General features: G+C 34.6%; 9 protein-coding genes and 1 pseudogene across 12 annotated transcripts in view; 8 read left to right on the top strand and 2 right to left on the bottom strand.

Moving 5' to 3' along the window:
- The first annotated feature begins 9,874 nt into the window (after positions 1 to 9,874).
- Positions 9,875 to 12,866, top strand: LOC106378248. The gene is made up of 12 exons (XM_013818408.3): positions 9,875 to 10,224; positions 10,342 to 10,471; positions 10,555 to 10,657; positions 10,743 to 10,866; positions 10,988 to 11,053; positions 11,222 to 11,260; positions 11,364 to 11,444; positions 11,532 to 11,579; positions 11,757 to 11,807; positions 11,917 to 11,985; positions 12,072 to 12,326; positions 12,405 to 12,866. Exons 1-12 carry the CDS (start codon positions 10,075 to 10,077, stop codon positions 12,651 to 12,653), a joined length of 1,365 nt encoding a protein of 454 aa, XP_013673862.3. The 5' UTR covers positions 9,875 to 10,074; the 3' UTR covers positions 12,654 to 12,866.
- On the top strand, positions 12,833 to 15,007 carry LOC106381550 (NADH dehydrogenase [ubiquinone] iron-sulfur protein 8-A, mitochondrial). Its single transcript, XM_013821462.3, has 8 exons — positions 12,833 to 13,014; positions 13,328 to 13,406; positions 13,563 to 13,616; positions 13,702 to 13,793; positions 13,880 to 13,993; positions 14,353 to 14,420; positions 14,510 to 14,621; positions 14,710 to 15,007. Exons 1-8 carry the CDS (start codon positions 12,961 to 12,963, stop codon positions 14,803 to 14,805), a joined length of 669 nt encoding a protein of 222 aa, XP_013676916.1. The 5' UTR covers positions 12,833 to 12,960; the 3' UTR covers positions 14,806 to 15,007.
- Positions 15,008 to 15,049: 42 nt separating this feature from the next.
- Positions 15,050 to 22,809, top strand: LOC106381549 (histone acetyltransferase HAC1). Of its 2 annotated transcripts, XM_048761596.1 has the most exons (17): positions 15,051 to 15,318; positions 15,417 to 15,766; positions 15,993 to 16,107; positions 16,192 to 16,456; positions 16,535 to 16,990; positions 17,093 to 17,235; positions 17,339 to 18,928; positions 19,038 to 19,334; positions 19,425 to 19,703; positions 19,856 to 19,984; positions 20,074 to 20,274; positions 20,382 to 20,524; positions 20,609 to 20,921; positions 21,008 to 21,147; positions 21,242 to 21,320; positions 21,410 to 22,020; positions 22,125 to 22,809. In XM_048761596.1, exons 2-17 carry the CDS (start codon positions 15,558 to 15,560, stop codon positions 22,237 to 22,239), a joined length of 5,085 nt encoding a protein of 1,694 aa, XP_048617553.1. In that variant the 5' UTR covers positions 15,051 to 15,318; positions 15,417 to 15,557; the 3' UTR covers positions 22,240 to 22,809. The 2 variants fall into 2 exon arrangements, with proteins under 2 accessions (XP_013676914.2, XP_048617553.1); XM_013821460.3 differs by having other exon boundaries at positions 15,050 to 15,318; positions 16,535 to 17,235.
- A 4,305-nt stretch (positions 22,810 to 27,114) lies between these two features.
- On the top strand, positions 27,115 to 29,326 carry LOC106379555 (coniferyl alcohol acyltransferase). Its single transcript, XM_013819483.3, has 2 exons — positions 27,115 to 27,597; positions 28,157 to 29,326. Exons 1-2 carry the CDS (start codon positions 27,178 to 27,180, stop codon positions 29,105 to 29,107), a joined length of 1,371 nt encoding a protein of 456 aa, XP_013674937.1. The 5' UTR covers positions 27,115 to 27,177; the 3' UTR covers positions 29,108 to 29,326.
- Positions 29,327 to 31,814: 2,488 nt separating this feature from the next.
- Positions 31,815 to 35,710, top strand: LOC106381548 (protein STRUBBELIG-RECEPTOR FAMILY 5). Its single transcript, XM_013821459.3, has 15 exons — positions 31,815 to 32,317; positions 32,404 to 32,536; positions 32,640 to 32,711; positions 32,797 to 32,862; positions 32,976 to 33,047; positions 33,133 to 33,204; positions 33,302 to 33,373; positions 33,464 to 33,529; positions 33,622 to 33,687; positions 33,779 to 34,092; positions 34,159 to 34,424; positions 34,493 to 34,764; positions 34,846 to 34,966; positions 35,054 to 35,190; positions 35,272 to 35,710. Exons 1-15 carry the CDS (start codon positions 32,245 to 32,247, stop codon positions 35,546 to 35,548), a joined length of 2,079 nt encoding a protein of 692 aa, XP_013676913.1. The 5' UTR covers positions 31,815 to 32,244; the 3' UTR covers positions 35,549 to 35,710.
- Positions 35,570 to 41,787, bottom strand: LOC106381546 (annotated as a pseudogene).
- A 3,383-nt stretch (positions 41,788 to 45,170) lies between these two features.
- On the top strand, positions 45,171 to 50,001 carry LOC106378247 (camelliol C synthase). Of its 2 annotated transcripts, none has more exons than XM_022713999.2 (16): positions 45,171 to 45,415; positions 46,280 to 46,555; positions 46,797 to 46,994; positions 47,069 to 47,153; positions 47,227 to 47,393; positions 47,466 to 47,657; positions 47,733 to 47,846; positions 47,915 to 48,034; positions 48,101 to 48,223; positions 48,288 to 48,386; positions 48,474 to 48,530; positions 48,619 to 48,809; positions 48,882 to 49,059; positions 49,145 to 49,225; positions 49,298 to 49,381; positions 49,490 to 49,656. In XM_022713999.2, the coding sequence occupies exons 1-16, from the start codon at positions 45,212 to 45,214 to the stop codon at positions 49,613 to 49,615; spliced, it is 2,295 nt and encodes a 764-aa protein (XP_022569720.1). In that variant the 5' UTR covers positions 45,171 to 45,211; the 3' UTR covers positions 49,616 to 49,656. The 2 variants fall into 2 exon arrangements, with proteins under 2 accessions (XP_022569720.1, XP_013673861.1); XM_013818407.3 differs by lacking the exon at positions 49,490 to 49,656 and adding an exon at positions 49,663 to 50,001 and having other exon boundaries at positions 45,172 to 45,415.
- Positions 50,002 to 50,239: 238 nt separating this feature from the next.
- LOC106379554 (U-box domain-containing protein 52-like) lies at positions 50,240 to 53,997 on the top strand. Its single transcript, XM_048761594.1, has 9 exons — positions 50,240 to 50,774; positions 50,870 to 50,949; positions 51,025 to 51,146; positions 51,256 to 51,498; positions 51,582 to 51,906; positions 51,978 to 52,079; positions 52,155 to 52,562; positions 53,058 to 53,816; positions 53,892 to 53,997. Exons 1-9 carry the CDS (start codon positions 50,594 to 50,596, stop codon positions 53,943 to 53,945), a joined length of 2,274 nt encoding a protein of 757 aa, XP_048617551.1. The 5' UTR covers positions 50,240 to 50,593; the 3' UTR covers positions 53,946 to 53,997.
- Positions 53,998 to 54,221: 224 nt separating this feature from the next.
- On the top strand, positions 54,222 to 57,450 carry LOC106381545 (transcription termination factor MTERF2, chloroplastic-like). Its single transcript, XM_048761595.1, has 7 exons — positions 54,222 to 54,905; positions 55,559 to 55,696; positions 55,794 to 56,039; positions 56,124 to 56,237; positions 56,338 to 56,520; positions 56,595 to 56,812; positions 56,900 to 57,450. The coding sequence occupies exons 1-7, from the start codon at positions 54,378 to 54,380 to the stop codon at positions 57,234 to 57,236; spliced, it is 1,764 nt and encodes a 587-aa protein (XP_048617552.1). The 5' UTR covers positions 54,222 to 54,377; the 3' UTR covers positions 57,237 to 57,450.
- A 244-nt stretch (positions 57,451 to 57,694) lies between these two features.
- LOC106381544 (pyrophosphate-energized membrane proton pump 2) overlaps positions 57,695 to 60,948 on the bottom strand; it is a 5,065-nt gene continuing 1,811 nt past the window's right edge. For both annotated transcript variants that reach the window (XM_048761593.1, XM_048761592.1), the window contains 9 exons: positions 60,539 to 60,711; positions 60,295 to 60,415; positions 59,627 to 59,814; positions 59,044 to 59,481; positions 58,801 to 58,965; positions 58,569 to 58,724; positions 58,370 to 58,481; positions 58,050 to 58,269; positions 57,695 to 57,974 (listed from right to left, as the gene is read on the bottom strand). In XM_048761593.1, coding sequence (XP_048617550.1) covers positions 57,875 to 57,974; positions 58,050 to 58,269; positions 58,370 to 58,481; positions 58,569 to 58,724; positions 58,801 to 58,965; positions 59,044 to 59,481; positions 59,627 to 59,814; positions 60,295 to 60,415; positions 60,539 to 60,711 — 1,673 coding nt within the window. In that variant the 3' untranslated portion in view covers positions 57,695 to 57,874. The remainder of the gene's footprint in view (positions 57,975 to 58,049; positions 58,270 to 58,369; positions 58,482 to 58,568; positions 58,725 to 58,800; positions 58,966 to 59,043; positions 59,482 to 59,626; positions 59,815 to 60,294; positions 60,416 to 60,538; positions 60,712 to 60,948) is intronic.

Genomic DNA, 60,948 nt, shown 5'->3' with positions numbered 1-60,948 from the left:
TAACCACTATAAAGTTGCTATTTTCTTGAAAACGGAGACAACAAAGGCTCCAAACCTCTTTCAACATCATCATATATTAGTGCATGATGCAACTATGCATTAAAACAATATTGTCATATTTTTTGAGATTTTCTCAAAATCTATGTGTTAACCCCTATATTAAATTTTGGTAAATGCTTTATATACTGAAGCCTATAATCTTTAGTGTTGTTTTAAATTTTCTAACCACATTCTACATTTGTATTAATGTATGCTAAACTCTCTTTTATAGTGTATGAGCATCGTTCAATTTTTTTTGTAAGTTAATTTAGTAAAACTTTATAAACTCCCTAAATTAGTGGACTAACTATTATAAAATCGTTATTCTCTAGAGAAATGTGTACAACAAAGGTTCCAAACCTCTTTGACCATCATCATATATTAGTACAGGAGGCAACTATGTATTAAAGCAATATTTTTATATTTTTTGAATTTTTCTCAAAATCAATGTGTTAACCCCTACGAAAATATTGAGTTTTACATTTAACGTTCTATATACTGAAGCCTAAACATTTTAGTATTGTTTAAAATTTCACCACATTCTCTATTTGTATTAATGTATGTTAAACACTCTTTCATGGTATATGAGAATTGTTATAATCTTTTATCAATTAATTTAGTAAATTCGTAATACTCCCTAAATCGATTGAATAACCACTATAAAGTTGCTATTTTCTTGAAAAACAGAGACAACAAAGGCTTCAAACCTCTTTCAACATCATAATTTGTTAGTGCATGATACAACTATGCATTAAAACAACTTTGTCATATTTTTTGAAATTTTCTCAAAATCTATGTGTTAACCCCTACAAAAAATATTGAATTTTGATAATTGCTTTATATACTTAAGCATATAAACTTTAGTGTTGTTTTAAAATTTCTAACCACATTCTATATTTGTATTAATGTATGTTAAACTCTCTTTCATGGTATCTGAGAATCAGTATAATTTTGTATCAATTAATTTAGTAAAACTTTATAATACTCAATAAATCGATGGAATAACCACTATAAAGTTGTTATTTTCTTGAAAACGGAGACAACAAAGGCTCCAAACCTCTTTCAACATCATCATATATTAGTGCATGATGCAACTATGCATTAAAACAATATTGTCATATTTTTTGAGATTTTCTCAAAATCTATGTGTTAACCCCTACAAAAATATTAAATTTTGGTAAAGGCTTTATGTACTGAAGCCTATAATCTTTAGTGTTGTTTTAAAATTTCTAACCACATTCTACATTTGTATTAATGTATGCTAAACTCTCTTTAATAGTGTATGAGGATCGTTCAATTTTTTTTATAAGTTAATTTAGTAAAACTTTATACACTCCCTAAATTAGTGGACTAACTATTACAAAATCGTTATTCTCTAGAGAAATGTATACAACAAAAGTTACAAACCTCTTTGACCATCATCATATATTAATACAGGAGGTAACTATGCATTAAAGCCATATTGTTATATTTTTTTGAATTTTTCTCAAAATCTATGTGTTAACTAACCCATACGAAAATATTGAGTTTTAAATTTAACGCTCTATATACTGAAGTCTAAACATTTTAGTGTTGTTTTTAAAATTCTAACCACATTCTTTATTTGTATTAATGTATGTTAAACTCTCTTTCATGGTATATGGAAATTGTTATAATTTTTATCAATTAATTTAGTAAAATTTCATAATACTCCCTAAATCGGTGGAATAACCACTATAAAATCTCTATTTTCTTGAATAACGGAGACAACAAAGGCTCCAAACCTCTTTCATCATCATCATATATTAGTGCAAGATGAAACTATGCATTAAAACAATATTGTCATATTTTTTGAAATTTTCTCAAAATCTATGTGTTAACCCTACAAAAAATATTGAATTTTGATAATTGCTTTATATACTGAAGCATATAATCTTTAGTGTTGTTTTAAAATTTCTAACCACATTCTACATTTGTATTAATGTATGTTAAACTATTTTTCATGGTATATGGGAATAATTTTGTATCAATTAATTTATTAAAACTTCGTAATAGTCCATAAATCGATGAAATAACCACTATAAAGTTGCTATTTTCTTGAAAACGGAGACAACAAAGGCTCCAAACCTCTTTCAACATCATCATATATTAGTGCATGATGCAACTATGCATTAAAACAATATTGTCATTTTTTTTAGACTTTCTCAAAATCTATGTGTTAACCCCTACAAAAATATTAAATTTTGGTAAATGCTTTATATACTGAAGCCTATAATCTTTAGTGTTGTTTTAAAATTTCTAACCACATTCTACATTTTTATTAATGTATGCTAAACTCTCTTTTATAGTGTATGAGCATCGTTCAATTTTTTTTATAAGTTAATTTAGTAAAACTTTATACACTCCCTAAATTAGTGGACTAACTATTATAAAATCGTTATTCTCTAGAGAAATGTACACAACAAAGGTTCTAAACCTCTTTGACCATCATCATATATTAGTACAGGAGGCAACTATGCATTAAAGCAATATTTTTATATTTTTTAAATTTTTCTCAAAATCTATGTGTTAACCCCTACGAAAATATTGAGTTTTACATTTAACGCTCTATATACTGAAGTCTAAACATTTTAGTGTTGTTTTTAAAAATTCTAACCACATTCTATTTTTGTATTAATGTATGTTAATCTCTCTTTCATGGTATATGAAAATTGTTATAATTTTTATCAATTAATTTAGTAAAACTTCATAATACTCCCTAAATCGGTGGAATAACCACTATAGAATCGCTATTTTCTTGAATAACGGAGACAACAAAGGCTCCAAACCTCTTTCAACATCATCTTATATTAGTGCAAGATGCAACTATCCATTAAAACAATATTATCATATTTTTTGAAATTTTCTCAAAATCTATGTGTTAACCCCTACAAAAAATATTGAATTTTGATAATTGCTTTATATACTGAAGCATATAATCTTTAGTGTTGTTTTAAAATTTATAACCACATTCTACATTTGTATTAATGTATGTTAAACTCTCTTTCATGGTATATGAGAATCAGTATAATTTTGTATCAATTATGTTAGTAAAACTTCGTAATACTCAATAAATCGATGGAATAACCACTATAAAGTTGTTATTTTCTTGAAAACGGAGACAACAAAGGCTCCAAACCTCTTTCAACATCATCATATATTAGTGCATGATGCAACTATGCATTAAAACAATATTGTCATATTTTTTGAGATTTTCTCAAAATCTATGTGTTAACCCCTACAAAAATATTAAATTTTGGTAAATGCTTTATGTACTGAAGACTATAATCTTTAGTGTTGTTTTAAAATTTCTAACCACATTCTACATTTGTATTAATGTATGCTAAACTCTCTTTAATAGTGTATGAGGATCGTTCAATTTTTTTTATAAGTTAATTTAGTAAAACTGTATACACTCCCTAAATTAGTGGACTAACTATTACAAAATCGTTATTCTCTAGAGAAATGTATACAACAAAAGTTACAAACCTCTTTGACCATCATCATATATTAATACAGGAGGTAACTATGCATTAAAGCCATATTGTTATATTTTTTGAATTTTTCTCAAAATCTATGTGTTAACTAACCCCTACGAAAATATTGAGTTTTAAATTTAACGCTCTATATACTGAAGTCTAAACATTTTAGTGTTGTTTTTAAAATTCTAACCACATTCTATATTTGTATTAATGTATGTTAAACTCTCTTTCATGGTATATGAAAATTGTTATAATTTTTTATCAATTAATTTAGTAAAACTTCATAATACTCCATAAATCGGTGGAATAACCTCTATAAAATCTCTATTTTCTTGAATAACGGAGAAAACAAAGGCTCCAAACCTCTTTCATCATCATCATATATTAGTGCAAGATGCAACTATGCATTAAAACAATATTGTCATATTTTTTGAAATTTTCTCAAAATCTAAGTGTTAACCCCTACAAAAAAATATTGAATTTTGATAATTGCTTTATATACTGAAGCATATAATCTTTAGTGTTTTTTTTTAAATTTCTAACCACATTCTACATTTGTATTAATGTATGTTAAACTCTCTTTCATGGTATATGGGAATCTGTATAATTTTGTATCAATTAATTTAGTAAAACTTCATAATACTCCATAAATCGATGGAATAACCACTATGAAGTTGCTATTTTCTTGAAAACGGAGACAACAAAGGCTCCAAACCTCTTTCAACATCATCATATATTAGTGCATGATGCAACTATGCATTAAAACAATATTGTCATATTTTTTGAGATTTTCTCAAAATCTATGTGTTAACCCCTACAAAAATATTAAATTTTGGTAAATGCTTTATATACTGAAGCCTATAATCTTTAGTGTTGTTTTAAAATTTCTAACCACATTTGACATTTGTATTAATGTATGCTAAACTCTCTCTCATGGTGCATAAGCATCGTTTAATTTTTTTAATAAGTTAATTAAGTAAAACTTCATATACTCCTTAAATTAGTGGATTAATCATTATAAAATAGTCATTCTCTAAAGAAATGTAGACAACAAAGGTTCCAAACCTCTTTGACCATCATCATATATTAGTGCATGTGGCAACTATGCATTAAAGAAGTATTGTTATATTTTTTGAATTTTTCTCAAAATCTATGTGTTAACCCCTACGAAAATATTGAGTTTTCATTTAAACGCTCTATATACTGAAGCCTAAACATTTTAGTGTTGTTTTAAATTTCTAACCACATTCTCTATTTGTATTAATATATGTTAACTCTCTTTCATGGTATATGAGAACTGTTATAATGTTTTATCAATTAATTTAGTAACTTCATAATACTCCCTAAATCGATGGAATAAACACTATAAATTTGCTATTTTCTTGAAAAACGAAGACAACATGGGCTCCAAACCTCTTTCAACATCATCATTTGTTAGTGCAGGATACAAATTTGCATTAAAACAATATTTTCATATTTTTTGAAATTTTCTCAAAATCTACGTGTTAACCCCTACAAAAATATTGAATTTTGGTAAATGCTTTATATACTGAAGCCTATAATCTTTAGTGTTGTTTTAAAATTTATAACCACATTATACATTTGTATTAATGTATGTTAAACTCTCTTTCATAGTGTATGAGAATCGTCCAATTTTTTTTATAAATTATTTTAGTAAAACTTTATATACTACCTTAGTGGATTAACCATTATAAAATCGATATTCTCTACAGAAAAGAAGACAATAAAAGTTTCAAACCTTTTTGACCATCATCATAGATTAGTACATAAGGCAACTATGCATTAAAACAATATTGTAATAATTTTTGATTTTTTCTCAAAATCTATGTGTTAACCCTTACGAAAATATTGAGTTTTACGTTAAACGCTCTATATACTGAAACTTATACTTTTTTATTGTTGTTCTAAATTTTCTAACGACATTCTAAATTTGTATTAATGTATGTTAAACTCTATTTTATGGTATATGAGAATCGTTCTAATTTTTTAACAATTAATTAGTAAAACTTCATAAAACTATCTAAATCAGTGGAATAACCAGTACAAAATCGTTATTTTCTTGAAAAACAGACACAACAAAGGCTCTAAACCTCTTTCAAATCATCATGTATTAATGTAGGATGCAACTATGCATTAAAACAATATTGTCATATTTTTAAAAAAATTTCAAAATCTATGTGTTAAACCCCAACAAAATATTGAATTTTGGTAAATGCTTTATATATTGAACCCTATAATCTTTAGTGTTATTTTAAAATTTCTAACCACATTCTACATTTGCATTAATCTATGCTAAACTCTCTTTCATGGTATATGACCATCGTTCAATTTTTTTTAAAATTAATTTAGTAAAATTTCATATACTCCCTAAATTAGTGGACTAACCATTATAAAATCGTCTTTTTCCAGAGAAATGAAGACAACAAAGGTTCCAAACCTGTTTGACCATCCCCATATATTAGTACAGAAGACAACTATGCATTAAAGAAATATTGTTATAATTTTTGAATTTTCTTGAAATCTATGTGTTAACCCCTACGAAAATATTGAGTTTTACGTCAAACGCTCTATATACTGAAGTCTAAACATTTTAGTGTTGTTTTAAAATTTCTAACCATATTCTACATTTGTATTAATGTATTTTAAACTCTCTTTTATTGTATTTGGGAATCGTTCTAGTTTTTTATCAATTAATTACTAAAACTTCATAATCCTATCTAAATCAGTGGAATAACCAATACGAAATTGCTATTTTCTTGAAAAACGGAGACAAAAAGGCTTTAAATCTCTTTCAACATCATCATTTGTTATTGCAAGATGCAACTATGCATTAAAACAATATTGTCATATTTTTTGAATTTTTTTTCAAAATCTATGTGTTAACTCCTACAAAAATATTGAATTTTGGTAAGTGCTTTATATACTGAACCCTATAATATTTAGTGTTGTTTTAAAATTTCTAACCACATTCTACATTTGTATAAATGTATGCTAAACTCTCTTTCATGGTGCATGAGCATCGTTCAATTTTTTTAATAAGCTAATTTGGTAAAACTTCATATACTCCTTAAATCAGTGGACTAACCATTATAAAATCGTTATTCTCTAGAGAAATGTAGACAACAAAGGTTCCAAACCTCTTTGACCATCATCATATATTAGTACATGAGGCAACTATGCATTAAAGCAATATTGTTATATTTTTTGAATTTTTCTCAATATCTATATGTTACGAAAACATTGAGTTTTACATTAAACGCTCTATATACTGAAGCCTAAACATTTTAGTGTTGTTTAAACTTTCTAACCACATTCTACATTTTTATTAATGTATATTAAACTCTCTTTCATGGTATATGAGAATTGTTATAATCTTTTATCAATTAAATTTAGTAAAACTTCATAATACTCCCTAAATCGGTGGAATAACCACTATAAAGTCGCTATTTTCTGGAAAAACGGAGACAACAAAAGCTCCAATCCTATTTCAACATCATCATATGTTAGTGCATGATGCAACTATGCATTAAAACAATATTGTCATATTTTTTGAAATTTTTTCAAAGTCTATGTGTTAACCCCTACAAAAATATTGAATTTTGATAATTGCTTTATATACTGAAGCTTATAATCTTTAGTGTTGTTTTAAAATTTCTTACTACATTATACATTTGTATTAATGTATGTTAGACTCTCTTTCATGGTATATGAGAATCATTATTATTTTTTATCAACTAATTTAGTAAATCTTTGTAATACTCCCTAAATCGGTGGAATAACCACTATAAAGTCGCTATTTTCTTGAAAAACGCAGACAACAAAGGCTCCTAATCTCTTTCAACATCATCATATGTTAGTGCAGAATGCAACTATGCATTAAAACAATATTGTCATATTTTTTTGAAATTTTCTCAAAATCTATGTGTTAACAACCCCTACAAAAATATTGAATTTTGGTAAACGCTTTATATACTGAACCCTATAATCTTAGTGTTATTTTAAAATTTCTAATCACATTATACATTTGTATTAATGTATGATAAACTCTCTTTTATGGTACATGAGCATCGTTCAATTTTTTTATAAATTAATTTACTAAAATTTTATATACTCCCTAAATTAGTGGACTAGCAATTATAAAATCGCTATTCTCTCGAGAAATGGAGACAACAAAGTTTCCAAACCTGTTTGACCATTACCGTATATTAGTACATAAGGCAACAATGCATTAAAGCAATATTGTTATATTTTTTGAATTTTTCTCAAAATCTATGTGTTAACAACCCCTACGAAAAACTTTTAGTTTTACGTTAGACGCTCTATATACTGAAGCCTAAACATTTTAATGTTGTTTTAGAATTTCTAACCACATTCTACATTTTTATTAATGTATGTTAAATTCTCTTTCAAGGTATATGGGAATCGTTATAAAATGTTTATCAATTAATTTAGTAAAACTTCATAATACTCCCAAAATCGGTGGAATAACCACTATAAAATCGCTATTTTCTTGAAAAACGGGGACAACAAGGGCTCCAAACCTCTTTCAACATCATCATATGTTAGTGCATGATGAAACTATGCTTTAAAACAATATTGTCATATTTTTTGAAATTTTCTCAAAATCTATGTGTTAACCCCTACAAAATATTAAATTTTGGTAAATGCTTTATATACTGAAGTCTATAATCTTAAGTGTTGTTTTAAAATTTCTAACCACATCCTACATTTGTATTAATGTATGTTAAACTCTTTTTCATGGTACATGAGCATCGTACAATTTTTTTTATAAATTAACTTTGTAAATTTTCATATACTCCCTAAATTAGTGAACTAACCGTTATAAAATCGTTATTCTCTAGAGAAATGGAGACAACAAAGGTTCCAAACCTGTTTGACCATCCCCATATATTAGTACATGAGACAACTATGCATTAAAGAAGTATTGTTATATTTTCTGAATTTTTCTCAAAATCTATGTGTCCCTACGAAAATATTGAGTTTTACGTTAAACGCTCTATATACTGAAGCCTAAACATTTTAGTGTTGTTTTAAAATTTCTAACCACATTCTACATTTATATTAATGTATGTTAAACTCTCTTTTATGGTATATGAGAATCGTTCTAATTATTTATCAATTAATTAGTAAAACTTCGTAATACTATCTAAATCAGTGGATTAACCACTACAAAATCGATATTTTTTTTGAAAAACGGACACAATGAACGCTCTAAACCTCTTTCAATATCATCATATATTAGTGTAGGATGCAACTATGCATTAAAACAAGATTGTCATATTTTTTGAAATTTTCTCAAAATCTGTGTTTGGTTGATATGACGCACAAGTCCAACGAAATAGAGAATATTTACTTGGAGGAAACTCAACAAGAAAAAAGAAATGTTATATAAAGAACAAAGGAGATAAACTCACAAAATAAAGGGGAAAATCATTGATCTTTTCATAGAACGAGATCACATATTTATAGTACTTGTGGTTAAAGAAAGACATAAAGAAATTGCGGAAAACCACACCTAGAAAAAAACAAAGATTGACTAGAAAATAATAAATAAGTCAAAGACACTGATTTTGATGAAAAATATGCCTAGGAAATAAAAAATATTGACTGAATATATTAAAGATAGTCAAAGACTCCATTTTCTAGACGTGGGTTGTACGATCCGAAGCACATTAGGGAGCAAGAGAGAGAGCGGGCGAGGGAGAGAACGGGAAAGAGAGGGCGGGGTGAGAGAGAGGGCGAGGGAGTGGGAGCGGGCGAGAGAGAGAGAGAGAGCATTGGTCGGGTGAGAGAGAGGGGGCGAGGAAGAGGGCGGGGCGAGGGAGCGGACGGCGAGAGAGAGTGCGGGGCGAGGGAGAGAGCGGGGGGGGGGGGGAGAAAAAGATATATAGCAGGTGAGAGAGAAGGCGATGCGAGAGAGGAATTTAGGAAATTACCGCAATTACCGCAAAATCCACCTAAAATTCGATAACACAAATTTAATAAAATTAAAATTTACAAAATTGAATAACACAGATTTAATAAAACTAAAATTTACAAAATTTAATAAAATATTATTTTTATATTTAATTACAAATCATTTTTTTGTTAGGATTTAGATCTCATATATTTTGGTTTATAAAATTATAATCAACTACATGTAACTGGATTAACAAGTTTAATGTAAAAATATTAATGAAATTATTTTTTGATTACTAAATTTATACAAAACAAACATTTTTTTTCATTTTAAATATGTTTTGGGGAAAATAAAACTTTTATTTGAATTTCCTTTAAGCTGCTTTACTCGCTTGTTCGATTTTGAGTTTGACCTTCACGGAAGAGTTTCCTTTTTCCCCACCGCCGCAATTTCGCCCGGCGGAGAAACCGAAAAAAAAAAAACCCTAGAAATTGGAATTGTACAACGACGACGGATTCGATCTCTCTCTCTTTCTCGTCCCTTCCCTGATTCAAAATCCGCGTTCGATCGATCGCTCGCATTTGCTGGTGAGAAATGAGTCGGCTCTCTTTCCGTCCACGTCCACTGGACATTCACAAGAAGCTTCCGATTTTGAAATCGTATAAAGACTTTGAAGACGACGACACGCCAACTAGGAACCCTCAGCTGCTGCGTTTAGCTTCTTCCGTAGAGCTTGACCATGAGGTCCGTCCAATTTCACATATAGTCTCTTCTTCTTCTAAACTCGTTTCGATCGTTTCGCCTTTGTTAGTTTAGTGTTAAAAATGTTTCCTTTTGCATTTTGGGTTTATGTTATTTCAGGTGTCTCCAGTGCCAAGTAAGAAGCTTGCTTCAGAGATACCAACGCCTCAGTTTGTTGTTGTGGACACGTATGAACGAGATTATTCTCCGACGTTTGGTCAACCTGCTTCTTATCTACGTGCAAGAGGAGGTTTGTTTTTTTTGTATAATGAAAGTGCTTTGTTTGTTTAATTGGAGACTTAAAGTCTGTGGCTTTTTCTGTTTTGTTTGCAGCTCGGTCTGAGCTTGGAGAGTTTGTGGAGTATGATCTTGACAATGAGGATGATGACTGGCTTTATGAGTTTGATAAAGATAACAAGCAGCTTTCGCCTGAAATGTAAATTAACTATCATGTTCTAGATGGATTAGTTCGCTTTATGTAGGGCGAACAACATGTAAACGTGTTGGATTGTTTGAAACAGGTTTGAGAGCATTATTTTTAAACTAGAGGTGTTGGACCACAAGACGCGGGAAAGGGCAGGAGTTATTACACCTACCCTTGGCTCTCCAGTTTCTGTGCTTTTGCAGCTTGATGGTGCTATTGAGGTATATATACCTTTGCTTTGATTGTGTGTTTCACAGTGTTTTGGATTCGCATGTCTCTTTTTAGCTTGTAACATATACGAACTTGGCATTTGAAATAACCCTTGTTATCATATTATTACAGGCGCTGCAATCACTGTCTATTAATTATGGAGTCTTCCAGGCTATCTTCAACTATTGGAAAGACAAGGTTTGGCATAGCTTGATTGTTATAACTTATCTGGAAACATACGTTGTGTTGCCATGCATAATCCTTGTGATCAGGATTACTTTTCAGATGAAAAACTAGTTAAACATCTGAAGCACGTTTGGCTTAGAAGACTAATGCATATGTTTCATTTTTTTGGTGTCAACTTAGCGCAAAAGATGGCAGAAGCCTATCTTACGGCGTTTGCAGGTTAGTACCATTATTTACGGTTAAAACAATCAAGGCCCATGCTCAAAAGGGTCTTCTTACCTTTGTTATTTTAATTGAAGTTTTGCTTCTTTGTTTGGAACAGCCTCCTCCACCGGTCAATGACACCAATCCCTACAATGTGTTTAGACCGAGGGAGAAAGCTCACAGACTCCACACAAGAAGGGTAGGCCGTTATCTTAATACTTTTATTATATTTGAATTCAATTAGAGAAAGAAGAACACTGAGAAGTAACCTTTACTTCTACTACAGATGCAGAGGAGAGAAAACAATGTGCAGTCATTTGAAAAGCTTCGACAGGTAAGGGAATCACTTGGATTATCTTTACATTTCTTGCTTGAACCATTCTGACTGAAACCTGAGCAGTTTGCCTTGATTAATGCCCTTCTAGACTGTTAATTATCTATTTTGACTCGTTTATACTTTTTTTGTTGGATTCTGAATGCAAGTCTTTCTGGAATTATATAATTGTTACAGGTTAGACGCAATCTTGACCAAGCGAAGACCATTCTGGAGGCTCTCATTAAGGTGTTCTTTATGACAGTTTTATATTTGACTTGTATGTAACTTTCATTTCATATCTTAACAAAAAGGTTACATCCTCAAATTTTACTAATTCGAAGTTACTACTCTCTAGAGAGAAGAAAAGAAGAGGGATGTCATGGATGGCGAGGTTAGCCTTCAAAGAATGCAACTCCAATACAGGGTACGTGCTCTCTTACAACTCTTTGCTAGTTAAACAATCGATGCTCCTATTCTCTTAGTCTGACCATTTGGGTTTTGATATTGCAGCATGAAACAGAGCTCTTGGAAGGTACCTTGGGTCTGCCTGGGTTTCCACCAGCTACAACATCTTACAAATTCGGCTCAAGCGACGAGGAGTTCATGGACTCAGATGACTACACTAGCACCCATGTACGCGCAAGACCTTCCCTTATCCCCAACTCTCGTTTCACAAACTCAAACCTCAATGTATCTCAACACGGAGGCATAAAACAAGAAGTTAGAAGACGACACTCGTCGCATCACAATTGGCTTCACAAACTGGTTAAAAAACCTTCTCTTACAACACCCCTCTGGTTGCTATAGTTTAATCACACTGGTTTTGCGTTTTGATCTCCTTAGGATCCAAATGAACCGGTCATGCTGTTCACAAAACCGCTGGTTCCTGAGAAACTGGCAGCTGCAGGGATCGTTCCTCCAGCACCTGATGCAACCTCCGGTGGTCAACAACCTCAAAGGCGGTTTCAGGGGAGGATAGGGCGTGGTGGAAGGATAATATTCGATAGATGGAATCCTTTGATGCAATCTCACATCAACTGTGGAAACTCTCTCTACATTGCACCAAATCACCGTTCTACCAACTTCAACTGAAACGCACAATCTTTTTTTGTAAAGAATCTTCAGTGATGAAGATGTGTAATGTAATAACTCGCAAGCACTTTGCGACTCTAGTTTAAATTGTTAATTTTTTTACTGTATTCGATTCGGTTTTAATTTATAATCCGGTTATGTCACCGGTTCAGAAAACTATTAGCTACTGTTGTCAGGGACTAAATTATAATAATATCTTAATTTCGGGACTAATTTGTAATAATGGATATAATTCGATTTAAGTTGTCTTTGTTCTGAGGATTTCGTTTTTTGTTTTGGTTCGAAATCGAATTTGGGAGATCCGTCAATGGCGTCGATGCTTGCTCGCAGGTCTCTGGATACTCTCCGTGCTCGACATCTCGTATGAATCAATCTCGTTCTCTCTCTCTCTCGTTTACTTCGATTTGTTTGGATTGCGTAGAAATGAGGATTGGATTCTCACTCTCTGTCTCTCGTTTTGTTTTCGAATTGGACTAGGGATTGTATCTCAATCGATGTAGAGTTTTAGCTGGGTGATGGATGAATCATAAGAAGGAGAGTTTATCATGATCTAGGTCTAAGCTAATCTTTATGTTTGTGTTACTGAGAGCGTTTTTTTTTGCAAGTTTTCATTTTTTTCTATGGTGTGTGTAAGTTATGGTTAGTGCTCTTATTAACTTGTCTTTGTTGGATAGGTTTTGTCAGGGCAAGCTTTGCAGGGATCTCATCTTTCTCGGCTGCAGTCCCGTGCTATTTCTTATGGCTCCAAGAAAGGTATATATATTCTCGCCTCTGTTATTTTTTTTTCAGGGTTCTCTTAGTGAATCAGATTGAAGTGTGAGTTTACCTCTTTCTATGGACCGTTGATGACTTATGTGTGTTTTCTGGTGCGTTGATGATGACTTGTGTGTTTGCTTCTTTTATATTCAGATGATGAAGAAGAGGAGCAACTTGCTAAGGAAATCTCCAAGGACTGGAATACTGGTATTCTAATATGATCTAGACGCCTTTTTTGTTTGTTTTCTTTTTTCTCATACTTATTCTCGCGGTTTTGCATTTTTTTTTGCAGTCTTTGAACGGAGCATAAACACCCTGTTTCTCACTGAAATGGTCCGTGGTTTGTCGTTGACCCTCAAGTACTTCTTTGATCCCAAAGTTACTGTGAGTGACATCTCTCCCAGTCTTTTCAAATCTTCTGAATGAAAAGAAATCTGTATGATTCTGAAGCTGTTTGTTTGTGTATGCAGATCAATTATCCATTCGAGAAGGGTCCACTGAGCCCTCGTTTCCGTGGTGAGCATGCTCTTCGACGTTATCCTACTGGGGAGGAACGCTGCATTGCCTGCAAACTCTGCGAAGCTGTGAGTCTTTAGATCTATGCTGAGGCGTAATTTAATGTTTTCTTTGTATTCATAGCTCTTGCAAGGCATCTCAGGACGATGCGTACCTTTACATTGATTTAACAAATATTGTTAACCCGTCATGCTGTGTTAAACCGGTTCTGCTTATATGGTTTATAACTCAGGATCATAGGCTGATGATGCCTATGGAGCTTATCCTAGTGGTTAGGAGAATCATTTAATTCGCTAGAACTCTGTAGAAATGCTCATATTTGCTGACAATCAATTGCTTAATGTGTGAAGATCATATGGTATCTTAGACTGCAATGGTATAACTTCAGATTGTGATTTTGAGAGGGATACTTTGTCTATTTAATCAGGTCTGTCCAGCTCAGGCAATTACAATAGAAGCAGAAGAGCGAGAAGATGGAAGCCGCAGAACCACAAGGTCACTTATCCCCTTTACTTCAAATCCACTAACCATATGCTTTCTTTTCCACCATTTCGTGTGTAGTAATGATCTAAGACCCTCTACAGGTACGACATCGACATGACAAAATGCATTTACTGTGGCTTCTGCCAAGAAGCTTGCCCCGTTGATGCAATCGTCGAAGGACCCAACTTCGAATTCGCAACCGAGACACACGAGGTCAGGCTTATCACAAATTTTCTCTAAGACATAATAAATGATTCCGTGGCATGTAACATTGAACGTTGTGTATGTTCCACTTTCACAGGAGCTTCTGTATGACAAAGAAAAGCTGCTTGAGAATGGAGATCGATGGGAGACTGAGATCGCTGAGAATCTCAAATCAGAGAGTCTCTACCGTTGATGAGAGCAGTCCTTTTTTTTACTTCATTGTTTTTTTTTTTTGTTAAAGAAATAAAAGACGAGTGCTTATGCGTTTGTTGTATAACCAGCTTTGTGGCTGTGTAATTGAATTGTTTGTAAAACCACTTTGATTCCGGTTTAACCGGTTACGCCAATTATCGCATTTCAGACATGAAATTAATATATATATTTTTTTTGGGTTACTATTTTAGAACAAATCCTCAGAAAGGAAAGTTGAAAAAAAAAAGCTCAATCCCCAAATCGAGCGAGCCCTCTACGAACTCTAAAAGCCCAGAAAAATCCCCCCGATTTGGGAAAAACTTGTCTTCATTCGCCTTTCCCATCTTCGTTTACCTACTTGATCATCCTAATCTCTCTAACCTCGTCTTTGATTCAGCTCTCTCGCACGTGCCGCAATTGCCTCTTCACCGACTTTGCTTCAATTCAATACCAACCGATTGGTATCCGCGAGTTTCTATCTGAGCTCAGCTCCTTTGTGTGAATCAATTCAAAGGTTTGGTTAGGTTGTTTGAATTTTTTAGGGTTTTTAATTTTGTTTCAATTTCGTTAATTGGTTACTTAATTGCGTTATCATTTTGTGTTAATTTTCAGCTCTATTAAGCAGAGGACGGACGAGCTAATCAGGAGATGACACTTGGGTGTTGTGTGACTTTAAGTTATGCAGTGTTTGTTACTGTTGATTAAGAGAAGAGCTAGAAGAACAAGGCGAAGAAGATTTAAAAGTTGGTAACAATGAATGTTCAGGCTCACTTGTCGTCCGGACAGGTTTCGAACCAACAGCAGAATGGGAACTCCCAAATGCAGAATCTAGTTAACGGTGGTGGTGGTGGTGGTGGTGGTGGTGGTGGTGGTCCTCCTCCTACTACTAGTAATGCTGGTTTAGGACCTTCACGTGTTGACAATGACCTCTTGAGACTAAGGCAGAGCATGCGAATCAAGATGTAAGCTTTTGATTTATATATGTTTTTTTTTTTTAAGTTGTACTTAGCTTCTTTAGGTTTTCTTAACTTAAAGATACTTTTTTTTTCTTTCTCTTGCAGTCTGTGTCGTATAATATTGCTTTCTTTCTGTTTACTATTTATGTGACATTGTTTTGTCTCTCTCTGGGTTTTGTCGCTAGTCAAATCTTGTAACCTTTTTGGCTATTTTTTTGTTTTTCTTTTCCAGTTTCAGCATCTTGCAGCAGAAACAACCATCTCCAGCTGATGAAGCATCAAAGGCAAAGTATATGGATGTTGCTAGACGCTTAGAGGAAGGGCTGTTTAAAATTGCCAACACAAAGGTAAGTTTTTTTTTGTTTTCAAAAATTCATGTCCTAAAACTTTGAAATTTCTTTCTAAAGTGGCACTTTTGATTTGAACTACAGGAAGATTACTTGAATCAGTCGACCCTTGAACCTCGTCTGACGAGTCTAATCAAGGGTAGACAGTTGAACAACTACAACCAACGGCAAGCTAATTCTTCTTCTTCCGTTGGAACAATGATACCCACTCCAGGGTTACAACATAGTGGTGGGAATCCAAATATGATGATGACGTCCTCTGTTGATACTGGAATGGCTGGAAGTAATAACATCGCAACTACTGCTATGAACACTGGAAGCCTGCTTAATTCTGGTGGCATGCTTGGAGGTTCTCTCACGACGAATTGTTTAAGATATCTAGAAATTTGTTTCTGCTCCTGAACATTTTTACTTCTTGTGTTTGCAGGTAACATGTCTAATGGCTACCAGCATTCATCGAGTAATTTTGGTCTTGGCTCTGGAGGGAACATGACATCAATGAGCTCACAAAGGAATACCGGCCAGATGATGATGCCTACCCCTGGATTTGTCAACAACAATACTAATAACAATAACAACAATGGCCAATCTTACTTGAGTGTTGAAGCTTCCAATAATAGTGGCGGATTTTCCTCTGCGCCTATGATGGCACCTCAGCAGCAGCAGCAACAGAGGCAGAGTGTTGGTGGTCAAAATAGTCGTCTGTTGCATAACCTTGGAAGTCAAATGGGTGTTGGCCTTAGACCTGGCATGCAACAAATAATGTCTAATGTGTCTAACAACTCCACAAATGGTGGTGTTGGGATGAATGCAAAAGGTGTAGATCCAGGAACCAGAAATTCACAGCAGGTTTATGATAACCTTCAGCGTCCAGGAATGCAGGGTAAAGTTTTTGTTGCCTCCCTCTTTTTTTCTTCTGCTTGTCTAATTTCATATGCATTGTCAGCTCATCAGAATATTCAATTTATATTATTTTCTCCCTCAGGTGAAGGATATGGTACAAATAATTCTGACCCTTTCGGATCTGGAAACTTGTATGGTGCTGTAACATCTGTTGGAACGATGACAAATACTCAGAATTCCAGTACAACAAGTTTTCAGTCTGTGCCTAGAACTAACTCTTCTCTGGTAAGGACTGATTGAAATTCACTTTAAATTGCAACAAGTGAAACATCATTCATTTTATGAGAATACGGATTGTTTGTAATTCATCTCTGTTCATTTTTGGCAGTCACATCAACAGCAGCAGTTTCAGCAACAGCCCAATCGACTTCAGCAACAACCTAATCAATTTCACCAACAGCAACAGTTTCTTCGTCAACGGCAGTTGAAGCAGCAGAGCCAGCAGCAACAGAGATTCATAAGTCATGATGCTTTTGGGCAAAATCATGTGGCCTCTGACATGGGTACACACGTTAAACATGAACCTGGAATCGAGAACCCTAGCGAGTCTAACCACTCCCAGACTCCCGAGCAATTCCAGCTTTCTCAGTTTCAGAATCAATACCAGAACAATGCAGATGACCGTCATGCAGGTTCTCAGATTCTCCCTGTCACAAGTCAGAGTGATATGTGTACATCGGCTCCCCAAAATAGCCAACAGATACAGCAGATGTTGCACCCGCAGAGTATGGCTTCAGACTCTATTAACAGTTTTAGTAACCTTTCTGTTGGAGTGAAATCAGAATCTGGTCTGCAAGGTCACTGGCAATCTCAGTCACAGGAACATACTCAAATGTCTAATAGTATGTCGAACCAACTGCACATTCAGAATGATTTTCGTCAAAGAATGTCAGGAACCGACGAAGCTCAGCCCAATAATATGTCTGGAGGGTCTATAGTTCAAAGTCATATATCCACTACATCAGAATCTCCTAATCCTCAAAACCCTGTAGATACCTCTTGTAGATATGGAAATGGAAACCAAGATCCGAGATTCAGAAATCAACAGAAATGGCTCCTGTTTCTACGCCATGCTCGCAACTGCAAAGCGCCTGAAGGCAAGTGTCCTGACCGGAATTGCGTTACGGTACAGAAGCTCTGGAAGCACATGGACAGTTGTGATGCACCTCAATGTTCATACCCGCGTTGCCGACCCACGAAGACATTGATTAATCACCATCGAAGTTGTAAGGAGTCTAACTGTCCTGTCTGTATTCCTGTGAAGGCCTTCTTACAGCAACAGGCAAATGCACGACTAGCTCGATTAAGAACTGAAAGTGGTGCAGCAAGGCCAGTGAATGAAGCTGGAATATCCAATGATGCAGTACAGACCTCTACTGGTGCAACATCTTGTGCTCCGCCTGTTACTGATATTTCAAAGCATTTGCAACCTTCGTTAAAACGATTGAAGGTGGAACAGTCTTCTCAACCCGTGGACATTGAGACGGAAAGCTGTAAGAGCTCAGTTGTTTCCATAACAGAAGCACAATCGTCTCAGTACGCTGAAAGAATGGATCATAGGCAGAGTGATGTACGTGCACCTTCTAGATATTCTGAAGTGAAAGCTGAGGTTTCTGAAGCTTCTGTCCAGGCACGGCCAGGTTTCAAAGATACGAAAATTGGAATTGCTGAAAATATTCCCAAGCAAAGGCCTGTCATTGAAGCAGTTAAACAAGATTTGTCTGATGCCTCACCTCGGCAAGAGAAATGCAAAATTGAGAAAGAAGCTGAGCCACCTAAGAAAGAAATTATGGCAGAGTCCGTTAAACCTCTACCAAAATCTGGAAAAGCAGAGATAAAGGGTGTTTCGTTAACTGAGTTGTTCACTCCTGAGCAAGTAAGAGAACATATCCGGGGTCTTCGTCAGTGGGTTGGCCAGGTTTGTGATTTTTGGTAGCTTATGATGTTTACACAAGAGCTTGATTGATGAGTAGTTTCCCTTCTTATATGTACTAAACATTAATCTGGTTTCTTTTATGTGATTGCAGAGTAAAGCCAAAGCTGAAAAGAATCAGGCGATGGAGCATTCAATGAGTGAGAACTCCTGCCAACTGTGTGCAGTGGAGAAGCTTACCTTTGAGCCACCGCCTATTTATTGTACCCCTTGTGGTGCCCGCATCAAGAGAAATGCAATGTATTACACTGTAGGAGCTGGTGACACTCGTCATTACTTTTGTATTCCGTGTTATAATGAGTCCCGTGGGGACACTATAGTAGCTGAAGGGACACCTATACCTAAGGCAAGACTCGAGAAAAAGAAAAATGATGAAGAGACTGAAGAATGGGTAAACGACTATCAACTCTGTAGATATGTTGTGTGCTCACTTGTTTTTGTATTGCATTCTATAATCTGCTTCTTTCGATGATATTTGCAGTGGGTCCAATGTGATAAATGTGAAGCTTGGCAGCATCAGATTTGTGCTTTATTTAATGGGCGAAGGAATGACGGAGGGCAAGCTGAGTATACCTGCCCTTATTGCTATATAGCAGAAGTGGAACAAAGTAAGAGGAAACCTTTACCTCAGAGTGCTGTTCTTGGAGCTAAAGACCTACCGAGAACAATTCTCAGTGACCATATAGAGCAGCGGTTGTTTAAGAAGCTCAAGCAGGAAAGAACAGAGAGAGCCAGGGCTCAAGGAAAAAGCTTTGATGAGGTAATCTACTGGTGGAGTTTGTTAAGGTTTTATGTCTTTCTTGTGTTGTTTGCATTTGCGAGCTCATTTTTTCTATTTGTCATACTCTTATTACTGATTGGAAACAATAGATTGAAGCTGACATTGTTTTTTCTTTGACTTGATACTGGCAGGTTCCTACTGCCGAGTCCCTTGTGATTAGAGTTGTTTCATCTGTTGACAAGAAGCTGGAAGTCAAACCCCGATTTCTTGATATTTTTCGGGAAGACAGTTACCCAACAGAGTTTGCATACAAGTCAAAGGTAAGAATGATCAAAGCTCATTGTGAATCTATGCATTTCTTTCTTGAAGTATCCTTCACCCATTCTCACACACCATTTTATTTTGCCAGGTGGTTCTGTTGTTCCAAAAGATTGAAGGTGTAGAAGTATGCTTATTTGGGATGTACGTCCAAGAATTTGGTTCTGAATGCGCATTTCCTAATCAACGCCGAGTTTATCTCTCTTATTTGGATTCTGTAAAGTACTTTAGACCCGAGGTTAGATCTTATAACGGAGAGGCTCTGCGCACTTTCGTTTACCACGAAATTCTGGTAAGTCCTGGTCTTCTCAAAACCTTGGTTATTAGCCAATATCGGACTTTTTTCTTTCTTTCTAAACTGTATGGAGGATTAAGGGTGTGATTTGATCCTGTGTTTAGATCGGTTACCTAGAATACTGCAAGCTGCGTGGTTTCACGAGCTGCTACATATGGGCTTGTCCGCCGCTCAAGGGCGAGGACTATATCTTATATTGTCATCCAGAAATTCAGAAGACGCCAAAATCTGATAAACTACGAGAGTGGTCAGTTTTTGAGAATAAAACTTCATAAGTTTTTGTATGAAATAGTGGTTTACATAATCCAAATTCTCATGTTGTTCATTTCAGGTACTTAGCAATGTTGAAGAAAGCTTCAAAGGAGGGCATTGTGGCGGAAACTATTAATCTATATGATCATTTCTTTATGCAAACTGGTGAATGTAGAGCTAAGGTTACTGCAGCTAGGCTCCCATATTTCGATGGTGACTACTGGCCAGGTGCAGCAGAGGATCTTATATTCCAGATGAGTCAAGAAGAAGATGGCAGAAAGGGCAATAAGAAAGGAATGCTCAAGCAAAAAATCACAAAAAGGGCTCTAAAGGCTTCTGGGCAGACTGATCTGTCTGGGAATGCATCCAAGGATCTGCTGCTAATGCATAAAGTGATCCTTACTTTCTATCCATTTTACTCCTTTTTTTTCTTCTTTTCCTTTTGTTCTTGTTAGTTAATATTCATTCTTGTTTCCAGCTTGGTGAGACCATTCATCCAATGAAGGAGGACTTTATCATGGTCCACCTGCAACCTTCTTGCACACATTGCTGTATGCTGATGGTATCTGGAAATCGTTGGCGCTGTAGTCAGTGCAAACACTTTCAGATTTGTGACAAGTAAGAGCTCTTCCTTTCTCCCTTCTTCTGGTTGTATTGCACACTAAGAATAAATATTACTGACTGACCAAATGTTATTCTCTCTCCCTTTCAGGTGTTATGAGGCTGAAGAGCGGCGTGAAGACAGGGAAAGGCATCCTGTTAATTTTAAGGATAAGCATGCGTTATATCCTGTGAGTTGCATTTCGCTTGTTGAGGATAGTGTCCTTCACCTTTTGTCTGCGATCAGTTTTATGAATGTTCGGTGGTGTTGATTTTGCAGGTTGAGATTACTGATATTCCCGCAGATACAAGGGACAAGGATGAGATACTCGAAAGCGAGTTCTTCGATACTAGGCAAGCGTTTCTGAGTCTTTGTCAAGGGAACCACTACCAGTACGACACATTGAGGCGGGCAAAACATTCGTCGATGATGGTCCTTTATCATCTGCATAATCCAACTGCTCCAGCCTTTGTCACGACCTGCAATGCGTGTCACCTCGACATTGAAACTGGTCAAGGCTGGCGCTGTGAAGTGTGTCCAGACTACGATGTGTGTGATTCATGTTACCGTAGAGATGGCGGAGTTAATCATCCTCACAAGCTGACCAATCATCCGTCTCTAGCTGATCAAAATGCTCAGAACAAAGAAGCGAGGCAATTGCGTGTCTTGCAGCTTAGGAAAATGCTTGATCTTCTGGTACATGCATCACAATGCCGTTCTGCGCAGTGTCAATATCCAAATTGCCGGAAAGTGAAGGGACTGTTCCGACATGGTATACAGTGCAAAGTGCGTGCTTCGGGAGGTTGTGTTCTATGCAAGAAAATGTGGTATCTTCTGCAACTCCACGCTCGGGCCTGCAAGGAATCTCAATGCCATGTACCTCGTTGCAGGTAAACGAATCAACCTTTCATTTAGACAGCAAACACTTTGGTTCCATTTAATCTTGTGTTGATGATCGTTGTGATTGTGAACCTCTATCTCTCTTTTCATTCAGTGACCTGAAGGAGCATCTGAGAAGATTACAGCAGCAATCAGATTCACGGCGAAGAGCAGCTGTGATGGAAATGATGAGACAAAGAGCTGCAGAAGTCGCCGGGGGATCAAGTTAATCAAAACTTGTACATTTGGAAAAGATCAAATCGAAGTTCCTTTTCCTAAAGGTAACAACCTATGTTGCCATTTTCACCGAGCTCCAACAAGTTGATCATTATCCTTTTGAAGAAGAAGAAGACCAGACAGTTAGAGACTAATGGGGGAATGTAGCTTAGGTTCGTGTTTAACATGCACTCAGAGTGTGACTTGACTTTCAGAAGGAGAAGAGGAGGAAAGTCGTCTGTTCTTCAGAGATGAGTCTTCAGTTTGAAGGTCAGTAAATTTGATATGGTTTGTTTGGTTGGGTGATCGTCTGATAGTGTATACATACATACACACACACACTTTCCTCTCATGTTATTTTTTAGGTATTTTGTTTGTATTTTTGTAAATTTGCCATTTCTGATTTGGGAATGGCAATAGTGTCACATATACAGTTACTTTAACGTGTTGCTTGCAAGCAAAGTAAGATAGTGAGATCTTCTATTCCACTTTTTCTTCTTCTTATGTTTTGATGAAATTGTATTCACACTTGTAATCATAATAATTTAGTTTATCTGGATTAGATTCTGCTTTTTGAATCTTCACATACTATGTATTTATCATTGTATTTTTCTTATTTTTATGGTAAAAAATACTAAATCTTCTCAGATGAAATTTGGTTAGTTTGAAAAAAAGAAGAAGTAAAATTGATTAAGTTATTAGTTTAAGAAAACAATTAAAGAGTTAAAAAATGTAAATGTATTGAATAAATGTTGGTGTCAATAATCAAAGGGACAATTGAGGTCAACCCGTATTTGTTTAATTGTTGGTGTATATGTTTAAATCGTAAAACCAGATGTAATTTTTATCGTTGCAAAAACTATAAATCTACAAATATGTCTAATGGTTTATATTCATGAAAGATAGCATCTTAGTTTTTAAGAAATCCAAGACTTGAAAATGTTTTAATTTATAACCAGTAACACTTTTATGTTTTAATTTAAGTCTGTTCTACTGTATATAAATGTATACCTATGTAATTATATAAAACTATATAACTGTATACCTATGTAATTATGTAAAACTATAAAGTATAGGAAAATTGCATACAATATTCATCAAAGAAACTATAATTCGGTAACTAACCAACCAAAAATTCTTCTCCATCATTTCTAAAATATATACTATATTATCATTTCTATTTTTTATTTATTTTTAGTTTGTTTATTTCTTTCCCCTTCATGAAGTGTTATTGGTTTATATATTTTGATTGATTTAAAATTCCATATAGTATTTATAAATCCAAGTAAAATATGCAAATCCGAAGGTTTTTCCTCGGATTTGAGTCTTTGTATTTTTAACTAAAAAATCCAAACAAATCCATTATAAAATCAAATATATTAGTAAATCCGTACGATTGAATAACACTTGATTTGATACAAAATTTATGAATCATTAAACCAATAACACATGATTTTAATATAGATTTGAAAATCATAGAACAAATAACACTAGATTTAGTTCGGATTTTCAAATCCATTAAAATACAACAACCAATAACCCTTACTCAGTCTTATTATCTTAATAGTATTTAATAAATAAATTTTTAAATTAAAATTAGAAAAATATAATCTTTTTGTACATATAACATAATTTGAATTTTTTTTTTAAATCAGATACTTTAAAAAAAAACTATGATAAATAACTATACAATTCTCCGTCATACTATATAGAACATCCGATCATTCTATTTTGATGTTTTCTTAACAATAATATATTTTCTATTATAAATTGTATTGTAAGTTTATATTACTTTTTTACGAGTTTTATACTATTTTCGAAAAGTCAGATTATGAAAAACCTAATACGTATTCAATCGTTTATAAATGTTATATACACATAAATTAATTTCATTCGTTACTCAATCTAATTTATTTTATTTTTTTGCTCAGTCTAATTTAATTCTGTTTTAAAACTATTAATATATGATTATATATCTTATAATATAAAATTATGTATATGTACTATATTAAGAAAGCAGAATATAAGTTAAATGGCATAACAACTTTCTCTTTAGAGTGGGAAGGAAAAAATGAAAAAATAGCAATTTTAGGTATTCACTTCATTTTTCAATTATATGTGAAATATAAATAAATATTTTTAATAATTGTTGAGAACTTGGTTAGTTCACAAATTTATCCATTATTATAATGATCTATATATCGGTAACAAGAAAATGAAAAAAAAAATGAAATATATTCAAAAATAAATGTAAATCGTGTTTTTTTTTGTGTGGAAAAACACAGTTCATTTCCTAACATTCCTTTAAGATTACTAGTTTGCAAAATTAGTTTCTAATAATCCACGGTTCAACCAATTTGACCTAATGATCCAATAACTTGTAAATAATATGTTTTTTTTCCTTTCTTTTCAAAAGCACTATTATGAATGTTTCACTCTGTTAATGATGATTTAGTTTGATACTATGGACTCACTTTGATTTGGTTCCTGTATAATTATTACCTAAATACACAAAAAAATCATAGAATGATTTTTAACTTGTCATCCAGACCACAATCACTAGTTACACTTGCGTAAAGACATTTTTTTCCTATCTATTATTATCATTTCTTTTTCTATCATTTGACTGTGGAATTGCCGTGTGGTCCCCAAACTGCTGAATCTTGAACATTATTGGCTTAGGAATCGATATATCACGTATTGTTAATATCATTGGAGGAGTCGATACTTGATATAAAGTAACATGTTTATGAAAAATGAATATACACCCATCGAATGTTTTTTAAACTAGAAATGAAACAATAACTGAGGAGATGATGCTTGGTCTTAACTCTTAAACTATAAGATTCTAAATGACGTAAACAAATTAATGTTTAAGAAATAAGAGTATTATTGATATTTACTAGTTTTATGTTTATCAGACCAATAAAATCTTAACTCTTTTTATTGTCATTTAGTTATTCATACCATCATGATGCAATCACGTCCGAGTCCGAGTCCGAGTCCGAGTCCGAGCTAACGTAATTGATTTCTTCTACTCTTCTTATTTGAATCAGTTAATAGAATTTCAGTAAATCTACAAGTCGAGTTTCCTGTGAATATATATATATATTTGTAACTTACAATGCATAGTTAATATATAGCTTGTTATCTACTGTCTTATCATTCCCTGAATTAATAATTTTATTTACAAAAACTGTCTTCGTCTACATTAACCAGTTTAAATTAATTATTCACGAACACGCATTCTAACATACACACAATTTTATGGCAGACGACGACTTACTGGGGAATTAAAACTACAATATTTAGACATTGGGATGGACAGTGCAACCACCATATGAAATGACCTGTTAATAAAAACTGAATTTTTGAACTTTGTATAGAACCATTGACCAAGACTCCAACGTAAAGAAGGTTAGTGTAGAATTAATCATTTTTTTTTTTTTGGGTTAATTGACATAACAAACCAAAGATACTATACGACCATCACAATTTTTGGTTAGTTAGACACCGCGGAATTTCTTGAGCATTCACATAAAAATGATATCATTGAGACTTACTTGATTAGTGTAATTTTAAAAAGAAAGAAAAACAAGTTTGATCTCTTTTAATTTCTATAATAAATGAGTTTACTAATCAACTAACATTACAAAATTACAATAAGTAACCATGTTGCAAAAGTTCAGTGAAATATATTTCACTTTCAAATAAACGATAAGCACAATTTCTGAATAACAATCAAACCCGAACTATCAAAAATAATTATAGTACATCAAAAACCCTGTTGAATTAAATATTAATGTGTAACAAGGTAATATTCATATTCGTTTTTTTTATTTTTTTTGGCAACAACCTTATATGTACATCGATTTATAATCAATAAAATTATTCATCTCCTTTCAATATATATGTTTTGATATTTTCACTTCAATTATCAAACAATCAACATCGATCTACAATAACAAAAATACTTTTGAAAGTTTGTTCTATTGTATATTTTACTAATTGTTAACTACATATAAATTCTATGTTTTCTCATCAAAAAGTTTGAAATTCTGGCAGATATTCGGAAGGGACATGATTTTGTTTTTCCTGGCATAGAAAAATATTTTGAATATATAGCTTTGTATACAGCATAATGATTCAATTAAATTTATGTTATTTTAATGAGTTTTGATTAAATTTTAGTTAAAAGGTCATACAATAAGAGATATATACAAACACTTAATTAAACTAAATATGACTCTCTTTTTTTTTGATAAAAACTAAATATGACTTTGCAAAAGAAGAAGTTAATTATTGATATTTTCAAATAGTTTATATTTAATTTGAGGTATGTAACAAAGTACTAGACTTACTAGTATTAACTATTGCCACCATCGTGTTATAAGTCATGTTCAAAATTCGATAATATATGTGTAAGTTGTAGACGATTGTTTTGAATACTCAAATAATTACACTATTATATATTTTGAAAAAAGAAACTATTGATTGGTTGATAAAAGGCAGTCAAAAGTCACGTCAAAACTAATGAATATTTGGAAGTTTAAACCAAATTATTCATGGCTCTCCATAATATATCATTGTTATAAACACAACAAGATATGAATCCAAGATTAAAAAAAAACAAGCCAATCACTGAAAATAACTGATCGTTAACACTAACACATTAAGTTAACTATCATATGAACTAAAACTAATTCAGACTTGATTTTAATCTAAAGAGTTAGCCTATTTATATATATATGTACTACTATTTCTTAAAACAAATAGTGGTAACTTATTTTTAAAATAAACAAATCAACCAGCTTAAAAAATAACATAATAAATTAACCCAAATGTTGGAAAGTTTCACCTAATTCTGGTTATAAATTCTCTCTTCCTCACGGCATCTTCCAACAGCCCAAACCACACAACATTATTCATTCTGTCTCCTAAAACAACAACCAATGGGAGAAGCGGCGGAGCAAGCAAGTGGTTTCCACGTAACCACCACTAGGAAGCAGCTCATCACGGCGGCTCTTCCTCTCCAGGACCACTGGCTCCCTCTCTCAAACCTCGACCTCCTTCTTCCACCTCTCAACGTCAGCGTTTGCTTCTGCTACAAGAAACCATGTAACATCACTATTTCAGTGGCTCATGAAACCCTCAAGACGGCACTGGCCGAGACTCTCGTCTCCTACTACGCTTTTGCCGGCGAGATAGTCACCAATCCAACCGGAGAACCGGAGATTCTATGCAACAACCGCGGTGTAGATTATGTGGAGGCCGGTGCTGACGTGGACCTCCGAGAGCTTAACCTCTATGATCCTGATGAAAGTATTGCCAGGCTTGTTCCCATCAAGAAACATGGAGTCATAGCGATTCAGGTAAAAGTTTGCAGCTTAAGACAGTAAGAGCAGGATTATCCCTACACCCCCTTATGGGTTGCTTAATTTTTTTTTTTTTTTTTAAAATTAATAAAAGAACTAATTGCCGGCCGCCACGTGTCAGTGAAATCCGCAAACAATACAAACAACGACGCTAAAATAGGCAACATAAGCAACCATTGTTGGTTTTTTGCGAGACCCACCGAGTATTATATTAATTTTTTTTAAGCACCTCCCTTTTAATCCCCCGTTAATCCTGCTCTAATAGTTCATTACAACAAGTCTCAAATTAAAAAAAAAGTCTCAAATTGTTTATAGGTCTTGTTCTCAAAATATTGACAGTATATTTAATTAATAAAATAAAATGTAGTTTTAAAATTAATTATTTCATCTATATATGTTTAATGTTTCTTTTGAAATTATAAATACTAACGTTAGAATATATCTAAAAAATTAAAATTTAAAAATTTAAACTTTATATATTTATTTAGTTTTTTTTTTTAGATCCGGGTCCTGACAACAACGTAACTCTTATGTTTTTGTCTCGTTGTCTGAACAGGTGACACAACTGAAATGTGGGAGCATAGTTGTCGGATGTACATTTGATCATCGTGTAGCGGATGCGTATTCCATGAACATGTTCCTTATATCATGGGCCGAGATCTCTCGATCCGACGTACCAATCTCTTGTGTACCATCGTTTCGAAGATCTCTACTAAACCCTAGACGACCCTTGATCATTGATTCATCTATAGACCAGATGTATATGCCTGTCACGTCCTTGCCCCCTCCGCAAGAAACCACCGATCCAGACAGTATCCTTGCGAGCCGTCTCTATTACATCAAAGCGGATGCATTAGACGAGCTTCAGACCCTAGCTAGCGGATCAAAGACTACACTCAAAAGGACGAAACTCGAAGCGTTCAGCGCGTTTCTATGGAAACTTGTGGCCAAACACGCGGCAAATGATCCAGTTCCGACCAAGAACTCGAAACTAGGTATCGTTGTGGACGGTAGGAGGAGACTTATGGAGCAAGAAAACAATACTTACTTCGGAAACGTTCTCTCAATCCCATTTGGTGGGCAAAAGATAGATGACTTGATCAACAAGCCATTATCTTGGGTGACAGATGAGGTTCACAAGTTCTTGGAGAGTTCAGTGACCAAAGAACATTTCTTGAACTTGATAGACTGGGTTGAGACTCGCCGACCAATACCTGCGGTTTCAAGAATCTACAGCACCGGGTCCGATGACGGCCCGGCCTTTGTGGTTTCTTCCGGGAGAGGATTTCCGGTGAACCAAGTGAATTTCGGGTGGGGCTCGCCGGTGTTCGGATCTTATCATTTCCCATGGGGAGGTAATGCTGGATATGTGATGCCTATGCCGAGCTCGGTGAACGACAAAGACTGGATTGTTTACTTGCACCTTACGAAAGGACAGTTGAAGTTTATTGAGAAAGAGGCATCTCACGTGCTTAAACCCGTTGACAATACTTACCTCAAGATTTAAAACCCTAATATGTTGGTTAATGCAACATCAGTCATGGGTCATTTGTGTTTTATGTGTGATTATGTTTGTCTTGCGTCTTTGTATTTGAATTATTGTATGTATTATATGGTGTTGCAACCTTGTAATATATGAACTACTATCTGTCAAGATGTGTCTCAAACCACATCCCTCTGATTTATTGTTCAATTACTTCAATTAATGTTACTCAGTTTCATTCAATTACTTGGGTTCTTTTTTGGTTTGTCAATAAACATACATTTAAAGATATAGTGGCACACCAACACTACTACAATATATGGCCAGCTATATTCATTTTTTGTTTGTATACTATATGTAATTGTACCGACAAATCCTCTTATTCAATATATGGCAATCACCTTCGCGCACTATGTCATTATACCTTAACTATACGCATTTGGTGTCATCAGAATGATTCCGTGCAATACCAAAACTCGTCTAGCCACCAACGCCAAAAAACAAACTCTTATAAATTAGATGTTTAATTTAATTTTAGCTTCAGATTTTTTTCTTTCAAAAATTGATTAAAAAATCTCATGTCACAAATTCGTCACATGTACATCATTATGTTTGTGGTTTACAATATATATTTTTATTGGAAAATCAGTTGCAGTTAGCCAGTTACAGATAAAAATAATCGTTTTTGTTGACTATTAATGTTGGGACTTGGGGTACAATCTGCTGAAACCAATATTATGTAAATTTTAAAAGGAAACTTATATGTAAATAATATGATGTACAAACTGGAGCTTCGTTCTTGTGCGGTTGTACCATTTATGGTTTAGTCAAGACTACTCTGATTGTTCTTGGTAACACTGAAAGCTATTTATAGCTTTAATTATCCACTAATTGGTTGTACATTTTCCTAGTGGTTGTATTTAACCCACACAAAAAAATCATTAAGCAGATTTAACTACTAAACCTAAACCTACCTCTACTAATATAAACAAAATAATACTCCCATATTTCCGAAAATAAGATTTTTTAAAGTGTTCACGCTTAGCGTGTTCAAAAAAAAAAAAAAAAAAAAGTGTTCACGCTTATTAAAAATTCAATAAATGTTTATAATTTAATTTTTTTTACTTTATTATACACTTTCTAATAACTTTTCACCAATGAAATTTAATTAATTCAAATATTTTCATTTAATGTTTCTTAAAAATATAAAAAGTAGCTTAAACATATAGAAAATCTATCTTTGTAGAACAAGTAAAAAACTAAAACATCTTACTTTTTCGGAAATGGAGAGAGTATCTTTTAACTAAAATATTGCATACTAATGTTTTAAAAGGTGAATCGATCACTAATCACTTTGGTATACTATACATATGTAAAGAAGTGTGACTAAGATTTTATAATGTTGGTTGGGGAAGATTAGAAATATATGTAGTTTTCGAATATGTAGTCAAACTAGTGTCATAACAACTTGATGCGCCTTTTTATATTGCCAACCAACTAATGTCCTTTCTAACTTTTTTTATTTCACGACTGATAGTTACGTTACGTACTTCAGTTCTGATGATACTAAGTTATTTTTACTACAAAAATGCTAATAAAGAAGATGTTACTTGTAGAATGGATACATCATAGCTTGATTTTACTTGTAGAATGTTTATATGGTAAAACCACCTATCAGTAAGATGTTAAACAAATTATTCTCAAAACTCGTTTCAATTTTTTGACAAACTATCTTATAAAAAGAACTAATTGTAACAATTCTTAGATTTTAGTTCTTGAGGCAAATTAAGCAAGGTGAGCAAAGAATCTGAAACCTAGAAATTTGAAATATCATAAATATATCCCACTATTGCATAGAATGTTGATTACAAAAGAAAAAAAAAAATCATTAAAAGTGCGGGGGTTCTCTTTAAAAAAATATATCTCATATATTAAAACAGAAGTCACGACCTTGATTTATGTGTGATTTTAAAAAAAATAGAATTAATGGATCTATTCTTAGAAAATCATGTTACATTTAATCTTTAATCTTATCATTTAAATTTTGGGCCTACCAAATTTTTTTTATTGGGCTATCAATAATTAGATTTAAATAATAGATGATCCATTAGATTTATAGATAGTATAAATTAAATAGATATAATTTAATGTTGTAATACTATATCTCCATATGTTAAATATTTGTCGATGTTAACTTTTAAAATTATAAAGAATTTTTACTACTTTACTACTTTAAACCAATGAAATTTTTTTTAAACTATATAGTTTATTTTAAAAATTAAACAAAAACTAAATGTTAAATTATTTACTCGATAATATAAATCTATGAAGCGAAAAATTTAATTTTTTAAAAACTTTCTAAGTTTGTGAAATGTTACAACATCTTTGAATATGACAATAAAACAATATTTCACTAATTTTTATATATATAGTTACGATTTTAACAATGAAATAATAATCCAAAAATATATATATAGAATAAGATACAAATACATGCGAAAGTTTGTAACAATCTATTCAATGAAAAAAATATACCGTAAACTTATTATGTTTTAAAAATTGATAGACACACATATATTATAATATATACCAATTTAGAATTGAAAACAAAATATTTATATAAAAATAAATGAAAACAAAAACTCGCGCTATCTAGTAATGTTTTAAAAGGTGAATCTATCACTAATCCAAAATACAAGCCCAATGCATAGAATGTTGATTACAAAAGCAACGTCAACATAAGTTAATTTTGAATATTTTATACATATATATAGATCTTGTAGGTGGAATGCCAAAGATGTATTAAGAATATAACCTAAAGTACGTTTATTTTCCATTCACAAATTACAAAGAAAAGATTTAAACGAGTGGTTAATTCAAAAGCGCACACACGCACATATTCACTGTTATTGCGCATCTTTCGTTCTCCCTCAAAGATTAAATCAATTTTAGTAAACAACTGTTCAGCGGAAGTTAATGGTCCTGAGTTAATTATCAGTTCTTGTCCATGAACCAAACCTCAATAATGTATCTAACCCTAAATCCAAATCACAATGGCACATTCTCTCAAACCATCGTTGTCTTTCCCGTGAAAAAAACCTGTGAAACGTAACTCCTAACCGTAAATATCGTTTTCAATATCTTTTTTTTTGCAAACTAAGATGATGCGGCTCTTGATCGCCTCTCTTGCTATCATCGTTACTTTAGCTCATGCAAAAACCGAGAAACAAGAAGGTGATTACATTTCTGGCTTAAATGTCATTACAAGTAAACATGTTTTATGTCATCAGATTGAAAACTTAATTAGAAAGTTATGGCAGTCTCTGCGTTGAATGTGATGTTCACGAGCTTAAATTCACCGCCCAAACTCAAAGGCTGGAAATCTAGCGGAGGTGATCCCTGTGACGGCTCTTGGGAAGGCGTTAAATGCAAAGGCTCATCGGTCACTGAATTGTATATACACTTTTCTCCTAAAATTTAATGATGAGCCCTAGTTTCAAAAAACTTACTTGCACTACAAGTTATATTCTGTTTTTTTTTTTAATCTGGTCCACAGACAGTTGTCAGGGTATGAGTTAAGTGGATCGCTAGGTTATCTACTAAGCAACCTCAAATCTCTCACAACTTTGTGAGAATCCCACTTAATAATCTTTTTTAAAATATTAGTATTTCAGAAGATAAACAATCAGGTTTTAATTATTGTGATAGTACAGTGATCTCAGCAAAAACAATCTCAAAGGAAACATACCTTACCAACTCCCACCCAACATTGCCAATCTGTAAGTTCATACATTCATTTTGTTATATATATACCCTTTTTTTTTCATTTTGTTATTTTGTTATATTGCTTGACATACAAGAAACGAACCCTAACCTTGACATTGATATACAGAGACTTTTCTGAGAACGAACTCGATGGAAACGTACCCTACTCGTTATCTCAAATGAATAAACTCAAAAGCATGTGAGTGAAACCAAATAAAATTAGTAAACATCTTTTGTTGTTAATTAAGTATTAAGAGACTTATTAATTTATATGTGAAATGCAGTAATCTTGGACAGAACAAACTCGATGGAGAACTTTCAGATATGTTTCAGAAACTCTCCAAACTCGAAACTGTGTAGGTACAATTCCTTTAGTTATGTTTTCTAACACAAAATGTTTACACAAATCATTAAACATGAGGACCTTACACACTCCCAAATTCATGAGTACAGGGACTTCTCGTTAAATAAACTCTCTGGGAAATTACCTCAGAGTTTTGCTAATCTCACAAGCCTCAAGAAACTGTAAGAATAAGAAACAAATCTTTACTTTTTTTTTAATTTTATCAAAAATGCTAAACTGGGGTTTTTTTTTTTTTTTTTTAATTGTACAAGACATTTGCAGGAGAATCGATTCAAAGGAGACATAAACGTACTCAGGAACCTTCCCATTGATGACTTGTAAGTAATTAAGAGAAAACCCTAACTTGTTATCGTCGAAAATCAAAATACTTAGGAACATTAATTAGTTGTCTTCTTACGTGTGATTAAAGGAACATAGAAGACAACCAGTTCGAAGGATGGATACCTAACGAACTCAAGGAAATAGACAGCTTACTGTAAGTTAAACAGGTCGCGTGCTACACAAGAAACATTTTTCAACGTAGAAAACAACATTTCACTCTGTTTTGTAATTGATTCTGTTAAAAGGACTGGAGGAGGCAACGACTGGTCAACAGAAACTGCTCCGCCGCCACCACCAGGTGTTAAATACGGTCGAAAATCCGGAGGATCTAATCAGGGAGGAGGTATGAGTATCGGCACCGGACTGATGATAGCCGGAGCAAGCTTAGGAGTTCTTGTCTTAATCATAGTTCTGATCGGTCTTGTCTCCAAGAAAAAATCATCTCCCAATCCTCACTTCATCGATGAAGACAACAGCCAACACACGCCAAGGCTCAGATCTATGAGATCTCATGGATCTTCACAAGAGCTTCGTATCGACTTCGGCAACGATTACAAAGGTATGTTAAAAAATTTAACCTAACTTGTAACGCAAGTTACTAATCAAGAGGAGCTTTATATTGCAGGTAGAAAATCGTTAGATTCAGATGATGATAATGCGCAAGGTGTTGGATCAAAGGGACTAAAGCATTCGGTTTCATCGCGTGTGATGTCTTTTAACGATACCGAGTTCGCGAACAAGCTCAACGCGAAACGAACCACTTCGACTCGTGCTGCTACAGAGTTCGAGCTATCTGATCTGCAAACCGCAACAGCTAATTTCGCACCTGGTAATCTACTTGGAGAAGGCTCAATAGGACGTGTTTACAGAGCGAAATACCCTGATGGACGTGTAAGCTTCTGACCTAACTTGATTCACAAGTAACATATGTATTTGATTAGTTTTGTTTTTTGCTTCAGACTTTGGCGGTTAAGAAGATAGATTCAACATTATTTGATTCGGGTAAATCAGAAGGGTTAACGGCTATAGTGATGAGCGTCTCGAAGATTCGGCACCAGAACATAGCAGAGCTCGTAGGTTACTGCTCGGAGCAAGGTCACAACATGTTGGTCTACGAGTGTTTCAGGAACGGTTCGCTCCACGAGTTCCTTCATTTGTCAGATTGTTTCAGTAAACCTTTGACTTGGAACACAAGAGTCAGAATCGCCTTGGGAACCGCTCGAGCCGTTGAGTACGTTCTTAAATAAACCACACATGCACAAACGCAACGTTCTTTACTTATGACCATGTTGTTGTGTTTGTCTTTGTGTAGATATCTACACGAGGCATGTTCACCGTCTGTGATGCATAAGAACATAAAGTCTTCTAACATTTTGCTAGACGCGGATCTTAACCCTCGTCTCTCAGATTACGGCCTCTCAAAATTCTACACTGTAAGACATTTAAATTTAATTCCCTTTTAAAGTCAAAGAAGTTTGGATTAAGAGTTAACAGTATATATGAATTATATGGTGTGACAGAGAACGAGTCAAAACCTTGGAGAAGGATACAATGCACCAGAGGCCAAGAACCCTGATGCCTACACGCCAAAGAGTGACGTCTACAGCTTTGGAGTCGTCATGTTAGAGCTTCTCACTGGTCGAGTTCCATTTGACGGGTCAGTTCCATTTTAAAAGCACTTACTTGAGCCATAAGATAACACTTTTTTGTTCATTCTTTTGGTCTGTGATATAAACAGAGAGAAGCCAAGGCCGGAGAGATCGGTGGTGCGGTGGGCGACACCGCAGCTTCACGACATAGATGCATTATCGAATATAGCAGATCCAGCATTGCACGGACTTTACCCACCAAAGTCATTGTCAAGATTCGCTGACATTATCGCATTATGCGTACAAGTGGAACCGGAGTTCCGACCACCGATGTCGGAAGTGGTGCAGGCGCTTGTAAGGATGGTTCAAAGGTCAAGTATGAAGCTTAAAGATGATCTTAGAGCACACGACGAGTATGATTTCTAGTGTTAAATAATAATAAAAAAGTAGCCGAAGACGCAGGAGATATAATATTATTTTGCTGAATAAAACATACATCTGAATAAGTAGCTGTAAGACACAGGAGATTCATTTAACATGTAGACATTGTTTTGTTCTTTTTGTCTATAAAATGTAAACACTTATTAAGGAAGCTATTGCAGAAGTTGTTGATGAGTTGGGAAGGTAGCTTTCCGGTACTCAGCAAGTGCCCATAATGGGAAAGTGTTTCTGTAAGTAGCATAGTGTATCAAGCAATTCCTCATGAACACTCCTACTATCTCCTGCACATGTAATAATCAATGAAACATAGACCATTTGAATCCCAACACTCTTGCTTTTATCAAAGATGATAATGTCTAACCTGTTGAGGGAAATCACCATTCTCCATTTGAGAATTGATGATAATTTTTGCAGCACGGTGAAGAGGTGTTGGATCTCTCTCAGCCTGTCCCGCGTGAACCAGACCCATTACTGCCCAAGCTGTTTGCACCAAGTTTGATATTTTCCCTTCTGATGGTATGTATCTCTACGTACAAGGAGCCATGTTAAAGAAAAATCAACACTCGTTCCATAATTAAGGTCATTTATTAAGTGCTTGATCAGCGTAAATACCTGTTCAGGGCAAGACAGATAGCTTTCGCCCCAGCCTCCATCATCTTTCTGTGTCCTGAGTAAGAACTCAACACCTTTACGCATAGCCAGACTGGTTTTATATGTTTTGCCAGCGGCTGCTAGGCCGGCCAGAGCAAACCATGTGCCGTAAATGAAACAAACTCCCCAATTCCCATACCTATCATGACTCGAGAAAAAAACAACATTCTTTTGTTAGGATTCTTCATATACCATGTACGAATTGTGCTTATAGCAACATACCATGAACCATCTTGCGTCTGTTCGTTTTCTATGAATTGGACAGCTTTCTCGATGGACCTGCTTATCTCTTTTGTCTTGTAATCTGGATAGAGTTGCTTAAACAGAACCAAAGCTTGTATAACAGATGAGGTGCATTCCACATACTCACGCTCGGCCATAAGATTGGAAAGAAATTCCGTGGGGTTGAGCAGCTGGAACACCAGTTATAAAGTTTAAACACTCTTCCTAAGAACTTTTAAAATCGCCAAAAATATGTAAACATCCTTATGTTTTTTTTATTCAAGCTCTTACTTCAATCCATTCATATGCACGGACGGGCTCCCAAGCAGTCACACCTCCATTCTCACTCTACATTAAAATGAAGTCGTAGCTGGTCAATCTTAATAAGAGCCCTTGGACACAGTCGAAGTTAGTCTTATAGATTTAAAAACTTACCTGAAAAGATAGCAAGAGATTAACAGAATCGTATATTTGTTCAGGATCCATTTTCTGGCCAACAACTTCAGCTGGCATCGTGGAGAGAAGCAGGCAACACTATAAAACGAAAGAAGTGCTATGAGGCATAACTCTCGTGGAAGCTCCAACAAAACTTGTTATGCATCAGTCAGTGACTGGTTTGATTACCTTTAACGCTTCAGCCGTACAATCTGAAACTTGCCATCCATGATCTCGATCAGATAAAGTCCACGCGCCTTTGGAGTTATGCCGGTACATGCTCTTAAAGTCACCAGAAGGGTTTTCTCTAACCTGCAAAAGTTCATTGATTTAGGGCAAAAACACATTCAACTCTTCTTATAAAAGTTCAAGCTGTACTATTATAATAAAAGGATATCGAACCTGAGATTTCTTGATATAATCATGTCCTTTATTCAGCACATTGCCAGTTTCATCAAAGAGATTACTGGAAAGTATAGCTTGAACCGCAAACCCTGTATCCCATAGTTGACTTCCAAAGCTCTGCAAAAAAATCTATAAATTTTAAAAAGTATCCATTGCATATACCAAAAAAGAATCTGATTTTCACTCCATTAGTCACCTGCATTTTCAGTCCATCTTCGGCGACCCACATGTAATCCGGGATTCTAGCAAGATGCTTCTTGAAGTAGTCCCCATTAGGGTCTTCAATCCAACACGCAAGCATGAACAATACCTACCGGGAAAAAAGTTCAACACAAAATTCAAACATACAAATTCTTAAGAGAGTATATGCCGAAGGGTCATTCAAAGGCTTACCTTCTCAACACAACCGATGGTGATATAATGGCTATTCTCATCTTCGTAATGTATGTGTTTCATTGCCAGCCGCAGAGCTTTTTCCCTCACAAGCTTGTTTAACGGCCAACGCGTAAGGAACGGCTCCACAACAACGTAAAGAGCATCCCATACCAAATCTTGTGCCAAAGGATGGTGAAAATACATGTCCTCCTGCCGGAAGAGCAACCAGATGTTTATGCTACGGTGACATACAAATACAAAAGATTGAAGAACGGTTTGCCATACCTTTGCGTATAGACGCCTGGTTTTATTCCAGTTGATTTCCTCGTAAGGCTGCAAGTGGAGCTCATCACGCAGTTGCAGAATAAGTGGTGTTATGGGACCAACAAACCTCTTCCCATATAGATACGACATAGGCATGTAAACCATCCGGGTATAGCACAAAGTTTTTGCTGTATTATATTTTGCGTCAAGACAAACATAAAAAAATCACCACTTTAAACTGAGACAGTTACTAAAATCTCAAAAAATGGAAACAGAGAACAAACCTAAGTGTATTGGAAGAAACGAAGGTAGCAACCAGATCTCAGGAGGCATCGGATTGGTTCCTGACCAATCATAGAGTCCAAGTATCTACATAAACCAAAAACAAATTAAATGCAGATTAAAAAAAAAAAACGTCAACTTTGCAACATCTCTCCAGCATATATAGTCATCAAGATTTACCGATAGCCATATTTTCCCCCACGAAGGAATATAAGTGACACCACCACGGTCAAGAATCCACTGTCTTGCCCGTTTGCACGCGTTCTCTCGTCCCCCATTGGGACCTTCTCCGAGTATACGCAAGCAAATGTAGTTCAGCGCGGTGCAGAACATAATACTCCTACCTTCTATGTGTAACCCCCATCCACCATCTTCGTTCTAAAAAAATTAAAACAAAACAAAGAGCAAAACGTTAACTCATGTGAAGATGATCACTAATCTAAATCTGCCTAAGTGAAATTTAAGTAACCTGATGGCAATAGACATGACGAAGCATCTCTTTGCGATGTTCTTCATCGAATACTTTCTCGAGGTGTCCTGTGATATACAAACAAAACACCTGCACGAAAATAGAAAATCAAAACCCTAAATCCCTAATCTCATTGTCCTCTTCGTCATTTTATTACGGGAGACGGCTTCTTTTTTAAACTACTCGCGCGCAATAGAAACACAAACCTGATAAGATCATATGGGCTTCGTATGGATTGATAATAATAGCTGATGGGCCCATAATCGAAGCCCATAAGATCTTATCAACACGCTAAATCACTAATAAATAGTATTCGCCGTTTGACTTAATCGAAAGGGAAAGTGAGAGAAGAAAAACACACCAACGGAGGGAGGAAGAAGAGAGGTCCGGTGATTTCTCCAGGCCAGTGACCGTCGGAGGCTTGCAAAGCTGAGAAGAAAGAAACTCCTCTGCGTAACGCATCCGTTGCTTTCTCGTGAGTTATGCTTTCGTTGCCGTCGATCTTCACAGGCGGGATCGCTTGCTCGAATCTCGCCTCTTTTAGAAACTGTGCGTACAATCAAATTTAACTTCAACTCAGCTCAAACTAAATACTACTCGAGTTTAAAAAAAAAAGAAAGCGAATGGCAACATGGCCCATGACATTTAGGGCCCAAATATAAATTTGTTAATAATATATTCATTCAAACTAACAAAGGTAAATACGAAAAATTATATATATATAGTCAGATTATATCTAGTTTTATATAAATGTATTTAATTTTTTTTTATATATGTATAGTGTATCATTACTTATAATTCATTAATTAACATAACCAAACAAAAAAAATAAATTAAAAACAAATATAATAATATTTTAAGGGAAATACCCTAGGATAACAATAAAAAAATTTATGTCACAAATACAGACTCTAAAAATCAAAATGACCAAAATGTTTCATTAAAGAGGTAAATATACACTTATACCAATAGGGTTAACTAATATAAAGTTTAGGGTTTAGATTTAAGCGGTGAAGATTTGGGATTTAGACTTAAAATTTTATAAAATAAAAAATAAATATTAAAAATTTGAAAATTAAAATTTTAAAAATAGTTTCAAAAAGTATTTTTTGAATTACAAAAAGAAAATTTGAAAAAAAAATAAAAAAAAAATTCGAATTTGAAAACATATAATCTAAAGCTATAAAAATAAATTATTTGTTTAAATTTTGTATATATATATCTAGGATATTAAGGTAATTTTACCTATTAAATTAAACATTTTGGTTATTTTCCTCCTTGTGTTCTATTTTTGTGATCAAAACTTGAAAATGATCTATTTAGGAGAATTGCCCATATTTTAATACATGTAAAAATAAAAATGAAACAAATGTATATAAGTTATATTTATTTAAACTATAAATTGGACAAAGTTTAATATGCAAAAAAAAACTATATATAGTTAGTATTTTTTTTTGAGCAAAATATAGTTAGTATATATATATATAGTTTTAACATAGTAAAACAAAGGGATATGAACTATATATATTTATTCAAACTATAAATTGGACAAATGTTAATATGCAAAATATATGTATAGTCAGTATATATATACATATATTACAACTTATACAGATAAGAACCCTAGATGTTTCAATAGAAGTATTTTGTTGGGTTTTCTATGGTTTGGTTATTCAAATCACCTCAAAATTAAATAATGGAATATAAGTTTAGAAAGAAAAGAATATTTAAAATTTTGGACTACTTTTTGCAATGATTTTTTTTTTTTTTGAACCACTACTTTTTGCAATGATAAACAAAGAAAACTCACTTCGAAGTCACAACCTTGATTCATGTGTGATTTTTTAAAAAGTAGATATATTTCTAGAAAGTCATGTTAATTTCTAATTTTATCATTTAAATTTTGGACCTACCATAAGTTGGGCTATCAATAATTGGATTTAAAAAATAGATGATCCATTGGATTTATAGATAATATAAAGTAAATAGATATAATTTAATGTTGTAATACTAAACCTCTATATGTTAATTATTTAAATATTTTCGATGTTAACTTTTAAAATTATAAAGATTTTTTTTTAAATAACAAAAATCATATTATCTAACAATGATTAATCTTTACTACTTTAAACCAATGAAAAAAAATATTTTAAACTATATAGTTTATTTTTAAACATTAAACAAAAACTAAATGTTTAATTATTTACTCGATAATATAAATCAAAGAAGGGAAAAGTTTTATTTTAAAAAAAAAATTTAAATTTGTGAAATGTTACAATATCTTTGAATATGACAATAAAACAATATTTTACTAATCTTTTTATATATAGTTACGATTTTAATAATGAATAATAATCCAAAAATATATATATAGAAGAAGATATAAATACATGTGAAAATTTGAAACAATCTATTCAATGGAAAAAAATATACCGTAAACTTATTTTGTTTTAAAAATTGACAGATATATATATATATTATAATATATACTAATTTAGAATTAAAAACAAAATATTTATATAAAAATAAATGAAAACAAAACTAATGCGGTTCGAGATCTAGCGAGAATTAAAAAAAAAAACGTACTTGCATTCTCCACACGATATCACTGCAGCCTTTAACACGAGAACGGTTGATCAAGAAATGCCGGCGAGCTTCTTCGACGGCTGCTCGTTCCTCTGCTGTGCCGGCTTTGGGATCAAATTCCCATGTTTGACGTCCGACAAAGTTGTTGCTACTGAACAAATAAGGGTCTTCCCCATTTCCCTCTGCTATCTTCAACTTCCACATAACGACAATGATCCTATGTATATACACGTACATGTCCCTTTAGATATGTATACTGAGTTTAGACGTTCATACAATTACTCGTATGATGATATACACAGTAGTCTGTAAACATACGTACGGTAGATTAATAAGATTTAACGCTATATAACGCTTTCTATAAACATGTATAGTCTTAATATGCACATGTTAATGTATTACATATATATAGTATGGTTTTATGTCTTTGTTTTGATATGATAGAGAGGATGAAAGAGGATAAGAGATTACTTGTGTTGGGCTGATGTTTGCCTTCTACGATCGGTTATTAGATAGTTTAGAAGAGGTTCGTGTTGGTATGATTATATATAGAGGTCGAGGACGCATTGAATAAGAATAATTTAATATGGGACTGTTAATTAAGGAATTCAATAACTACTTTATTAATTACTCTTAGTGTGTGTTTTCTATTACGGGTCTCTTTTATTGTCGCCGACGTGTCATTGCGTAAACATACTTTTATATGCTGGAGTATTTGAAGTAATCATAAATGAACTCACAAGACTTTTTTTTTTTTTTCAAACAAAAATGGTTAAATCCGGATCTATTAAAGACACAGACCTAATCCCCTGGTAGAGGTACAACCCACGGATAGACCCTCTCCTGGGCATTCAAATGAACCGAAAACAATAGTTCATATCCGTGTGGCCAGCGGGATTCGAACCAGGGGCTGTTTATGAGTAAATTAAGTTCCTAGTATTCAACGTAAATCATTTATCTCCAGAAAATCAAATTCAATAAATGATACAACCCACCTGTTTAGTTCATGTGACACAACATAGAAATGATGTGAAATCATCTATGTTGTGATTTCGCTAGAGAGTTTAGAGCAACTCAAGATATGTTAATTAATCGTTTTTTCAACAAAAAATAAAAAACTAATCATCGCTGAAAATATCGTCTCAGATTAATTTTCGATCTTTTTCAAAATACATTAATGTTAAATAAAAATCTATATATGTTTACGTTTTTTTAAATTATAAACTAATTTAATTTTTAGAATATAATCTATATATACTTTTAAGTTTCTTGGTATTTTTTTTATTTTTATATTTGGATGTTTTCGACTATTCCACTTGCATATGTTAAAAGATACTTTCTCCGTTCTCGGAAGTAGGATTTTCTAGATTTATTCTTTGTTCAAAAATGATAGATTTTCTATAAAAAAATTAAAGTATTTTTAGTAGTTAATGTTGAAATGTTGTATACTTTTAAGAAAATATTTGAATTGGTTAAAAAAGTGGTTGATATTTATTAAAAAATGTATAGTAAAATAAATAATAAATTTAGTTGTAAATATTTATTATATTTTTAATATACTTGAGTAATTTAGAAAATACTTCTTTAATGGATGACATGGTCCCTGATTTTTCTAGTCAAATCATATACAGTGCATATAATACATGGATCAAATGTATCAATCAGCATTAAATCACGACTGTTGGCAGACCTAACCATAACGGTAGATGCGGATGAAGGCACAGATGTCATCATCCTAGCTTCTTAATATGAGGAGACATGGTTCGTATACATAATGTTGCGCACATGATCGTTATGCTCTTGATCTAGTAAATTGACAAAATCACGACTTAAGTCAGTCACAATAAAACCCTTATACGCAGCCACATGTAAAATGAGCCCACACAGAGAGCTTTGATCTATAATCCGTCGCCCCTGATGTGAAAGGTTGGTAGTACCGTTTCTAGCTGTTTTATTCGGCATTCAGACATTAAGTGAACTCACTGACTATTTAGCTATGCAAAATGATTCGGCATTCAGACATTAAGTGTCTTGTTGAACTAACTACTATTTAGCTATGTAAAATGATTTGGCTCACTCAATACAAATATTTCAAAAAATATTTTCCGAATTGGTTCAAACCTTTATATATAACATATACACTAAAAACGAGATTTGATAACCATCGAACACATGGATTTTTTTTTGGGATCAAATCAAACACATAGATAATAAGTTAATATTTTGTAACATTACAATATTTTTGAATTATACATGGGTATCATAGTCTCACAGAAGTGGTACATACTAGTTATGTGTTGCTACGTATCGGTTCACTGTTAATTGCTATGTCGTAATGTTAATTCCCTAGCAACATTACAACATTCCAATATTATCTGTGGTGGTACTTATTTTTGCAATTCAATATCTTGGAATTACGTTCAGTTTAAACAAATCTTAAATGTAAAATTAATTATAATTTAGACAATAGAAAACGTATAAATACTGTATAAATGTATCCAACGCTCACATTTACAATATAATTTAGACAATATATTACATCCCAAGTTCATCGGAAATTTTATGCTTCATAAATACTGTATAAATGTATCCAACGCTCACATTTACAACCGAACGTTTGAAACCCACCGTTTACAACCATAATATCTTAGGGCTTTAAATACAAAACGGCCATTGTTTTTAATTATAATCCAAAACTCCGACTTCTAGATAGTATAGTACACTAGTCTCTAGATGAATTTTGTGAGATAGATGATTCTTCATTGATACTCACGTAACAACCGATAAACAAAAATTCTATTTTTTATCTAGTGGTGAATATGGAATAGCGCTTGCGCAAGATGGACTTTGGCGCCTTTAGGTAGTAAGTAGTAAATGACAAGTCGGGATGCTTCTCGTATGAATATGACACATGAAATATTACTTGCTTCACAAGCCAAATATTCAACCACCAACCAGTATTTAGATATACATATATAAGGTTGCGTTGGCGTACAAACCCCACACATGCAAATTACTTTTGAAGTGTGACGTTCCTTTTTGTTTTCTAAGCGAAACGTGACAAGCCAAGAAGACCATTATATATGATGAAAACAAGCTTAGAAGATGAAGTTGATCCATGTCAATTATATTCACATATAGTGGATCATTTTGAACATATAAATTTTTAAAGAACAGGCTTTGTAGGTATTGGAGTCGTCGCCATCTGATAACCACTTGAGTCTCAAGCAACAGTTAAGCGGGGTCAATCTTATTTTGCTATTGGATTTTCACTCTTTTTATTAGAGCAAGTTTATAAGATCCTCTGTTAGTGAGACTTAATAAACCTTAGATCTTCCATGCACAACTTTGGGGGATTGCATTTGCACAATCTTTATTCATTTGAAAAAAACACTTGTTTGGGAAAAGTTATTTATTTTTGTCAAAAGAAAACAAACCTAAATATACAAGAACGTGCAAATGCAAACAAATGCAATTAATACAACAATAAAATAGTTGAGTAGATTAGTTTTGTATAAAAAAATGTTACATGCAAACGCAAATCAAGACAATCACGGAAATTCTAAAGAGACACTGACACACACACACACAACATCCAAAAACTCGGGCAGAAGAGGATTCACATATTACAATCCAACCTCAAACTTCCAAAAGTTTTCAATCTTCTAAAAAAAACTCACAGATGAAAATTCTAGATAATGACTAAAAAATTTCACGTAAAATAAAATGTTAAAGACTAATAATCATTTGCAAATTTTGTTTAGGTTTTATGTTTACTAAAACTTATAAAATTAATCAATAATTAAATGAAAACCTCACAACGAATTATGTATGAGTGGACGTGTAAAACAATTCAATTTGAACTACTTCTCTTCTTTTCTCCACATATATTACGTGCATCTCTATATAAATATGCAATTTTTTTATTAGATCAATAATAATTAATCAGAATTTAAAGAATGTGGAAGTTGAAGATAGCAAAGGGAAGCAAAGAGGAGCCCTACTTGTTCAGCACCAACAACTTCCTCGGACGGCAAACATGGGAGTTTGATCCGGACGCCGGCACATCAGAGGAACGAGCTGCCGTCGATGAAGCTCGCCGATTCTTTTTTGACAATCGTTTTAGGGTTAAAGCTAGTAGCGACCTAATATGGCGTATGCAGGTATTTATTTCTCTCTTTTTGTCAACTATATTTTTAGAGATTTAAAGTAGGATTCCCAAAACAATCAGAATATATGATTTCTTCTATATTTTAGATTATTTTGTTTGAAATGAAGTCTGGCGGTGATTTTCCTTGTTTTCGGCATTGTTGAGACTTGAACAAGAATATAGAGCTGAAAAATTATATAATGAATAATTAAACAAGTTCTTGAACACCTTTTTAATATTTGGATATCTCAATAAAAAATCAATTGTTATGAATGACTGCCGAATTCATAATTACAATCGTTTATGAATCACTGGCGATTTTTCATAAACAATCTTTAGTGTCAAGTCGAACTTATATGATCATTACAAGCTATATATTTCGGTTGATTCTATCTGCAATGCACGACTAATTTATGTCTAAATGTATACGATAACTCTATAAAAAATTACACAATAATCCAATCTTCTAGCAGGACTCGGGTTCGATTTCAGAAAGATACAAGAAAATTTTCTTTTCTTTTTTTGATACAAAACTTTTTAGTTTAAAAATAAAAAGACATAACATCCCATTGTTCTTGTAAAACATGCAACTGGCTAAAGAACGTGATTATGAGTTAGGTCCATATTTTTAGTTTTTGGCTAACCCTTAAATTCCAAAACCGTTAACCTTATTATATAAAATAAAATAAAAAGTATACAACTCAAAGAATATACAAGATAGTTATCTTATTCAATCTTCATTGACTGGGTTCGCTAGAGTAAATAACTAAATATAATAACCCTTGTTTTCAAACTGCAATACGGTGGCATAGTGATTTTATTAGATGCACATCCTGCTGTTTCGCTTTGTCCTTGACCCATTGAATGATTGTTACAGTTCTTGAAGGAGAAGAAATTCAAGCAAGCTATACCTTCAGTGAAGGTTGAAGACGCCAAGAAACTCACAAGCGAAACAGCTTCAAATGCGTTAAGGAGAGGAGTCAGTTTCTTATCATCATTGCAAGCAAGTGATGGACACTGGCCTGCTGAAAATGCTGGTCCCTTGTTCTTCCTTCCTCCACTAGTATTCTGTCTATTCGTCACTGGACATTTACATGAGATATTCACTAAAGAACATCGTCGAGAGATCCTCCGGTATATCTACTGTCACCAGGTACATTATAACAGCCGATCCATTGACAGTTATATAGACAATTTAGAAAGACTTTTAATTAAAAATTATATAAATTTGGAAACATGTGTTTAGAAAAACTATTTCTTAAATTTTAAGATTATAAGCCAATGTTTCGTTTGTCTATGACCAAGACCGACATAAGTACATCTTGGAAAACGTACCTCTTATGCTACTTTTTAAACTCTTTTCATTCACTTTTATCATGTCTTTGTTTGTGCAGAATGAAGATGGTGGATGGGGACTACACATAGAAGGCCACAGCACGATGTTCTGCACCACATTAAACTACATATGCTTGCGCATACTTGGAGAAGGTCCAAATGAAGGACCTGGGAACGCATGCAAACGTGCCAGGGAATGGATTCTTGGCCATGGTGGTGCAACATATATACCATCTTGGGGCAAAACATGGCTTTCGGTTAATATAGAGTTCAATTCGCAAAAGAATATTAAGATCAGAAGGTTGTATTGATTTTGGTTGAATGTTTGTAGATACTCGGTGTATTTGATTGGTCAGGAAGCAACCCCATGCCTCCAGAGTTTTGGATCCTACCTTCATGTCTTCCTATACATCCAGGTTTAGCCATGTGTTTACATTGTAAGACTTTTCTTTAACTTTAGTTTGATCTAAATTTAATAAACTTATGCAGCAAAAATGTGGTGTTACTGCCGGTTGGTTTACATGCCAATGTCTTATCTTTACGGGAAGAGATTCGTTGGTCCAATAAGTCCTCTTATTTTGAAACTACGTGAAGAAATCTACTTGCAACCTTATGCAGAAATAAACTGGAATAAAGCACGCCATCTATGTGCAAAGGTTAGATTGGTTTCTATAAATAGTTCTTCTAGGAATAGAAATTCACAGAAAACTTTCCACTTTTATTTTTAGGAAGATGCATACTATCCTCGTCCACTGGTTCAAAATGTTATATGGGACTGCCTTTACATGTTCGCAGAGCCTTTTCTTACATGTTGGCCATTGAACAAGCTTCTTAGGGAAAAAGCTCTTGATGTGGCAATGAAACATATACACTATGAAGATGAAAATAGCCGTTATATCACCATTGGATGTGTTGAAAAGGTAAAACAAATACAGTCTACTCAAAGACTTTTTATTCAAGTTACCTGAAAACCTCAGTTTTTTTTTTATATGAAGGCATTATGCATGCTTGCGTGTTGGGTTGAAAACCCTAATGGAGTTCATTTCAAGAAACATCTTTTGAGGGTTTCTGATTACTTGTGGATTGCAGAAGATGGGATGAAAATGCAGGTAACAGCTAGGGTTTAGAATCTAAAGCTTGACTTGCAAGTAATCTATGAGAAACTTATTTCTTGCAGAGCTTTGGAAGTCAGTTATGGGATTCAGGGTTTGCACTCCAAGCTTTACTTGCAAGTAACCTCTGTAGTGAGATACCTGAAGTACTCAGGAGAGGACATGACTTCTTTAAAGACTCTCAGGTTTGATATCCTCTCTGCATTATGACTTTTAAATGATCATAGCTTACTGAACTGAGGTTTTTGAAGGTTAGAGACAACCCTTCGTCTGACTTCAATAGCATGCACCGTCATATCTCCAAAGGGTCATGGACTTTCTCTGATCGAGATCATGGATGGCAAGCTTCTGATTGCACAGCTGAAGGATTGAAGGTGATTTGATTAGTCTACTGTTTCACTTACTGTAATAGTTCAGCTCACTGATCTTGCTTTACAGTGTTGCCTGTTGCTCTCCATGATGCCACCTGACATTGTTGGGCCCAAAATGGACCCTGAACAGTTATATGAGTCTGTTATTATCTTACTGTCTCTACAGGTGAGCTTTAATATCATTACAGAACACACTTTGCTCTATATGCTGCTTCATGATGAGAGTTTTTATGTTAATTTTCTCTTGGTGCAGAGTAAAAATGGAGGTGTGACTGCTTGGGAGCCTGCACGTGGACAAGAATGGTTGGAAGTAAGAACTAAATCCCCATCAAGATCTTATTACATCAAAAGGCTTGTGAAATAATCTAACTGATCTTGTTTCTTTCTTGTTTATTCAGTTGTTAAACCCTACCGAGTTTTTTGCCGACATTGTTGTTGAGCATGAATACAATGAGTGTACTTCATCAACAATCCAAGCTTTGATTCTGTTCAAGCAACTATATCCGGATCACAGGACAGAAGAGATCAACAGTTCCATCAAGAAAGCTGTTCAATACATAGAGAACATACAGATGCTTGATGGTTCATGGTAACTTATTATATATTAGCTTTTTTAGGCAAGTTGGAACTGTTAACACCAACAAATTTTTTTGATTAATAGGTATGGAAGCTGGGGAGTTTGTTTCACATACAGTACATGGTTTGCTTTGGGAGGCCTAGCAGCTGCTGGGAAGACGTATAGTAACTGTTTGGCTATGCGTAAGGGAGTTCATTTCCTTCTCACTATTCAGAAAGATAATGGAGGTTGGGGTGAAAGCTACTTGTCATGCTCCAAAAAGGTATCATCACCAAGTACCATGAAATGTAGACGTTCTGAAGTTTCAAGAAACATATGTTATGTATATAATCTGGTTTGGTGTGCAGAGATACATTCCAAGTGAAGGGGAGAAAACAAACTTGGTGCAAACCTCTTGGGCAATGATGGGTCTACTTCATGCAGGACAGGTTCAGAATCTTGACATGCTAAGTACTTTTTCTTCTTTCCCCTTTGAATTGTTTCTTCTAATCTCACATTAGGCTGAGAGAGATCCTACTCCTCTTCACCGGGCTGCAAAACTCTTGATCAACTCCCAGCTAGAGAATGGTGATTTTCCTCAACAGGTACTTCTTAAAACATTAAACAAAGTTAACATAAAACCACTCAAAAGATTTATGTAGAAGATTAAAAATAAGTACTATCCCATGTCTAACATCTTTGTTGCTTCTTAGACACTTAACACACACACATACACTAGCAACACACTTAGACTGCTGTGGTTCTTCAATTTGAAAGACTTATTATACTTGAATGGATGCAAACTAAATCTTCCAGGTCACATGATTTTTCTAGCTTAAATGTATAACTTATTAAATTCTAAGAACACAATTTGTATATTTCACAGGAGATAACTGGAGCTTTCATGAAGACCTGCTTGTTACACTATGCAGCTTATAGAAACATCTTCCCAGTGTGGGCACTCGCAGAGTATAGTAGACTAGTTCCATTGCCAATGAAAAACCCTGAAAAGAGAGAAAGATAAGAAGAAAGATTCGTTATCATAACTTCTCAAAATCAAAGGGTCACTTTTGCTTATAAGCTATTATTTATATGCAAATGGTTGGAGTTTTCTACTAAATAAGCAAACTAATGATCTCTTGTTTGGATCTTTAGTTTATATGTACGTATTTTACCACTATATGTTAATATGTATGTAAACAAGATTAACCAAAATCTTTTTCAATCTCTTCTACCAACAAGTAATCTCTTCTTTGTCTCTTAATTATCTATCATCCAACTCCAGAAGAAACCTATTATAAGATTTCTTTTATATGCAATAAATATGCAAAATGTTACAAATGTTTTTTTTTGTAACCGGGCATTCATATTAAAAGCAAAAGAAATGTAAATTAGACTAAAATGTTACAAATCTTGTAGTAAAAGATTCATATCACTGAAAGAAATTAATGTTTTAGAAAGTAGTTTTTATCTACCGTCCGTTGCAAGGCAAGTTTCAAGAGGTGATTAAAGAAGTGATAAAGATCTTCAAATTTAGACCATTTGTTACACTATTTCAATATTCAACACGTTGAAACAAAAAAAAAATGGATAAACCACAAAAAAATCAATTTCTCTTCTGAAATTAGACTATAAGCCAAAAATAAAACCCTTAAATAACAACACCATTAGAAAAAGAGGCAAACCTTGAACCCATTCATTTGTTTCATCCATAAAGAATCTTTGACCAATCAAAGTGAAGTTATTATCTTAAAGACTCAAGAGAAAAGAGATTAGGTTATCTTCCTTGATACACAAGAAACATAAAGGGAAGAATCATGTGGCTACCAAAAGCAAACAATGGAGGAAAGAAAGAGACAGGAAGTGGCTCAGTTGCAGTTGCAATAGACAAAGACAAAGGAAGCCAGCATGCTCTTAGATGGACAATAGAGAATCTTGCTTCTCGAGGCCAAACCATTTCACTTATTCATGTCCTCTCTAAATCACATTCTTCTTCAGGTTCCAAATCTTCTCATACTCACCATGAAACTACTTTCACCATCTAGGGTTTCTTCTCGCGTGTTTATCAAGGCAAGTTTGTTTGTTTGTTGCAGATATTGAAGATGCACAGCAAGGGGACAAGATAGCGAAAGATCTCTTTGTTTCCTTCCACTGCTATTGTTCTCGCAAAGAGGTATTCAGATAAGTTTAGCAGAATCAAAAAAATTTTGACCTTTTAAGGTTTTTTTTTAACACTTTCTTGGAGCAGATAAATTGTCAAAACGTATTACTTGAAGATGCAGACAAAGTGAGAGCTATTATCGAACATGTTTCAACTTCTGGAATCGAAAACTTAGTCGTTGGAGCCCCTTCACGTAATAGCTTCATGAGGTATTATTATTACAGTATATATATATATATATTATTATTCTTCCTTCTTTCAGATTTTTGTAACAATATGTCTGAATATATAAATCATGTGACCATCATGTTTGAGCAGACGATTCAAAACGGACTTGCCAACAACAGTGTCAAAATCAGCTCCAGATTTCTGCAATGTTTATGTCATTTCAAAAGGAAAGATTGCTTCAGTGAGAAACGCATCTCGTCCTGCTCCTTTTAAAAGCTCGATGCAGCCATCTGAATATGAAAATCAACCGCCTGTTACTCCTTCAGACCATAGCCACTCTGCAGTTAGTACACCATCTAGGCCACGCAAATCAGCTGAAGCAGATGCTACAAGGTAGTAACATAACTGATTTCTTATGATTTGTTTAGTCTAAAAGATTTAGAGACTTATGTTTTGTTTTGTTTTGTTTTTTGTAGGTCACCGTTAGGGAGAAGACAAGTGAAACCATATGGGGACTTATATGATTCAGATAGTGACCTATCATTCATAAGCCCATCTTCACATAGAGACTCTCATGACATCTCCTTCATCAGCTCAGGGAGACCTAGCGTCGACCGCTCTTCCTTCACACTTGACTTTCCTGAGTCTGGAAGAAGCTCAAGAATCTCAACAAGCTCAGAGCAAAGCATTGGGTCACATCGCTTGGGGATCAAGTTTAGTGATCCTGGTTTCCCTAATGACTCATCTACAACATTCTCTGAAGAGAGTGGTGGAACATCTTCATATTCATCTCAAAGCGTGGTTAGTAACTCAAGACCCTTCATTTCATTTAGAAGGTTTGCTTAGATGTGTGTTTTGTGTTGTTGTTTCAGGATGATGTTGAAGCTGAAATGAAGAGGCTGCGTCTAGAGCTAAAACAAACCATGGATATGTATAGCACTGCCTGCAAAGAAGCTTTAAGTGCTAGACAACAAGTAATGAAACAAGCATCTGAGACTTTAGTTTGGTTCTTTTTACTTGGTCCTATTGTGTGTTTGTTTCTTTTTTAGGCAAGTGCACTGCAGAAGCTGAGAACAGAAGAGGAAAGAAGGTTGGAAGAAGCAAAGAGTTCAGAGGAGGCAGCAATGTCAATAGTGGAGAAGGAGAGAGCTAAAGCCAAAGCAGCATTGGAAGCTGCAGAAGCTGCAAAGAGACTAGCAGAAGTTGAATCCAAGAGGAGAGTTAACGTGGAGATGAAGGCACTGAAGGATCCAGATTCATTCTCTCATGGATTTGTTAGGTATAGGAAGTACACAGTTGAAGAAATAGAAGAAGCCACTTCAAACTTTGATGAGTCTCGAAAGGTTGGAGAAGGAGGTTATGGTCCTGTGTTTAGAGGCTATCTTGATCACACAAGTGTTGCTGTTAAAGTCTTACGCCCTGATGCAGCTCAAGGAAGATCACAGTTTCAGAAAGAGGTAATAAAAAAACACAATCTTACAAGTATGTTTTCATCTTAATTTACGAAAATATAGTAGAAATACACTACTAAATAATAAGATAATAATATTTTTTTTAAAAAAATCTTATGTAAATATATGGTTCTATTAAAATCGTAGATTAATAATTACTATATCATATCAACATTCACAAAGCATTTTGTTGTTTATTATTTTCAAAATGAATTTCACCTCTAATTTTATATTTAGTTTTATTGAACAACTATAAAAGTAAAATTTTATTATTCTATGATATGCATTCAATCTATATACATCAAAAAATCTAATAAAAATAGATGAAATTCAAATTTATAAATTTGAACAAATATATAATATAGTGAATGAAATATTCTTTCTTTCTTTTCTAGATTAAAAAGAAAACTAAATCTAAATAAAAATTCTCTTTAAATTAATAGATTATCATAGTTCACATCTTATTAATTTATAGAGTTATATATGTTTAATGTTTTGCAGGTTGAAGTGTTAAGCTGCATAAGACATCCAAACATGGTACTACTTCTTGGAGCTTGTCCAGAATTTGGAATCCTTGTGTACGAATACATGGCCAAAGGAAGCTTAGAAGACCGTCTCTTCATGAGAGGCAACACACCGCCGATTACTTGGCAGCTACGTTTCAGAATCGCTGCAGAGATAGCCACAGGACTCCTCTTCCTCCACCAGACCAAACCTGAACCAATAGTCCACAGAGACCTCAAACCAGGAAACGTCCTCCTAGACTACAACTACGTGAGCAAGATCAGCGACGTAGGGCTAGCAAGACTAGTCCCCGCAGTGGCAGAGAACGTTACACAGTACAGAGTCACATCAGCCGCAGGAACGTTCTGTTACATCGATCCTGAGTACCAACAGACAGGAATGTTAGGTGTGAAATCAGATGTGTACTCTCTAGGGATCATGCTTCTACAGATCTTGACAGCGAAACAGCCGATGGGTTTGGCTTATTACGTTGAGCAAGCGATAGAAGAAGGGACGTTAAAGGATATGCTTGATCCAGCAGTACCGGACTGGCCTATGGAGGAGGCTTTGTGTTTAGCTAAGCTTGCGCTTCAATGCGCAGAGTTGAGAAGAAAAGATAGACCTGATCTTGGGAAAGAGTTGTTGCCTGAGCTTAATAGGTTAAGAGACATTGGTGAAGAGAGTTTGGAGAGTGTGTTCTATGCAGATAGCCAAGGAAGGTCTCCAAACACTAGCCAAGTCTCCATTACATCAACTGTGAGTTTCTTTTTTGGTTTGGTCTGATAATGCTGGTAAAGTTTTTGTCTTATGTTTATTTATTTTTTTTGGCAGAGTGATCAGTTCATATCGAACCCGGAATCTCCAGCTGCAGAATCTCAGTCCTAGCTTTGGAATTATCTTGTTGAGTGGTAACAGAAAAGCTTTTCAGAAGTGAAAACAAAGACACAGCAAGTTTCTTTGATGTTGATCAGAAGCTTGAGGAAGAAGTCAGCGTAGAGAGCCCTAGAGAACATAACGCCTTATTATCAGGCCCATATGTAGGCCCATCATGGGTATAAACCCAGTTCATCTGAGACTATGAGTTGCATAATCAAATATTTAACTACGGCTTATTACATAGCAGGCCCATGAGTTTTTGTATAATCCCAATTGATTAATGTAAGGGCCCATTAATAAGCCCAATTGTTCGGACCGGTTGGCCTAAACCGGAGCTGCTAGTTATTAAAACCCAGAGAGCTTCAGATAAACCCTGTAATAATAATCTCTCTTCTTCTTCATGTGGGTAGAAGCAAAGTATTGGTCTTTGTCTTCTCCATCATGTTAATGGAGCTTTCTTTCAACACATACGAAACCATAACATTTATTTCTCCTCCTTTACAATCTCTTAACTTTAATTCCAACTCTCTCTTCTTCTCCCCTCGTCGCTTAACCTTGTACGGCGGCCGAGTCTCTGTCTCCGCCTCGTTAAATCACGGAGAGTCCAAACCTAGCTCTGATTCTCCGCAGACAAACCACGATGACCAGCTCTCACTCGCCCAGGTCTCTATTTCAGTGTTTCTCCGACAAGAGATTGGTCTGTCTGAAGCCGATTCGGTTTATGTTTCCGAGAATTGTCCAAAGTACACGAGGATGATCGTGGAGGGTGTTAGGGATTTGGAGGAGTGGGACTCGTGGAAAGGGAACGAGGGTTTAGGGTTTAGTGAGAAAGTGGTTTACATGGTGAAGCAGAAGGGTGACGGTGGTGGTAAAGTTGCCTTCTTGGAGAGTCTTGGTTTGAGTTTGTCTTCTGCTATGTACTTGGCTCACTACGTGTCCTCTGAAACACTCCCAAAGCTTCTCGATAAGGTACAGAACAACAGCTTGTTTCAGTTCGTTTACATTCTGTCTAAATTGCAGAACTAATATCACAGACACAGTAGTTGAAAGAAGTATTGGTTCTGCATCAAAAATCTCTAGGTGGTGGTTAGGCGTGATTACTGTTTAGATGGGCATTGGACCAATATTTTGAACTCCTAGACCGATTTTTTTAAAATCAAAATCAATATTCAAGAAATCGCTAGGTGGTGGTTAGGCGTGATTACTGTTTAGACGGGCATCAGACCAATTTTTTGAACTCGTAGACTGATTTTTTTTAGTCAAAATCAATGGTCAAGAAATCGCTAGGTGGTGGTTAGGCATGATTCTTGTTAGGTGGGCACCTGGACCAATTTTTTGAATCCCTAGACTGTTTTTTTTTCAATCAAAATCAATGTTCAAAAAATCGCTAGATGGTGGTTTGGCTTGATTACTGTCTAGATGGGCACCTGGACCAATTTTTTGAACGCCTTTTCAAAATCGTTTTGGAAAAATTGTTTCGTTTAGACTCGACTAGGCAGACGACTAGGTGCCGCCTAGACCGATTTTTAAAACACTGATCAAAATGGAGTTACTAGTGTTGTCTGATTAAGTTGATATGGATTTGGATTTGGTACTGAATCTCTTGGATTTGGTCTTTATAGGTTAAGTACCTGAAGGAAATATTCTTTTCTGGCAGTGATGAGAACGGTCTTGTTGGAACCTATGCACGTCGAATGATGCTCTACTTATCCATCCCCATTGATGAAGATGTGCAGCAAACTCTATCCTTTTTTGAAAAGGTTTGTTTAGTCTTTCCTCAGTTAATAAGCATCTCATTTTTTTTTTATAGAAGCAATGTGTTTTTATAAGTAAATGGATGTTTAAATGTTACTTTAGATTGAAGCAAGGCGTGGAGGCTTGGACATGCTAGGCTCTGTAGACGCGTCTTTCAGGTTTTTGATAGAGTCGTTCCCTCGGCTTCTTCTACTTTCAGAAGAGAATGATATGAAACCTTTGATAGAGTTTCTCGAAAGCATTGGTGTTCCTAAAGATTCCTTGGGGAAGGTGCTTTTATTGTACCCTCCTGTCATGCTTAGCAAAGCTGAGGAGATGAAAAGAAGAGTAGCCACAGCTCTGGAGAAGGTATATGCTATTTGATTGATTTTATGTAAATAGCATGGAGCTTATACCTGATTATTTGCAAACTGGGGGGATGTATTGATTCAGGTTTGTCTTGTGAATAAAGATTCTGGAAAAGTGCTGATGAAGTATCCGTGGCTTCTTTCACCGAGCATACAAGAAAACTATTCACGTATCCTCTCGTTATTAGAGAGTGAATCGGTAAAGCTTGAACATTGTTATGTTAAGCTGTCTATTTATCATTGTTGTCCCATGATTAGTTCTAATCAGACAGTGTTTGTATGATTTTGCATTGTCTTAGGTGCTCAAAACGGATATTGACCATTCAATAAGGAGATGGCCTTTACTCCTCGGATGCTCAACGAGCAACATGAAGCTGATGATAAAGGAATTTGATAAACTAGAGGTTAGAAACAAAAGGATGGGAAAGGTTATACCCAAGAGGCCTCAGCTTTTGTTATATAAACCACAAGAGTTTCTCAAGGTAAAAAGAAACTACCAGCTTCACAAGATGTGTGTACTCTTTTTACCTTAAATGATTCTTCATCTTGGAAACAGGTTGTTGCCTTTCTGGAAGATTTTGGGTTTCAAAAGGAGATCATCGGTCAAATACTATGTAGATGCCCTGAGATATTTGGCTGCAGCATTGACAAAACTCTGCAGAAGAAGCTCAGCTTTCTCACTCGTTTCGGTGTTTCCACTACTCATTTCCCAAGAATCGTAAAGAAGTACCCGGAGTTTCTCTTATACGACGCAGAGAAGACAGTGCTTCCTCGGTATCTATCTATCTCTTCTCATCACCTTAAGTGAAATCTTTATTTAGCATGAGCCTTGATTTTGTGAAACCATTTGCTCTCTTTCAGACTTAAGTACCTGATGGAGATTGGGATATCAGAGAGGGAGATTGCTTTCATGATACGTAAGTTCTCACCGTTGTTAGGATACAGCGTCGACAAAGTGCTTAGACCCAAGTTGGAGTTTCTGGTGAAGAGCATGGAGAAACCGGTTAGAGAGGTAATAGATTACCCGAGGTACTTTAGTTACTCTCTGGAGAAGAGGATAAAACCGCGGTTTTGGGTACTCAAAGGGAGGAACATAGAATGTACATTACAGGAAATGTTAGGCAAAAACGATGAAGAGTTTGCTGCTGATTTCTTGGGTTTAGGAGAGCTTCATCAAACTCACAGTGAAACCTCTTAGGGGATTATTATATAGGCTACAAGTTCCTTTGATCACTATGTTATGAGTCTTGGTGATGTCTCTGGAGCTTCTTCAGTTTTGTTTGTTTGTATTTGTTCATATAGCTGCTAGTGTATTTTTCACTTGTACTGTTCTTGTGTACAAGTGTGTGTTTTGTTTTGTGGCTATTAATGCTAAGTTCTTACTCACCGAAATTATTAAAAGTTGTAACTCTCTTAAAGAAGCCTATAGAATGGTAACACTCATGTATTAATCAAGAGTAAGAAGTGGTAGAAAGATGAAAGCTAGTAGAGTGAGGGTAAAGAAGATCCATATAGGAACACATGTATATTAATCAAGAAGTAAGAAGTGCTAGAAAGATAAAATCTAGAAGAGTGAGGGTCAAGAAGATCCATAAAGTCAAAGATGTGGTTGAATAAAATGTATCTAGAATTGTTAAAAGTGTAACTTATCTCAAGAAACAGAAACATCTCATTTATTCAGATGAAAGGAACACACAAAACCAACAATCCATGTGACTCATTCATAATCATTACCAGCCTCTCTCTCTCTCTCTCCCTATCTCTATGTCTATGTGCAAGAGATGGTCTTTAGTGCAAACAAACAGCGATGGATAGGTCATAGGTGTAATGGTTCTCTCAAAGGAAAACCGGAGCCATGACAAGAGTTATAGTCGCGAGCATTTTGATGAGCACATGAATGGAAGGACCAGCCGTGTCCTTGAACGGATCTCCCACACTGCAAATTTCAAATGAAATTCTCATGAGAAAACCACATTTAGGAACTGAGATTTGTTTGAAGTAAAATGCTTACGTATCACCGGTCACGGCCGCTTTGTGTGCTTCACTTCCTTTGCCACCGAGTGCACCGGTCTCTATGTATTTCTTTGCATTGTCCCAAGCACCACCCGCTGTGTTTAGGAATAATGCCATTAAGATACCAGAGACTGTTGCAAACATGAGCATAGAAGCTACAACTTTAGCTCCCAGCAGGGGTTGTCCCGTGTAGTATCCCAGGACCCGGAATACCAAACCTGAGAGAGAGTCCAAGAGGTTTGTTTAGGTCACAATCTTCTCGATTCAGTTAGTACACGAAGAATAAGCAGACTAAGAAGCATTGCATAATTAACTTACCAACTACAATGGGTGATGCTATAGCTAAAGCCCCTGGCTTTATCATTTCCCTCAAAGCTGCAGATGCGACGATGGCGACACAGCGACTGTAATCTGGCTTCTCCTTGTACTCCTGTTAGAGGAGGTTATTTTTGCTAGTCAGCAACGACAAAGAAACACAGGAAACGAGAAAGCCCTCGAAATGGAAAACTATGCTCACCATTATGCCAGGCCTCTCAATAAATTGTCTTCTTACTTCGTTAACAACCTCTTGTGCAGTTCTGCCAACTGCTGCGCATGCCCAAGCACTAAAGAGGAAAATAAGCATGGAACCCAATAATCCACCTACGAAGACTTCTGGGATAGCTATATCAACCTGTTTTGATCCGAGGATGAGAATGAGACGCTGTCTGAACATGGAGGATACAACAAAGGTTTGCAATAACATTTACCTCTTTGAAAGACACACTAGCAAAAGCTGAAACCTCGTCCATATACGCACTAAAAAGAAGGAATGACGCAAGTGCAGCAGATCCAATGGCAAACCCTTTTGTTGTTGCTTTTGTCGTGTTCCCAACAGCGTCAAGAAGATCAGTGATCTCACGGACACTTTCAGGCTACACGAGACAATTATTACATCTAAATTAGTATAAATATAAGACAGCAGTCTTTCAAACCTATCGTGTGACATTTACCTGCTGGCTCATCTCGACAATCCCACCAGCGTTATCAGCTATGGGGCCAAACATGTCCATAGTAAGAACATAAGCTGCAGTGCTTAGCATTCCCATTGTAGCAACAGCTGTTCCAAATAACCCCCCAGTGGGGATTCCGTTTTCATCAACTAGTCCCGAGGTATTGCCCAGCCAGTACGCAGATATTATAGCGACACTTATAACCAAGACAGGAAGAGCTGTCGATTCCAGACCCAAGCTGACCCCAGCAATTATATTGGTTCCGTGACCAGTCGAGCTAGCAAGAGCCAATGTCCTAACAGGCTCATGCTTATAGTCTGTATAATATTTGGATATCCAGACAAAGGCGTAGGCTGTGATGATGCCAACCAACCCACATAGAGCGAAACTGAACCAGGCAGATGGAGCTTGTTCAGTGTACAGCAACCAGCGAGTGGACTACAAAACATAAATAATGTTGTCAGAAGAAGATTCAAGAAATAAAAATTTCAGTAGCGTATATGTACACTTATTTCCATGTGTGCTAAAAATCAATGAGAAGTTTGAAGCAAAAAGCAGCATTGATTCTCAAAAGAAACATTACCGCGCCAAAAGTCAAAACCGCTAATATAATCGTCAGAGAATATCCTTTCTGAAGTACAGCCATTGGATCCTCTACCGGAGATTTAACGCTAGCATCACGTGTTCCTTTGATTGATAATATACCAATTGATGATATTACCAAGTCAAAAGAATGAACAACTAGAGGAAATAGGATAAAGCCTGATGGATCTGCATAATACATTAAAATTACATATTTTATCATTTAATTCCTTCAAATTGCAAAACCTTTTATACTAATTCAACCACCACTGCTGGAAATCGCCAGGTGATTATACTTTAACTTGACACATAACACTAAAGATGACATGAAAAGTAGTCTTCCTTCAATTTTCCCGCTATGCTAACTCAGATTCATACAACGTATTCTAAACTATAAACTCTATACAAATTCTATATGGCTTCTCAAATCCTAATGAGTAATAATGTATCCTTAAGGATAAAGTGGCCAAAACAACCATAAAGCGTAGCTTATGTTTTCGACAACAAGTGCAATTTTATGAGCTTAAGTTTTCTTCACAATTTCTTAGGGTTACGTCTATTATAATCCTAAATGTCCTTTTGATTTTACCAGAATAAGTCAGGAACTGAAACCATATATCAGAAATATTTCATGTGAGAAGTAACTTTAAAGATAGATCTCCTACGAACCTTCAATTTTGCACTTCTTAGCCATTGTTCCACCTAGTATCATAGCGCTGATAATTTCTGCAGCTATACTTTCAAATAAATCAGCACCTCTGGCAGCACAGTCCCCCACATTGTCTCCAACCTACAAGAAAATGAAAATACTTACTTTTTACGATTTTGAATTTGACGGGTATACTGCAGAGTGTACATTGAACATACACAGAAAATGTGAAAGTGAGTGCCAAAAAAGACAAAGATGGAGTACCAAATCAGCAATAACAGCAGGATTTCGAGGGTCATCCTCGGGAATACCCTGCTCAACTTTTCCGACGAGATCTGCCCCAACATCAGCTCCCTTAGTGTATATTCCACCACCCAATTGAGCAAATAAAGCAACAAACGAAGCACCAAAACCATATCCCACGAGAAGAAGAGGCACTGTAAAGATATAGAAAAAAAATCAACCAGTAAATCTAACAAGCCAATAGATCATGGAAACTATACAGCTTTCAGCAATGAGATTCTATGAACACCGTTTCTGGTTGAGCATATAGGGTTGACTGCTCAACACAGGTAATAACGTAATCAAGAAAATATCACTGAAAATGATCCTTGGAAAAGATAAAAATTAATCTTCTGAGGTCCGTACGATGATGTATAGCATATGCAGACGAG

The sequence above is a fragment of the Brassica napus genome, chromosome C6 (genome assembly GCF_020379485.1).
Source record: "Brassica napus cultivar Da-Ae chromosome C6, Da-Ae, whole genome shotgun sequence".
In the NCBI taxonomy this organism is placed as follows: domain Eukaryota; kingdom Viridiplantae; phylum Streptophyta; class Magnoliopsida; order Brassicales; family Brassicaceae; genus Brassica; species Brassica napus.
The sequence above is the reverse complement of the archived record's forward strand: the minus strand, read 5'-3'. Positions and strand labels throughout refer to the sequence as shown.

What these genes read in the sequence shown, in the direction of transcription:
- LOC106378248 (XM_013818408.3), top strand. Translation starts at nt 10,075, where the DNA reads ATGAGTCGGCTCTCTTTCCGTCCACGTCCACTGGACATTCACAAGAAG. An exon ending in AAGCAGCTTTCGCCTGAAAT is followed by an intron (nt 10,658 to 10,742) that starts GTAAATTAACTA and finishes TGTTTGAAACAG; the next exon opens with GTTTGAGAGCATTATTTTTA. An exon ending in ACAATTGGCTTCACAAACTG is followed by an intron (nt 12,327 to 12,404) that starts GTTAAAAAACCT and finishes TGATCTCCTTAG; the next exon opens with GATCCAAATGAACCGGTCAT.
- LOC106379554 (XM_048761594.1), top strand. Translation starts at nt 50,594, where the DNA reads ATGTGGCTACCAAAAGCAAACAATGGAGGAAAGAAAGAGACAGGAAGT. An exon ending in GATCACAGTTTCAGAAAGAG is followed by an intron (nt 52,563 to 53,057) that starts GTAATAAAAAAA and finishes AATGTTTTGCAG; the next exon opens with GTTGAAGTGTTAAGCTGCAT. An exon ending in AAGTCTCCATTACATCAACT is followed by an intron (nt 53,817 to 53,891) that starts GTGAGTTTCTTT and finishes TTTTTTTGGCAG; the next exon opens with AGTGATCAGTTCATATCGAA.
- LOC106378247 (XM_013818407.3), top strand. Translation starts at nt 45,212, where the DNA reads ATGTGGAAGTTGAAGATAGCAAAGGGAAGCAAAGAGGAGCCCTACTTG. An exon ending in GGGGCAAAACATGGCTTTCG is followed by an intron (nt 46,995 to 47,068) that starts GTTAATATAGAG and finishes GAATGTTTGTAG; the next exon opens with ATACTCGGTGTATTTGATTG. An exon ending in AAGATGGGATGAAAATGCAG is followed by an intron (nt 47,847 to 47,914) that starts GTAACAGCTAGG and finishes TATTTCTTGCAG; the next exon opens with AGCTTTGGAAGTCAGTTATG.
- LOC106381549 (XM_013821460.3), top strand. Translation starts at nt 15,558, where the DNA reads ATGAATGTTCAGGCTCACTTGTCGTCCGGACAGGTTTCGAACCAACAG. An exon ending in TTCGTCAGTGGGTTGGCCAG is followed by an intron (nt 18,929 to 19,037) that starts GTTTGTGATTTT and finishes ATGTGATTGCAG; the next exon opens with AGTAAAGCCAAAGCTGAAAA. An exon ending in ATAAGCATGCGTTATATCCT is followed by an intron (nt 21,321 to 21,409) that starts GTGAGTTGCATT and finishes TTGATTTTGCAG; the next exon opens with GTTGAGATTACTGATATTCC.
- LOC106381548 (XM_013821459.3), top strand. Translation starts at nt 32,245, where the DNA reads ATGATGCGGCTCTTGATCGCCTCTCTTGCTATCATCGTTACTTTAGCT. An exon ending in ATGAATAAACTCAAAAGCAT is followed by an intron (nt 33,048 to 33,132) that starts GTGAGTGAAACC and finishes TGTGAAATGCAG; the next exon opens with TAATCTTGGACAGAACAAAC. An exon ending in GCCTCTCAAAATTCTACACT is followed by an intron (nt 34,967 to 35,053) that starts GTAAGACATTTA and finishes ATGGTGTGACAG; the next exon opens with AGAACGAGTCAAAACCTTGG.
- LOC106381550 (XM_013821462.3), top strand. Translation starts at nt 12,961, where the DNA reads ATGGCGTCGATGCTTGCTCGCAGGTCTCTGGATACTCTCCGTGCTCGA. An exon ending in CTCCAAGGACTGGAATACTG is followed by an intron (nt 13,617 to 13,701) that starts GTATTCTAATAT and finishes TTTTTTTTGCAG; the next exon opens with TCTTTGAACGGAGCATAAAC. An exon ending in GGAAGCCGCAGAACCACAAG is followed by an intron (nt 14,421 to 14,509) that starts GTCACTTATCCC and finishes GACCCTCTACAG; the next exon opens with GTACGACATCGACATGACAA.
- LOC106379555 (XM_013819483.3), top strand. Translation starts at nt 27,178, where the DNA reads ATGGGAGAAGCGGCGGAGCAAGCAAGTGGTTTCCACGTAACCACCACT. An exon ending in ATGGAGTCATAGCGATTCAG is followed by an intron (nt 27,598 to 28,156) that starts GTAAAAGTTTGC and finishes TTGTCTGAACAG; the next exon opens with GTGACACAACTGAAATGTGG.
- LOC106381545 (XM_048761595.1), top strand. Translation starts at nt 54,378, where the DNA reads ATGTTAATGGAGCTTTCTTTCAACACATACGAAACCATAACATTTATT. An exon ending in CTCTATCCTTTTTTGAAAAG is followed by an intron (nt 55,697 to 55,793) that starts GTTTGTTTAGTC and finishes ATGTTACTTTAG; the next exon opens with ATTGAAGCAAGGCGTGGAGG. An exon ending in GAGAAGACAGTGCTTCCTCG is followed by an intron (nt 56,813 to 56,899) that starts GTATCTATCTAT and finishes GCTCTCTTTCAG; the next exon opens with ACTTAAGTACCTGATGGAGA.